The sequence below is a fragment of the Lolium rigidum genome, chromosome 4 (assembly GCF_022539505.1).
Source record: "Lolium rigidum isolate FL_2022 chromosome 4, APGP_CSIRO_Lrig_0.1, whole genome shotgun sequence".
Lineage (NCBI taxonomy): Eukaryota > Viridiplantae > Streptophyta > Magnoliopsida > Poales > Poaceae > Lolium > Lolium rigidum.
In genome coordinates, this window is record NC_061511.1 from 183079103 (window position 1) to 183151191 (window position 72089).

A 72089-nucleotide genomic window follows, 5' to 3' on the forward strand; every position below is an offset into this window, starting at 1 on the left:
GTGGTACTGCATAGTATGATCCATCTGACCAGGCCTCTAGGCAATAGTGTAGCTGAATAGTAATTGTAATGGGCTGATGTTGGCCTACTAGGCTTCGTCTAGCATTTTGCAAAGAGTCACTCCAACAGTGGCTGTAAACTAGCGCTGCGCTAAAAAATCGTTAATATAAAATGCTCTCTAGCACAAGCTGCAAAGTAGATCGCACTGTAAATATTTTAGTGCGCGCGGCAGTTTGCGCTATCCAAAGCGGTATATCTGGTGCGCCGGCTAGTGCGATGTAAGCTGGCACCGCGATCCTTCCCACCGCGTGAAGAAAAATGGCTCTGAAATGTCACCTGCCTCTCCACGCCGCGACTACGAGGAGGTCCAGCGGCAGCGCTTGGCCTCGCCTGGCCCTCCGCGGACTTTAGCCCGAACCTTCGTTGAGCTACGCCTTTCCAGCCTGGTCCCCACATCCCGGAGCTCCGCCCGTCGCGGTCGGCGTGCATGGCGGAAGCGAGGGTGACCGCGGCCGCGCCGCAGCGGCCGTCGTCCTCGTCCCGCAGCTTGAGGAGGTCGCGGAGGTTGCAGGAGCCGGCCACCGAAGCTGCCGCTGGCTCCACCGCGGCCAGCTGGTTCGCCAGCGTGACACTCCGCCGCAGCACCCTCCCCTCCATCAGCAAGAGTATCCACCACTCGCCTACCCTAGGCGTCCGCCGAGCTTCGCCTCCCGCTTGCTTGCTGTGGCCGCACGCGCATGGAATGGAGTAGTTCTGAATCGATTGGTAGCTTGCTCTCTCTGTTATGAAATTCAGTTGCTAGCTAGATGGATAAGCCGTCGTAGATTTGTGAAATTTAGTTGATATTTTTAGATTTATTTGTGGCCTGTTTGATCTTGTTTGTTGTATGTATGTTGAAGAAATTTGTTTGTAGAGCTCTATTTTACAGCCTCTGGTGGATTGTTTTTGCCTTCTTGGTTGCGCTGTAAAATAGAGCCTCTGGTGAAGCTCACGCTGGCGCCGCGTGTCGTATTTGGATCGAGCGCGCTGCAAACGACTTTTACAGCGCCAAATGTTAGAGCCTCTGTTGGAGATGGTCTTGTTTCTATTCTTTGCCTAGTTGTTGAAGAGGCCAAGACTAATCCCAATTAGCTGCTGTATACCATGTTTAGAAGTAGCAATGGATATGGAGAATTGTTGGGGGGGGGGGGGGGTAAAAGGACGGAAGGACGGTTACGCCGGCATCTCCTTTAAGTGTGCTACATTGCAATATTGGTTGGCTCAGCATACCAGTACAGTTGATTCTGAACAAGCGTGTGTGTCTTACACTCTTACCAAAGCCTTCAACCACCTCTACTCGGAAATGGAAAATGAGGCAGATCCAATAACCATTGACGGTGGCAAGTTTTGGAAACCCTAGCTCCTTTTCCCTGGATATACGGATGCGATCATTGGAACGGCACAAAAAGGAAAGAACCCCACACGGATAGTGCTCACTGTGATCAGCCCACTATCACCTTTAATTTCCTAGCCATCCATCCATTTTCCCCTCCAATCTGATAAAACCCCAAACCGTGCGCTCGGTTTATTGGTATGAACCAACTGGTGGTCGTCCTCCACCAGCTGCTACTCTCTCGAGCAACGCTGCAGGCACGGTGCGTCTATATAAACTGGCTCCATCCTCCCATCACATGTAGCAGCATGTGAAGGCCACAGTCCCATCTTGCCTGCTCTCCCCGCTAACGATCTAGAACTTCAAGCATCGCGTGCGTTAATCGGCTTGGGCTTGAGCTCTCGATCTCCGGCCATGTCGACCACAGCGGTGGATAGGGAGAAAGATGGAGACCTCACGAAGAGGAAGCAGGGTGGCTTCCGAACCATGCCGTTCATACTAGGTGAGCATCGTGCAGCTTTGCTTGCATGTGCATTTCTGAATAATCTAGGGAAAGCAGAGAGAACATTGTAGAGTTCATCCTCGGACAAAGATGGTTGGTTGTAGCTTGTCCAGTTTTCCATTTGGGCGGTAACTGAGCTCAAGCCTGTCCAAAACTGTGTTCGCATCGAGAGAAGATTACGAGCTATTGGTGGCTTTGCATTTTATTTGTTATCTTTGTAGTACTAAGATAGTAAGATGTACGCCTCACTTTCTTCGAAAATCTGAACCAATTGCCCTGCGGTTGCCCATTAACTTCGTTTCTTTCTAATTTCTTGCTCTGCTGGCAACTAGAGGGAGCATCTTGCAGCATTTCTCTCAAATAATCCCACCAGCATTTTGTTACTCTAAGGGTAGAACAAAACGAAATGAAGATAGTACTCTCTTCGTCCCAAAAATACTGCTCAATTTTTTCGAGATTCGGATATACCTATAACTCAAATGTCTACGTATACATTCGTATTTAAATATAGTTGAGCAGTTTTTTTTAGGGACATAGGGAATAGATTAGCATAACGCGAAATGTTTACTCGAGGATGAGGAGTTCTCATCACTTAATTGTAATGTCGGCCGTGCTGCAGTGAACGAGGTCTGCGACAGGTTCGCCACGGCGGGCTTCGGCGCGAACCTCATCACGTACCTGACGCAGGAGCTGCACCTGCCGCTGGTGGAGGCCTCCAACACGCTCACCAACTTCGGCGGCACCTCCAGCCTCACGCCCATCCTCGGCGCGCTCGCCGCCGACTCCTTCGCCGGCCGCTTCTGGACCATCATCGCCGGCTCCGTCTTCTCTACCAGCTCGGCATGCTCGGCCTCGTCGTCTCTGATAGACTGCGAAATATTGATTGTATTGATATGCGGTAATTGGTAATTACATTGAGCCTCTTGGGCTGTTTATATAGTACTAGAGACTTGGAGGGCAAGAAGCCTAGTAGAGATAGAATTGGAGTACAATCTTGAACTGCCTAATATAGCCTAGACGTGATATACTCTAACACCCCCCCGCAGTCGGATCGGTAGTGACGCGAATACAGCAAGAGCGTCGCGGACGGTCCGACTGGAGCATAAGCCGAAGGCGCCGACTGGAGAGGGGGCCGGTGGATGATAGCCCTTGATGCCGATGTCGATGTAGCCGGTAGCCAGAGCGTTGTAGTCGCGGTCGATGGAGCCGTGTGTGATTGAACCGCCGTTGATGAAGTTGTTGACGTTGATGTTGTTGTAGTCGGTGTCGTCTTGAGCCCGGGGGAAGTCGCCATAGTGATAAAATAAAAGGCGGTTGCAGCGGTAGTCAACTCGAGGTAGACGTAGCTGGATTTGTGGTAGTTGAGGTAGGCGACACGCTGCGCCGAACTTGCCGGGCTCGGGAGCGCGCCGGGGACGAGGGCACGTGCCGGTGTTGCCGGTACCGGGCGTGCGAAGACAGGGACCACCATGAGCCATGCGCGCCAGAGTTGGATGGAGTAGCAGAGAAGGCCTCCGTGTACGGTCGGTTGCGCGCCGTATGCGCCGGAGTAGACGAAGTGGTTGCAAGAAGAAAATTGAGCACATGCGGTGCAAACAAAAAATTTAGACTGCAACTCTGGCGGTATGATCATTGTGGACGAAGATGGCGAGGTGGTTGTCGATGGCGATTGAACTGCAGCAGTAGTAGATGTTGGGGATCGAACCCGTTTTATTCATCTACATGCAGGAGCGCGGCGACGCAGAACCCATTGGCGTTGACGAAGACCTTGATTGGTGATGACGGCGACGATGCAGTACGAGTGGCGGAGTTGTTGGTGTAGATGGTTGTTGGCGATGATGACCAACGACGATGACTCGACGTAGATCGGCTTGGCGATGTAGATGTACAGCGTGATGCAGCTTGGCTTGAGTAGAGCTGGTTCATACGCACATGAATATGCATGCGACATGAGCCAACTCTTATTGTCGTAGTATATGTGCAGCGCACTTGATCCACCTGATGTCGAGCACGTGCACAGCTGAAGGCAGCCATTGGTGCAACTCGAGTTGACGAAGGCCGGCCTGGTACCAGGTTTCAGCGTGCGCGTGGGGTGCCAGGTGCCCCGTTCATCCGAGTCGCCAAGATTGGACCGGCAATGGATTGGTGGCTAAGAAACTAGACAGATCTAATTGGGAAACAAAAAGGAAGCAGAAAACGAAAATTGCTAAAACTATGAACTAGATCGGAAGTAAAACTAGCTACGAGATCTGATGCCCCCGGCGGAGATCATGAAGATCGATCTCCCCGGGGGCGGCGGAAGCGGTGAGTGGCTAAACCCTAGGTCGCAGAAAGAACCGCTCTGATACCATGATAGACTGCGAAATATTGATTGTATTGATATGCGGTAATTGGTAATTACATTGAGCCTCTTGGGCTGTTTATATAGTACTAGAGACTTGGAGGGCAAGAAGCCTAGTAGAGATAGAATTGGAGTACAATCTTGAACTGCCTAATATAGCCTAGACGTGATATACTCTAACAGTCTCTGCGCTAGTCCCTTCACTCCGGCCCGGCGCCTGCTCCCCTCCCGCCACACCGTGCCGCCGCGCCAACGGCCTGCAGCTCGCCGTGCTCTACCTCTTCCTGCTCTGCACCTCCCTCGGCTCCGGCGGGATCCGGCCGTGCGTCGTGGCATTCGGCGCCGACCAGTTCGACAACCAGACGAAGGAGGAGCACGGTGAAGCAGGCGGCGCGGAGGCTGTGGCAGGGCGGAAGCGGCAGTACTTCAACCTCTACTTCTTCACCATGGGGTCCGCCGTGCTGCTGGCGCTGACGGTGGTGGTGTACATCCAGGAGAACGTGGGGTGGGGGTGGGGCTTCGGGATCCCGGCGATCGCCATGCTCGTCTCCATCCTCGTGTTCCTCGTCGGCTACCCGCTCTACGTCCGGCTCAAGCCCGGCGGCAGCCCATTCACGCGCCTGGCGCAGGTCGTCGCCGCCGCGTACAAGAAGCGGGCCGCCCCGCTGCCGGAGGACCCCGGCATGCTGTACCAGGACAAAGAGCTGGACGCGCTAATCTCCACCAACGGCAGGCTCCTGCACACCAACCACCTCACGTAAGTGCGGCCAAAAAGCGTTCCAGATACCGTTTCGGCTCCTGAGCGATTAGGAGGCGATTAGGGTTTCTAGTGAAAAAGGCGGCGCTCGTTGGGATCCAGCGGGGCGCGAAGGGATTGTTGGGGAAGGATCGTCTCCTTCTCAGTCATCTGTCCTCCTCCTCGCCTGTGTGGTGTTTCACGCGTGCGAGGTTTGGTGGGGAAACCATGGCAGAGGCAAACGGTACTCCATCTGCTGGGGGATCGGGAGCAGATGAGCGGGGCAAGGGCCCTGTGGTGGAGGAGTCAATCGAGGAGATGGTCGGCCGTATGAAGCTAACGGCGGCGGAATCCTCGAAGCTGTTCATTGACGATCGCGCGGATGTGCAGGAAAAACCAATCTGGGCACTAGCTGGCAAGATTTTGGTGCCAAAGCCGAAGATCTTTCATATCCAGACGATTGCTGATGTGTTGCGGCCTGCGTGGGGCAACCCGAAGGGCCTGGTGTTCCGAGATGGAGGTCCAAACATGTTTGTGGCAGAAATCCCATCGGAGAGGGAAAGAGATAGGATCTGGGAAAGATCACCATGGACGGTGAACAAGCACCCAGTGGTTCTGGAAGATTTCAAACGATGCCAACGTCCATCTGAGTTGAGGTTTGATCGCATGCCTATCTGGATAAGGGTGATGAACCTACCCTTCAATCTAAATGACGATTGGGGTAAAATGATTGCAAGTCGAGTTGGAGAGTTTATCAGTGTGGATACTAGCAACTCAAAACTGGTGAGTGGAAAATATCTGCGGGCAAGAGTGTCAATTAATATACACGAGCCACTGCAGCGATGGATGGCAATTGACTCAACCTTGAGAGAGTCCTGTGATTGGTATGAGATAAAGTATGAGAATCTGCCATATTTTTGCTTTTCGTGTGGCTTGTTGGGACACTCTGACCTCGTGTGCCTAGAGCCAGCGGAGAGGGATGACAAAGGTAGGCTCCCCTACGGGCCAAGTCTCAGGGTGTCGGATGACAGGAAGAAGAAGGCTGCACAGTATACCTGGGGTAATTTCGCTGGTGGGAGCAGTGCATATGCAGCACCAGATGATGGTGGGTATCAGCAGCAGGGCCAGGGTGGCCGGGGTTCTATGAACAAGCAAGGCCACCCGTCCATGCCCCCAGATGTTGGGGGTGGCCGGGGACGAGGGCGTGATGGTGGTCGCGGTGGGCGAGGGTTTCCAGGAGCTAGAGGAAACATGAATGTTTATCGGCAGCTGGCACTTAATGGCCCTGTTGGTACAAGTGTGCCAATGGAAACTGAATTCCCCGTGGTGGTGTTTGACCCTCAACTTGCAGGTGCTAAGAGGGATGAGAGGCCGGAGAAGGATGCTCATTCAGCTGCACCCTCTCCAGATGCCAAGAAAACAAGGGTATCTTCAGAGACCCTAGCTACTCAATCTAATCAGGCGCCGGCTGCGGAGCAGCTGGGCCAGGATCAATGAATTGTGCCAGTCTGAACTGTCGGGGGCTTGGGAACCAGCCGACAGTCCGAGAGCTTCGCGGATTGGTGAAGCAACAAGACCCCACCCTTCTATTCGTAATGGAAACAAAAATTACGGGTAAAAGAGTTGAAAAGTTAGCTAGCACCTTCGGTTTTCACGGAGGATTTGCTGTGGATAGCGATGGTTTGAGTGGAGGAATTGGCCTGTTTTGGTCGTCAGCAGTGACGGTCGACCTGAAGAGTTTCAACTCGAATCATATAGATGTGATCGTAACACATACTGATGGTGGAACTCCTCCATGGAGATTTACAGGGTTTTATGGGGAACCTCGTCGAGAAAATCGTCATCAGAGCTGGACGCTACTTCGGCGTTTACATGGTATCCGGAGTTATCCGTGGCTGTGTGTTGGGGATTATAATGAAACCCTTTTTGCAGCTGAGCACTTCAGTGAAGTTGTGAAAGAGGAGTGGCAAATGAGACCTTTTCGGGAGGCACTAGACGATTGTGAGCTTTTTGATCTTGGTTACTCAGGGCTGCCGTATACATGGGATAATAGGCAGATGGGTGATGCCAATGTTAAGGCTCGGTTGGATAGGGCACTCGGCAATGCGGCCTTGGCACAGGTGTTTCCTGTGATCAAAGTTCGACACATAAGTACGGTTGAATCTGATCACTGTTTCCTCCTGACAGAACTGCGCCAGCAACGAGTTACTCCTAGGCCGGCTCAGGGCTTCAGGTATGAGAATGTGTGGCAAACCCACGGAGATTATGACCGGGTGGTTGCTGACTTGTGGAACTCAGAAGATAGAGGTGTGGGTGTGCAGGGGCTTGTGCGTACACTGCAAGGTATGCAATCTGGTCTTCGTATGTGGGGTTCGATTACGTTTGGTAATTTCAAAAAGAAACTAGCTGACCTACGGAAGAATCTAGAAAGAGTGAGAAGGGCCTCTTTAGGGCGCGGACCATCTCCAGAGGAACAACGCTTAATGGAACGTATTAAGGAAGTGTTATACCAAGAGGAAGTATGGATTAAGCAACGGTCTCGAGTATCCTGGTTAAAAGCGGGTGATCGTAACACGGCTTTCTTCCATGCGCGTGTAGCTCAGAGGAAGCGTATGAATAAAATTACGTCCTTGCACAGAAGTGACGGGAGTCTATGTGATGATGAGGGTGCAATTCATGCTGAGGTACAGGGCTTCTATACTCAGTTGTATACATCACAAGGAGCACCGGTGATGGATGATTTGCTTGGCCTTGTCCCAGAAAGGCTAGAGGTGGCTGCTCGAGAAGCCATGGACTTGGAGTATACGGAGGAGGAAATCAAATTGGCATTGTTCCAGATGCACCCTTCCAAGTCGCCGGGTGTGGATGGCTTCACTGCTGGATTTTTTCAGCGGCACTGGAATCTTGTTAGGGAGGATCTGGTCCATGCTATTCTCGGCATAATGAATGGCGGGGAGTGGTTACCGAACATGAACGATACAGCAATAGTTTTGATACCTAAAGTTCGGCACCCTCAGTCCATTAAACAATTTCGGCCGATCTCGCTTTGTACTGTTTTGTACAAGCTGTGTGCAAAGGCTGTAGCAAACCGGATGCGGCCGTGGCTGGAAGAAGTTATTAGCAAAGAGCAAAGTGCGTTTGTACCTGGGCGTCTAATTACCGACAATGCCCTAGTTGCCTTTGAGTGTATACATACAATGAAAAGAAATAAAAGGGGAAAGAAAGGTATGTGTGCAGTGAAACTCGACATGATGAAGGCTTATGATCGGGTCGAATGGCCTTTTCTTGAAGCCATGTTACTGAAGCTTGGATTTCCAGTGCGAATGGTGCAGCTGATTATGAGGTTTGTGACCTCAGTTCGCTTCTCTGTTAAGGTTAATGGTGAGCTGCTGCCTCAGTTCACTCCAACACGAGGTCTACGTCAGGGAGATCCCATGTCACCGTACCTCTTTTTGCTTTGCTCTGAGGGGTTTTCAGTTTTGTTGAACCATTTCCAATTGGGTCCAATTGATCGAGGTATCCGGGTTTGTCATAGGGCACCTTGGATCACACATTTGCTGTTCGCTGATGATAGCCTCATATTCATTAATGCGACGGTGTCCAGTGCAACGCGTCTCAATGAAATTTTACGTATCTACAACGAGGCGTCCGGGCAGCTGGTGAATAGGGAGAAAAGCTCTATCTTTTTTAGCCCATGTACGACCGATGTCCAAAGAGCAGCTATGAAGAATGTTCTGGACATAAATGTCGAAGCTTTTAGTGAGAAATATTTGGGGTTGCCGACGGCTGTTGGTCGCCTTACGAGCGGTGAGTTTGAATATCTCGGGGAGAATATGAGGAGTAGTATGAATGGATGTGCAAGAATGCTATCATACCCAGGGAAGGAGGTCTGGATTAAATCGGTTGTACAGGCCAAATCAACTTACTGCATGAGTGTTTTTCAGTTATCCAAAGGCACGTGCCAGAAATTTTCTTCTATGACAGCCAAGTTTTGGTGGAGTGGAAATTTGGATAAGAGATCCATGCATTGGCTCTCTTGGGACAAAATGTCTATACCAAAAGGAAAAGGAGGAATGGGATTCCGAGATTACCACCTGTTTAACCTTGCTCTTCTAGGAAAACAAGGGTGGAGATTAATGGCATCACCAGACTCTTTGTGCGCCCGAGTCTTGCGAAGTCGATACTTCCATGACAAGGACTTTATGTCAGCGACAGTACCCAAAACTGCATCACGTACGTGGCGGGCTATTATTGCAGGCAGAGAGGCGTTACAACATGGGATTATTAAGAGGATTGGTGCAGGTAGCTCTGTGTCCATTTGGAATGATAATTGGATGCCGGGAGCTCATCATATGAAACCGCTAGGCAGGAAAGAAAATGGTACAGCCGAGCTGGTTAGTGACCTTATTAGCTCTGAAACCCACTCGTGGAACTGGGAGGTTTTGGAGGCTAATTTTTCCCTATTGATGTTGAGATCATAAAACAGATTCCACTTAGGAATTCTGAAGGTGCAGACTGGATAGCATGGGCCCTCGAGAAGTCGGGAGTGTACTCAGTTCGGTCTGCATACCGAGCCCTTGTGGCTAAGCAGATGGTCAGCGACGAGGCCTCGTCGTCTGATGAGAAGGAAGAGGTTTGGAAGAAGTTATGGAAGCTTGCGGTGGTACCCAGAGTGCGCGCCTTTTGGTGGAGAGTTTTACGCGGCATTTTGCCTGATTACTCGACTCTCACCCAGCGGCATGTCAGAGCGAACGCCACTTGTGGGATATGCAAAGCAGCTCCAGAAACTTTGATGCATGCATTGTTGGAGTGTTCTCATGCGCGTCAATTTTGGTTGGCAGCAAATGATGTGTTTCATCTACGATTGCCACGGCTCCACCCAGAGACGTGGACAGCTGATATCCTTTGTGAAGGATGGTTACGGCCGAAGGAACAGGCACAGATGATATCCGTGATGGCGGCCATTTGGGATTCCAGAAATAGGGTGGTGCATGGCTCGGAGGGGTTTGTACCAGCCAAAAGTGTGGAGTTGATTGAGCAAGATCTCTTGGAGATCGTTTTGCCGAAGACGTCAACACCTAGGCAACTTGCAAAGCCTGTGTGCACATGGAAACCCCCGGAGGGGAGAGTGGTGAAAATTAACTCGGATGGGGCGATTTGTGCTGCAGAAGGTAGAGCAGGAAGTGGTGGTGTGGCCCGAGATGAGATGGGTTTCAGAGGAGCCTGGGCGATGGTCCACTCAGGTGTCCGTGACCCGTTCATTGCGGAAGCGTTAGCGCTTCGAGACGCGGTAATCTTCGCACGTGCCAGGGGGTTCCAGGAAGTTGTGTTTGAAACAGACTGCCAGGAGCTCGTGAGGTGTTGGGAAGCTAGAACCAGGGAGAGGACAGAAGTAGCTCCTCTGCTGGATGAAATAAATTCGTTTAGGCTTTTGTTCCAGAAGTTTTCTTTGATTTTTGTTGGTAGGTCGGGTAACACAGTGGCTCATGTATGTGCAAGGTTGGCTTGCGTTGACAATGTAACGCATGAGTGGACTGGGGTTTGCCCGGATTTTTTAGTTGACAGCATGTTTGCTGATTGTAACCAGATTGGTTTGAATTAATAAAGGGTGAAGTTCTCTCCAAAAAAAAAAGTGCGGCCAAATTTTGTCCTCACATTTCCCTCACGTACGTGACGCCGGCGTGCACGAATGGTGTTAAGCGCGTTGGCTGCGTGCTTTTGGCGCCGGTTACATTATCGATGCACAAAGGAAGAAAATCCAAATCGAAAGCACGGTGCGCGTTGCTCTAGACAGTATACGTGTGCGTCTAAATTTCTTACCAGTTACTTCCTTCGTTCCGAATTAAGTCCCACACTCAATACTCGCCGAATCAGTTTCGTAAACTTGGTTTCCTGAAAGTGCTTATCAAAGTAGAATATGCGTGTGTGCATTCATAGACGTGTGTATATATACACGTATTGTGAGTCTGCACCATAACAATAAAAAAATGCTTGCTGTGTTTTCTCGTAGATAACAAGAAAAATAATGCAACACTTAATTTGGAACAGACACTACAGGAATGGCTCGCTGCGCCGACGGCCGTGGCGTACGCCGACGGCCAAATGTCGGGGCCGTCGGCGTACGTCCGGTCCATGGCAGCGGCGTATGAATACCCTCGGCGTAGAGAGGGCTACGCCGACGGCCACCCTCGGCGTACGCAAGGCCGTCGGCGTAGCACAAGCATGTGCTCCGGTCCCGCTCCGGCCGTGACGGCTCGGTCACGGCGTCAGCGAGGCGCCGAGGGCCACCCTCGGCATAGGGCATCACCCACCTATGCCGACGGCCACCCTCGGCATACATTTTTTTTTCTTTTTTTTCTTCTCTCTCATTTACTTTATATTATGTTTGTTTTATTTATGTACTAGTATGAATTATGTAAAAATAGTTACTTTTTTATAGGAAAAAATGGTAGATGGCATATGTAGATCCCACGAGTGACGCTCTTCGTAGACGGGTCGACGGGAGCCAGTAGGCCCAACATCTGCTATCGATGTACATATGTCCTAAAACAAAGGAAAAAAGTCCATTGCTAACCCTAACCCTAACCCTAGGGGTAGATTTGCATGGTCCCCGCCGTAGGGTTTATTTTTTATTTTTTCCTCTCTTATATTACTTTATATTATGTTTGTATTATTTATTTACTAGTATGAATTATGTAAAAAATGGTTCTATTTTTCAAGAATTGGTAGATGGCATATGTAGGTCCCACGAGTGACGCTCTTCGCAGACGGGTCAACCGGAGCCACTAGGCCCAACATTTGCTATCGATGTACATATGCGTAGATGTGCGGGGTCCCCGCCCTACGGTTTCCCTAACCCTAACTCTAACCCTAGCTCTAACCCTAACCCTAACTCTAACCCTAACCCTAACCCTAGGGTTTCCACATACATTGCTAACCCTAACCCTAACCCTAGGGGTAGATCTGCGGGGTCCCCGCCCTAGGGTTTCCCAAGATACAGATCATCAGAGCGTCAGAATTGTTGGAAAACTTGCATCTGCCCCTAACATATATGTACAAGTGTGATGTAAGGTTTGGCTAACCTTGCATGTACCCGGCGTTGACGATTTCCGCATACATGGTCTAGCACTTGGTAAAATGCAGGATCTGTATGTGGAAACTCCCGCCACGGCTCAAACAGAGCCTATTTTATGGTAAAGTATGCCCAACCTATGGTTTCCATGTACATATGTCCTAAACAAACCAAAGCAAGTAAAAAAGTCCATTGGTAAACCCTCACACGGAGAAAGCTATAGGGGTAGATCTGCGGGGTCCCCGCCCTAGGGTTTTTCAAGATACAGACCATCGGATCGTCGGAATCGCTAGAAAACTTGCATATGCCCATAACATATGTGTACAAGTGTGATGTAAGGTTTGGCTAACCTTGGATTTACCCGTTGTTGATGATTTCCGCATACATGGGCTAACACTTGGTAAAATCCAGGGTCTGTATGTGAAAACTCCCGCCACGGCTCAAATGGAGCCTATTTTATGGTAAAGTATGCCCAACCTATGGTTTCCATGTACATATGTCCTAAATAAACCAAAACAAGTAAAAAATTACATTGGTAAACTCTCGCACGGAGAAAGCTATAGGGGTAGATCTAGGGGTCCCCGCCCTAGGGTTTCCCAAGATACAGATCACCGGAGCGTCATAATTGTTGAAAAACTTGCATCTGCCCCTAACATATATGTACAAGTGTGATGTAAGGTTTGGCTAACCTTGCATGTACCCGGCGTTGACGATTTCCGCATACATGGGCTAGCACTTGGTAAAATCCAGGATCTGTATGTGGAAACTCCCGCCACGGCTCAAACAGAGCCTATTTTATGGTAAAGTATGCCCAACCTATGGTTTCCATGTACATATGTCCTAAACAAACCAAAGCAAGTAAAAAGTCCATTGGTAAACCCTCACACGGAGAAAGCTATAGGGGTAGATCTGCGGGGTCCCCGCCCTAGGGTTTTTCAAGATACAGACCATCGGATCGTCGGAATCGCTGAAAAACTTGCATATGCCCATAACATATGTGTACAAGTGTGATGTAAGGTTTGGCTAACCTTGGATGTACCCGTTGTTGACGATTTCCGCATACATGGGCAAACACTTGGTAAAATCCAGGATCTGTATGTGGAAACTCCCGCCACGGCTCAAATGGAGCCTATTTTATGGTAAAGTATGCCCAAACTATGGTTTCCATGTACATATGTCCTAAATAAACCAAAACAAGTAAAAAATTACATTGGTAAACTCTCGCACGGAGAAAGCTATAGGGGTAGATCTGCGGGGTCCCCGCCCTAGGGTTTTCCAAGATACAGATCACCGGAGCGTCAGAATTGTTGGAAAACTTGCATCTGCCCCTAACATATATGTACAACTGTGATGTAAGGTTTGGCTAACCTTGCATGTACCCGGCGTTGACGATTTCCGCATACAGGGGCTAGCACTTTGTAAAATCCAGGATCTGTATGTGGAAACTCCCGCCACGGCCCGTTTCACCACATAGTTTGTCGGAACGAGGCCATATTTGGCACGTGCGTGGGCCTTAGGATGGGAAGCAAGGCCCCGGTCGCGATTTCCAATCCGAACCACGGGCGACGGGTTTTCCATTTTCGGGTGCCTGGAAGGGCTTTTTTTGTGAAGGAGCTGCATGGTGCGCATTTTAGTATTGCGCGGGACCTCCGCGCAGCGGTAGGATACCTCCTACGCACCACCTATCACATGCCATATGCGCGCGGCAGCCATCTGGGAATCCCTCCCTCTTCCTGCGGTGTCCCGCCGAATCCGCTGGAAACTGACCGGATTTGAACTAGGGCGACATTTTCCTTCGGTCAATAAATGGAGGGAAAAATGTTTTTAGGTCTAGGACGCGTCATTTTATGTGCTAAATGTTTTCCATTTCGCGCGTTGGCGGACGGGTGCACGCGCGCGCCCGGTACGGCCATACCGCATGTCCCGGCGGCCCCGTTTTGCACAATTGGCAAAGCAAACGGAGCCAAAAAATCGAGCGGAGCCGCGTGGCGTCATTTTATGTGTCCTAGTAACCACTGCAAAAGACGGAACTGGGATACGGCAATTATCTTGAAAAACCCTTCACGAATAGGGCTATCACGTCCGGAGTTCTATGGCTTTTAGGGGAAATAAGTAGAAAACGGTCCGTTTCACCACATAGTTTGTTGGAACGAGGCCATATTTGGCACGTGCGTGGGCCTTAGGATGGGAAGCAAGGCCCCGGTCGCGGATTTCCAATCCGAACCACGGGCGACGGGTTTTCCATTTTCGGGGTGCCGGAAGGGCTTTTTTTGTGAAGGAGCTGCATGGTGCGCATTTTAGTATTGTGCGGGACCTCGGCGCGGCGGTAGGATACCTCCTACGCACCACCTATCACATGCCATATGCGCGCGGCAGCCATCTGGGAATCCCTCCCGCTTCCTGCGGTGTCCCGCCAAATCCGCTGGAAACTGACCGGATTTGAACTGGGGCGACACTTTCCTTCGCTCAATAAATGGAGGGAAAAAAAATTTAGGTCTAGGATGCGTCATTTTATGTGCTAAATGTTTTCCGTTTCGCACGTTGGCGGACGGGTGCACGCGCGCGCCCGGTACGGCCATACCGCATGTCCCGGCGGGCCCGTTTTGCACAGTTGGCAAAGCAAACGGAGCCAAAAAATCGAGCGGAGCCGCGTGGCGTCATTTTATGTGTCCTAGTAACCAATGCAAAAGACGGAACTGGGATACGGCAATTATCTTGAAAAACCCTTCACGAATAGGGCTATCACGTCCGGAGTTCTATGGCTTTTAGGGGAAATGAGTAGGAAATGGCCCGTTTCACCACATAGTTTGTCGGAACGAGGCCATATTTGGCACGTGCGTGGGCCTTAGGATGGGAAGCAAGGCCCCGGTCGCGGATTTCCAATCCGAACCACGGGCGACGGGTTTTCCATTTTCGGGGTGCCGGAGGGCTTTTTTTGTGAAGGAGCTGCATGGTGCGCATTTTAGTATTGCGCGGGACCTCCGCGCGGCGGTAGGATACCTCCTACGCACCACCTATCACATGCCATATGCGCGCGGCAGCCATCTGGGAATCCCTCCCGCTTCCTGCGGTGTCCCGCCGAATCCGCTGGAAACTGACCGGATTTGAAGTGGGGCGACACTTTCCTTCTCTCAATAAATGGAGGGAAAAATGTTTTTAGGTCTAGGACGCGTCATTTTATGTGCTAAATGTTTTCCGTTTCGCGCGTTGGCGGACGGGTGCACGCGCGCGCCCGGTGCGGCCATACCGCATGTCCCGGCGGCCCCGTTTTGCACAGTTGGCAAAGCAAACGGAGCCAAAAATCGAGCGGAGCTGCGTGGCGTCATTTTATGTGTCCTAGTAACCACTGCAAAAGACGGAACTGGGATACGGCAATTATCTTGAAAAACCCTTCACGAATAGGGCTATCACGTCCGGAGTTCTATGGCTTTTATGGGAAATGAGTAGGAAACGGCCCGTTTCACCACATAGTTTGTCGGAACGAGGCCATATTTGGCACGTGCGTGGGCCTTAGGATGGGAAGCAAGGCCCCGGTCGCGGATTTCCAATCCGAACCACGGGCGACGGGTTTTCCATTTTCGGGGTGCCGGAAGGGCTTTTTTTTGTCAAGGAGCTGCATGGTGCGCATTTTAGTATTGCGCGGGACCTCGGTGCGGCGGTAGGATACCTCCTACGCACCACCTATCACATGCCATATGCGCGCGGCAGCCATCTGGGAATCCCTCCCGCTTCCTGCGTTGTCCCGCCGAATCCGCTGGAAACTGACCGGATTTGAACTGGGGCGACACTTTCCTTCGCTCAATAAATGGAGGGAAAAATGTTTTTAGGTCTAGAACGTGTCATTTTATGTGCTAAATGTTTTCCGTTTCGCGCGTTGGCGGTCGGGTGCACGCGCGCGCCCGGTACGGCCATACCGCATGTCCCGGCGGCCCCGTTTTGCACAGTTGGCAAAGCAAACGGAGCCAAAAAATCGAGCGGAGCCGCGTGGCGTCATTTTATGTGTCCTAGTAACCAATGCAAAAACGGAACCGGGATACGGCAATTATCTTGAAAAACCCTTCACGAATAGGGCTATCACGTCCGGAGTTCTATGGCTTTTAGGGGAAATGAGTAGGAAACGGCCCGTTTCACCACATAGTTTGTCGGAACGAGGCCATATTTGGCACGTGCGTGGGCCTTAGGATGGGAAGCAAGGCCCCGGTCGCGGATTTCCAATCCGAACCACGGGCGACGGGTTTTCCATTTTCGGGGTGCCGGAAGGGCTTTTTTTTGTGAAGGAGCTGCATGGTGTGCATTTTAGTATTGCGCGGGACCTCCGCGTGGCGGTAGGATACCTCCTACGCACCACCTATCACATGCCATATGCACGCGGCAGCCATCTGGGAATCCCTCCCGCTTCCTGCGGTGTCCCGCCGAATCCGTCGGAAGCCGGCCGGATTTGAACTGGGGCGACACTTTCCTTCGCTCAATAAATGGAGGGAAAAATGTTTTTAGGTCTAGGACGCGTCATTTTATGTGCTAAATGTTTTCCGTTTCACGCGTTGGCGGACGGGTGCACGCGCGCTCCCGGTACGGCCATACCGCATGTCCCGGCGGCCCCGTTTTGCACAGTTGGCAAAGCAAACGGAGCCAAAAAATCGCGCGGAGCCGCGTGGCGTCATTTTATGTGTCCTAGTAACCACTGCAAAAGACGGAACTGGGATACGGCAATTATCTTGAAAAACCCTTCACGAATAGGGCTATCACGTCCGGAGTTCTATGGCTTTTAGGGGAAATGAGTAGGAAACGGCCCGTTTCACCACATAGTTTGTCGGAACGAGGCCATATTTGGCACGTGCGTGGGCCTTAGGATGGGAAGCAAGGCCCCGGTCGCGGATTTCCAATCCGAACCACGGGCGACGGGTTTTCCATTTTCGGGGTGCCGGAAGGGCTTTTTTTTGTGAAGGAGCTGCATGGTGCGCATTTTAGTATTGAGCGGGACCTCCACGCGGCGGTAGGATACCTCCTACGCACCACCTATCACATGCCATATGCGCGCGGCAGCCATCTGGGAATCCCTCCCGCTTCTCCGCGGTGTCCCGCCGAATCCGTCGGAAGCCGACCGGATTTGAACTGGGGCGACACTTTCCTTCGCTCAATAAATGGAGGGAAAAATGTTTTTAGGTCTAGGACGCGTCATTTTATGTGCTAAATGTTTTCCGTTCCGCGCGTTGGGGGACGGGTGCACGCGCGCTCCCGGTACGGCCATACCGCATGTCCCGGCGGCCCCGTTTTGCACAGTTGGCAAAGCAAACTGAGCCAAAAAATCGAGCGGAGCCGTGTGGCGTCATTTTATGTGTCCTAGTAACCACTGCAAAAGACGGAACTGGGATACGGCAATTATCTTGAAAAACCCTTCACGAATAGGGCTATCACGTCCGGAGTTCTATGGCTTTTAGGGGAAATGAGTAGGAAACGGCCCGTTTCACCACATAGTTTGAACGAGGCCATATTTGGCACGTGCGTGGGCCTTAGGATGGGAAGCAAGGCCCCGGTCGCGGATTTCCAATCCGAACCACGGGCGACGGGTTTTCCATTTTCGGGGTGTCGGAAGGGTTTTTTTTTGTGAAGGAGCTGCATGGTGCGCATTTTAGTATTGCGCGGGACCTCCGCGCGGCGGTAGGATACCTCCTACGCACCACCTATCACATGCCATATGCGCGTGGCAGCCATCTGGGAATCCCTCCCGCTTCTCGCGGTGTCCGCCAGAATCCGCCGAAACTGACCGGATTTGAACTGGGGCGACACTTTCCTTCGCTCAATAAATGGAGGGAAAAATGTTTTTAGGTCTAGGACGCGTCATTTTATGTGCTAAATATTTTCCGTTTCGCGCGTTGGCGGACGAGTGATACGTCTCCGACGTATCGATAATTTCTTATGTTCTATGCCATATTATTGATGATACCTACATGTTTTATGCACCCTTTATGTCATATTCGTGCATTTTCTGGAACTAACCTATTAACAAGATGCCGAAGTGCCGGTTCCTGTTTTCTGCTGTTTTTGGTTTCGAAATCCTAGTAACGAAATATTCTCGGAATTGGACGAAACGAAGACCCGGGGGCCTATTTTTCCACGGAGCTTCCGGAAGACCGAAGAACATACGAAGTGGGGCCACGAGGTGGCGACACCACGTGGCGGCGCGGCCAAGGGGGGCCCGCGCCGCCTATGGTGTGGCCCCTCGTCCGGCCCCCGACTCTGCCCTTCCGCCTACTTAAAGCCTCCGTCGCGAAACCCCCGATGCGGAAAAACCACGATACGGAAAACCTTGCGAGACGCCGCCGCCGCCGATCCCATCTCGGGGGATTCGGAGATCTCCTCCGGCACCCTGCCGGAGAAGGGATTCATCTCCCGGAGGACTCTACACCGCCATGGTCGCCTCCGGAGTGATGAGTGAGTAGTTCACCCCTGGACTATGGGTCCATAGCAGGTAGCTAGATGGTTGTCTTCTCCTCATTGTGCTTCATTTTTGGATCTTGTGAGCTGCCTAACATGATCAAGATCATCTATCTCGTAATTCTATATGTTGTGTTTGTCGGGATCCGATGGATAGAGAATACCATGTCATGTTAATTATCAAGTTATTACATATGTGTTGTTTATGATCTTGCATGCTCTCCGTTTCTAGTAGAGGCTCGGCCAAGTTTTTACTTTTAACTCCAAGAGGGAGTATTTATGCTCGATAGTGGGTTCATGCCTGCATTGACACCTGGGATAGTGACGAGAAAGTTCTAAGGTTGTGTTGTCTTGTTGCCACTAGGGATAAAACATTGGCGCTATGTCCGAGGATGTAGTTGTTGATTACATTACGCACCATACTTAATGCAATTGTCCGTTGCTTTGCAACTTAATACTGGAAGGGGTTCGGATGATAACCTCGAAGGTGGACTTTTTAGGCATAGATGCGAGTTGGATGGCGGTCTATGTACTTTGTCGTAATGCCCAATTAAATCTCACTATACTTATCATGTCATGTATGTGCATTGTTATGCCCTCTCTATTTGTCAATTGCCCGATCGTAATTTGTTCACCCAACATGTTTTTATCTTATGGGAGAGACACCTCTAGTGAACTGTGGACCCCGGTCCATTCTTTTAATACTGAAATACAAATCTGCTGCAATACTTGTTTTTACTATTTTCTCTCCAAACAATCATCTTCCACACAATACGGTTAATCCTTTGTTACAGCAAGCCGGTGAGATTGACAACCTCACTGTTTCGTTGGGGCAAAGTACTTTGGTTGTGTTGTGCGGGTTCCACGTTGGCGCCGGAATCTCCGGTGTTGCGCCGCACTACATCCCGCCGCCATCAACCTTCAACGTGCTTCTTGACTCCTACTGGTTCGATTAAACCTTGGTTTCTAGCGAGGGAAACTTGCCGCTGTGCGCATCACACCTTCCTCTTGGGGTTCCCAACGGACGTGTCAACTACACGCATCAAGCAAATTTCTGGCGCCGTTGCCGGGGAGATCAAGACACGCTGCAAGGGGAGTCTCCACTTCTCAATCTCTTTACTTTGTTTTTGTCTTGCTTTATTTTATTTACAACTTTGTTTGCTGCATTATATCAAAACACAAAAAAATTAGTTGCTAGCTTTACTTTATTTACTGTCTTGTTTGCTATATCAAAAACACAAAAAAATTAGTTACTTGCATTTACTTTACTTAATTCATCATGTTTCCTTTTAATTTTACCACAAATAACATACCGGTAGGACAAGGGTCTATAATTGGGAGGAACAATATAGAAGAATTTTTCACCCATGTTAGTACCGTTGAAGATTTTGAAGATAGACACTTGGTAGAACTTGCTCCTACTTATGAAATTGCTCGTCGCTGCTTTAGTTCGCTTGTTGGAAACTAAATTTGTTAATCTCAATCCTATAATCCAACACATGTTTCTTACACTTGGTGATTTGGAAGAGGGGAAAACAAAGATTTTGTTTTAGAAACCCTTCTTAGAGAATTTGGTGGTCTAGCAAGAGAGGCTAGAAAGGTCTTCGCTAAATTTAATATGCTTGGTTCTCATACTAATTTTGTTAGTCTCCTTGAAAAAATGGATATGGATAGGATAAGGTACACTAATAATGCTAATGATGGTGAGGAGATCAAAGCACCAATACCATGTAAACTCCTAGCTATGAATGATGCACTAGAACATAACTATGCTTGGCTTGTTCCTGAAAATTTGTTTGATGAGAGTAGCAAGCCCAAGACTAATGAGAAGGGAGACGCTGAAACTTATGTATCTAATATACTATGCATGGTTGAGAAAACTCCAAACCCCGCTGTAGGTGCACCACCCTTCGATGTTACTTGAGATACACTTTCTGCGCCTAGCTGAAAGGCGTTAAAGAAAAGCGCTTATGGGAGACAACCCATGTTTTTACTACAGTATTTTTGTTTTATATTTGTGTCTTGGAAGTTGTTTACTACTGTACCAACCTCTCCTTATCTTAGTTTTATGTTTTGTTGTGCCAAGTAAAGTCTTTGATAGAAAAGTAAGTACTAGATTTGGATTACTGCGCGAGTTCCAGATTTCTTTGCTGTCACGAATCTGGGTCTATCTCCCTGTAGGTAGCTCAGAAAATTAAGCCAATTTACGAGCATGATCCTCAGATATGTACGCAACTTTCATTCAATTTGAGCATTTTCGTTTGAGCAAGTCTGGTGGCCTAATAAAATCCATCTTTACGGACTGTTCTGTTTTGACAGATTCTGTCTTTTATTTCGCATTGCCTCTTTTGCTATGTTGGATGAATTTCTTTGATCCACTAATGTCCAGTAGCTTTATGCAATGTCCAGAAGTGTTAAGAATGATTGTGTCACCTCTGAACATGTGAATTTTTATTATGCACTAACCCTCTAATGAGTTGTTTCGAGTTTGGTGTGGAGGAAGTTTTCAAGGATCAAGAGAGGAGTATGATACAATATGATCAAGGAGAGTGAAAGCTCTAAGCTTGGGGATGCCCCGGTGGTTCACCCCTGCATATTATAAGAAGACTCAAGCGTCTAAGCTTGGGGATGCCCAAGGCATCCCCTTCTTCATCGACAACATTATCGGGTTCCTCCCCCGAAACTATATTTTTATTCCGTCACATCTTATGCACTTTGCTTGGAGCGTCGGTTTGTTTTTGTTTTTTGTTTTGTTTGAATAAAATGGATCCTAGCATTCACTTTATGGGAGAGAGACACGCTCCGCTGTAGCATATGGACAAATATGTCCTTAGGCTCTACTCATAGTATTCAAGGCGAAGTTTCATCTTCGTTAAATTGTTATATGGTTGGAATTGGAAAATGCTACATGTAGTAACTCTAAAATGTCTTGGATAATTTGATACTTGGCAATTGTTGTGCTCATGTTTAAGCTCTTGCATCATATACTTTGCACCCATTAATGAAGAAATACTTAGAGCTTGTTAATTTGGTTTGCATATTTGGTTTCTCTAGAGTCTAGATAACATCTAGTATTGAGTTTTGAACAACAAGGAAGACGGTATGGAGTCTTATAATGTTTACCATATGTCTTTTATGTGAGTTTTGCTGTACCGTTCATCCTTGTGTTTATTTCAAATAACCTTGCTAGCCTAAACCTTTTATCGAGAGGGAATACTTCTCATACATCCAAAATCCTTGAGCCAACCACTATGCCATTTGTGTCCACCATACCTACCTACTACATGGTATTTATCCGCCATTCCAAAGTAAATTGCTTGAGTGCTACCTTTAAAATTCCATCATTCACCTTTGCAATATATAGCTCATGGGACAAATAGCTTAAAAACTATTGTGGTATTGAATATGTACTTATGCATTTTATCTCTTATTAAGTTGCTTGTTGTGCGATAACCATGTTTACGGGGACGCCATCAACTATTCTTTGTTGAATATCATGTGAGTTGCTATGCATGTCCGTCTTGTCCGAAGTAAGAGAGATCTACCACCTTCATGGTTGGAGCATGCATATTGTTAGAGAAGAACTTTGGGCCGCTAACTAAAGCCATGATTCATGGTGGAAGTTTCAGTTTGGACATATATCCTCAATCTCATATTAGAATAATAATTGTTGCCACATGCTTATGCATTAAAGAGGAGTCCATTATCTGTTGTCCATGTTGTCCCGGTATGGATGTCTAAGTTGAGAATAATCAAAAGCGAGAAATCCAAAATGCGAGCTTTCTCCTTAGACCTTTGTACATGTGGCATGGAGGTACCCCATTGTGACACTTGGTCAAAACATGTGCATTGCAAAGATCCGGTAGTCCAAGTTAATTAGGACAAGGTGCGGGCACTATTAGTATACTATGCATGAGACTTGCAACTTGTAAGATATAATGTACATAACTCATATGCTTTATTACTACCGTTGACAAAATTGTTTCATGTTTTCAAAATAAAAGCTCTAGCACAAATATAGCAATCGATGCTTTCCTCTTTGAAGGACCATTCTCTTTACTTTTATGTTGAGTCAGTTCACCTATCTCTCTCCACCTCAAGAAGCAAACACTTGTGTGAACTGTGCATTGATTCTTACATACTTGCATATTGTACTTGTTATATTACTCTATGTTGACTATTATCCATGAGATATACATGTTACAAGTTGAAAGCAACCGCTGAAACTTAATCTTCCTTTGTGTTGCTTCAATACCTTTACTTTGATTTGTTGCTTTATGAGTTAACTCTTAAGCAAGACTTATTAATACTTGTCTTGAAGTACTATTCATGAAAAGTCTTTGCTTTATGATTCACTTGTTTACTCATGTCATTACCATTGTTTTGATCGCTGCATCCACTACATATGTTTACAAATAGTATGATCAAGGTTACGATGGCATATCACTTCAGAAATTATCTTTGTTATCGTTTTACCTGCTCGGGACGAGCAGAACTAAGCTTGGGGATGCTTGATACGTCTCAGACGTATCGATAATTTCTTATGTTCTATGCCATATTATTGATGATACCTACATGTTTTATGCACCCTTTATGTCATATTCGTGCATTTTCTGGAACTAACCTATTAACAAGATGCCGAAGTGCCGGTTCTCGTTTTCTGCTGTTTTTGGTTTCAGAAATCCTAGTAACGAAATATTCTCGGAATTGGACGAAACGAAGACCCAGGGGCCTATTTTTCCATGGAGCTTCCAGAAGACCGAAGAACATACGAAGTGGGGCCACGAGGTGGCGACACCACGTGGCGGCGCGGCCAAGGGGGGCCCGCGCCGCCCTATGGTGTGGCCCCCTCGTCTGGCCCCCGACTCTGCCCTTCCGCCTACTTAAAGCCTCCGTCGCGAAACCCCTGATGCGAAAAAACCACGATACGGAAAACCTTGCGAGACGCCGCCGCCGCCGATCCCATCTCGGGGATTCCGGAGATCTCCTCCGGCACCCTGCCGGAGAGGGGATTCATCTCCCGGAGGACTCTACACCGCCATGGTCGCCTCCGGAGTGATGAGTGAGTAGTTCACCCCTGGACTATGGGTCCATAGCAGTAGCTAGATGGTTGTCTTCTCCTCATTGTGCTTCATTTTTGGATCTTGTGAGCTGTCTAACATGATCAAGATCATCTATCTGTAATTCTATATGTTGTGTTTGTCGGGATCCGATGGATAGAGAATACCATGTCATGTTAATTATCAAGTTATTACATATGTGTTGTTTATGATCTTGCATGCTCTCCGTTTCTAGTAGAGGCTCGGCCAAGTTTTTACTTTTAACTCCAAGAGGGAGTATTTATGCTCGATAGTGGGTTCATGCTGCATTGACACCAGGACGAGTGACGAAAGTTCTAAGGTTGTGTTGTGCTGTTGCCACTAGGGATAAAACATTGGCGCTATGTCCGAGGATGTAGTTGTTGATTACATTACGCACCATACTTAATGCAATTGTCTGTTGCTTTGCAACTTAATACTGGAAGGGGTTCGGATGATAACCTGAAGGTGGACTTTTTAGGCATAGATGCAGTTGGATGGCGGTCTATGTATTTTGTCGTAATGCCCAATTAAATCTCACTATACTTATCATGTCATGTATGTGCATTGTTATGCCCTCTCTATTTGTCAATTGCCCGACTGTAATTTGTTCACCCAACATGTTTTTATCTTATGGGAGAGACACCTCTAGTGAGCTGTGGACCCCGGTCCATTCTTTTAATACTGAAATACAAATCTGCTGCAATACTTGTTTTTACTATTTTCTCTCGCAAACAATCATCTTCCACACAATACGGTTAATCCTTTGTTACAGCAAGCCGGTGAGATTGACAACCTCACTTGTTTCGTTGGGGCAAAGTACTTTGGTTGTGTTGTGCGGGTTCCATGTTGGCGCCGGAATCTCCGGTGTTGCGCCGCACTACATCCCGCCGCCATCAACCTTCAACGTGCTTCTTGACTCCTACTGGTTCGATTAAACCTTGGTTTCTAACTGAGGGAAACTTGCCGCTGTGCGCATCACACCTTCCTCTTGGGGTTCCCAACGGACGTGTCAACTACACGCATCAACGGGTGCACGCGCGCGCCCGGTACGGCCATACCGCATGTCCCGGCGGCCCCGTTTTGCACAGTTGGCAAAGCAAACGGAGCCAAAAAATCGAGCGGAGCCGCGTGGCGTCATTTTATGTGTCCTAGTAACCACTGCAAAAGACGGAACTGGGATACGGCAATTATCTTGAACAACCCTTCACGAATAGGGCTATCACGTCCGGAGTTCTATGGCTTTTAGGGGAAATGAGTAGGAAACGGCCCGTTTCACCACATAGTTTGTCGGAACGAGGCCATATTTGGCACGTGCGTGGGCCTTAGGATGGGAAGCAAGGCCCCGGTCGCGGATTTCCAATCCGAACCACGGGCGACGGGTTTTCCATTTTCGGGGTGCCGGAAGGGCTTTTTTTGTGAAGGAGCTGCATGGTGCGCATTTTAGTATTGCGCGGGACCTCGGTGCGGCGGTAGGATACCTCCTACGCACCACCTATCACATGCCATATGCGCGCGACAGCCATCTGGGAATCCCTCCCGCTTCCTGCGGTGTCCCGCCGAATCCGCTGGAAACTGACCGGATTTGAACTGGGGCGACACTTTCCTTCGCTCAATAAATGGAGGGAAAAATGTTTTTAGGTCTAGGACGCGTTATTTTATGTGCTAAATTTTTTCCGTTTCGCGCGTTGGCGGACTGGTGCACGCGCGCGCCCGGTACGGCCATACCGCATGTCCCAGCGGCCCCGTTTTGCACAGCTGGCAAAGTAAACGGAGCCAAAAAAAATTGAGCGGAGCCGCGTGGCGTCATTTTATGTGTCATAAAAAGGCAGAGTAAAGTCACGGGGGCAGCTGTCATCGAACGCCGGTCAAAGGGGTAGATCTGACCCTCGGCATAGCCCCACGCGCCTTAGCTAGATCTATTATAATTATATATTATTATTATTATATTGACCTATTCTTAACATATATATTAGTATATTATATTCAGAAAAATAAAAGAAAAAAAAAGAAAAAGAAAAAAAAAAGGGCTATGCCGAGGGTTGCCGTCGGCCTAGAGCCGACCCTCGGCATAGACCCCTAACCCTAAATAACTTACACACACGCCACGCACGCACACGGTCAGCCTATCCCCACTACCCGAGCCCGACCCGCGCCCCTGCAGCCACCCGCGCCGCCGCCACCCGACGTCGCCCGCTTCCCCGCGCCTCCTGAGCCGCCGCCCCGCCTTCTCCCGCGCCTCCCGAGCCGCCCCTCACCGCCGCCCGCTGCCAGCTGCTCGCCTGACCGCGCAAGCGCGCCCCCCCTCGACTATACACTGAGTCGCCACCCCGGGTTGGGCCGCCGCCACTGCTCCCGCCGGCGAACCTCCGCCTCCCCCGACTCCTCCCTCTCCCGCCGCCCTCTACCGTCGCCCCGCCTTCGCCTTCCCCGCCTCACCTCCGCTGCCCCGGCCTCGCAGATCGACCGTGCCCGACCGCGCCGGCCAGCTCAGGCTCGACCCCGTCCCCGCCGGGAATCCCCCTCCTCCGTCGACCTCTTCCCCGTCCGACCTCATCCCCTGCCGGCCTCGTTCCAAGGCAGAGGTGAGCACCCCGGCCCCTCCCTTCATACTGTGCTGCTGTACGTATTCTCTGTTGCCATTGGGAATACATGATTTTGGGTGATGTTTTGGTACTGCTAGATAGTTGTAGAAGAGGTAGTGAAAAAGATTATGCATATATTTTATACGTACTGTGAGGTGCTGCGATTATGATGGTGCATATGCTCTGGTATTTGCGATTATCACCACAAATACATGTTCTCAACCATGGTTTTTGAGTCGCCGAGTCAAGTCAAGTCGCCGAGGCTGCGACATAAAAAGTGATAGGTAGGAAGTAAAATCAGAAAATAATGCACATGTAAAGACAAATGACCTGACATAGCACCTGAAGATAGCCACTCTGAAATAGAGCCAGCCAATATAGCCCGGCATGACTCAAATATTGCTGTCAAATTATTGGGATATGATGTGCCGCTGTTTGTTCAGTTTATTTGTTCTATTACACTAACGCTGACCCTGAATGCGGATTTGTAATAGGCCATGCCGTGACCGCCTCGTCTTGAGCACCCCGGCGTGACGATCCCGGATCTTGACGCGCTTCTCGACGGTCGCCGACATCGACAGTCGGTTGTTCGACTACTTCCTCTACAGCCGAGGGTGAGCAAAATTTCCAACTTCTTCTCCGCATTTTATTTATGTCACTAGATTCATTTTCCAAGTCAAGTTGCATAACCTAGGTGTCACTTCCCGTCCTCAAGCGTTACGCGGATAAATATGCATTAGTGGTCGGCATATTTTCAACCGTAACGCTTGCGGCATTTACGGGACAGTCGGCGGATCCGTAGTTGGGTACGTTCTCCATGCTCTGCTCCGGTCCGAGTAAGAATTTCGGTAGCGCCTCACCGTTGTTCTCTGGATGCACATCCTCTTGTCTTTTTGGCGAGACGTGTATCGGGAGAGCAGCGGGGAGGTGCTGCCAAAATTTTGACTCGGACCGGGGTAGAGCATGGAGAACGTACTCAATCTATGGATCCGGCGGCTGCTAGGAGCCCACCTAGTAGAGATGTAGGTTGATGCATTCGTTTTGCCTGGTAAAAAAATTAAAATATGATGCATTTTCCTATTTGATATAAATGCTATGCTTGTCGTTTGGCTTCCAATAGAGCGAGAGGATGGCTGATAATGGATGGATGTACACCGGCCGTGTTAGTGCGACTAATAAAACAGATGAGTGGATAAGGAAGACTTGACATTTAGTGAAGGAGTTGGCGCGTGGTACAAAACGGAAGGTTCAGCCACTTTGCCCGTGCAATCGTTGCTTGAAGCATCACCGTCGTGGAAAGGATGACATGTTTAAACACCTTCTGCAATATGGGTATATGCCTCGTTACGTCACGCGAGATCGACTTTGATGAGCACGAACGTGGCGAGAGGTGAGGTGATGCGGCAGCGGCTCAATGGCAATGAGTATGATGGGGTTAGAGACTTTCTAGATGATCTTGTCGATGCCCACATGCCAGAGTCGCCACCTTCACGGGAGGAACCGCCAGAGCCGGAGGAACCTCCAGAACCGGAGGAACCAGAGCCAGCCGCGAAGGCCTTCTATGATATGATAGCCGCTGCTAAGACGTCTCTGTACGATGGCGCCGCGATTTCTCAGCTCGATGCCATCTCCCAATGTCTAGCCGACAATACCCGGTACAACACCACCCGTGACGGATTCGAAGCAAGTCTGAGAACAACTGGTAACATGTTGCCCAAGGGGCATTGTCTGCCTAAAAGCCTGCACGAGACGAGGCAACTCATGTCGGCGCTCAACATGGATTATCAAAGGATAGACTGTTGTCCAAAAGGCTGCGTTCTCTTCGGAAACGAGTTTGCGGAGGACAAGTACTGTCCCATTTGTAAGGCCTCTAGGTATGAAGAGGTAACGAGAAAGGATGGTCAGGTGCGGCAGTCAAAGATCGCAAAGTCGATTCTTCGGTATCTCCCATTCATAAAAAGAATCCAGCGGCTTTACTTGACTGAGGAGACCGCCAAACAGATGACGTGGCACAAGATGGGGACTCGAATAAAGGATAATCAGCGGCGAACGAAGATGGGACATCCATCTGATGGCAATGCATGGAAGAACTTTGATAGAAAATACCCCCAAAGGGCAGCAGATTCTCGGAATGTCAGAATTGCGATAGCTACAGATGGCTTCAATCCATATGGTATGTCGACTGCCACTTACAGTTGTTGGCCCGTGTTTGTAATTCCGCTCAATCTCCCTCCCGGAGTCCTAATGACGAGGAAGACCATGTTTACGTCGCCGATCATTCCAGGGCCCCATTACCCGGGGAAGAACTTGAGTGTCTACATGCAGCCGATTGTGGATGATTTGAACCACTCTTGGCACCACATGACGTTGACGTACGACCGAGCATCGAAGACAAACTTCTGCATGAAAGTTTGGTTGCAGTATACCATGCATGACATGCCCGGGTACGCCCTAACATGCGGATGGTGTACAGCTGGTAAATGGCCATGCCCAGTGTGCGGGCATCGACTTGAGTTCCTTTGGCTAAATAAGGGTCGCAAGTATGTTGCGTTTGACACGAATCGGCGGTACCTCAAACGGAGGCATCCGTTCGGAGAAGACAAAAAGAACTTCAAGAAAGGCAAAGTTGTGCATGAAGTAACGAGAGGTGCCAAAGTTCGATGGTATAGCTGTTGATGCCGAGCTACGTGCTCTCGTGCCGGCGGCATCGGAAGCTGGCCATCAATTTGAGGGATATGGTGTAACGCACAAGCTGGACTCACGAGGCAGCCTTAACGAAGCTCGAGTATTACAAGGACCTCGAACTTCCCCATAACATCGATGTGATGCACACCGTAAAGAATGTCGCGGAGTCCTTATTTCACACGTGCCTAAACATTCCCGGGAAGTCAAAGGATAATGTCAAGGCTAGAGTCGATGTTGAGAAGCTCTGTGATAGGAAGAAATTACACATGCAACGTCCTGCGGCCGTCGAAAGAATTGGTTCAAGCCGCACGCCGACTTCACGCCTTGATTCCATCCAAAAGAAGGAGGCATTCAAGTGGCTAAAATACGTCGTGATGTTCCACTGATGGTTATTGTTCGAATATGAGCAAGGGAGTCAATCTTTCGACGGGAAAAGTCACCGGGCTCAAGAGTCACGACTATCATATATGGATTGAGCGGGCTGATGCCGGTGATGCTTCGAGGGTATCTCCCGAGAAAATATGGCGAGTGCTCGCGGAGTTGAGCCATTTCTTCCGCACGCTACTGTGCTAGCGGATATGTCCTATGGTTATTGAGAAGATGCAAGTTCAAGTGTCGGAGTTGCTATGCAATTTGGAGATGATCTTTCCGCCGAGCTTCTTTACTCCGATGGCACATCTCATTGTGCACCTCGCAAACGAGGCACTCTTGGGTGGCCCGAGTGCGGTTTCGGTGGCGGTTTTGTATTGAGAGAGAGTTCAAGTATATTCGGAAGATAGCTGGAAACAAAGCCAAGATTGAAGCATGCATAGCTGAGGCAACGTGCCTTCGGGAGATGGCAGATGCCGCAACAACGTACTATCTCGATGAAGTTCCCACTCGCATAACCCGGTCTCTCGTTACAATGTCGACGTGCCCATGAATGACCCCAAGCTTCAACTATTCCAATGTCCCGGTGGCAAGGCTGGTAAAGGACAAAAATATAGATTGGAGAGGGAAGAGAAGGATTGCATAATGCTCTATGTGCTTATGAACATGAAGGAAGTGGTGGGGGGGGGCGACGACGATGGCGGTCACGATTTCATTAGGTAACATGGTGTAATGCTTATTGTATCTAGTTTCGATCACCTACATGGTCTCGGTCTAATGCTTATTGTATCCTTTCAGCGAATTACAGATGAACAGTGGTGGCTTCCGTGCGATCCCACGGGCGCGGAGTTGGACACTCTACTGAAAGAGGGTGCTCCCGAAGTAAAAATAAACTTTGTGTCTTGGTTCATGAAAAAAGTAATGTCTAAGTTGTCCCTCTTACCTACCAATATGTGACTTGTCCCTGTTATTCCACGTAACTAATGCACACAACAAATTTGAACCGTGCTTGTAGGGAGTTGATGCAAACGTTGAGATGACAGATGAGTTGAGATGTGTTTCCCAAGGTTGTAACCGTGATGTCATGAAGTATGAGAAGTATGACGTGAATGGGTTTCGATTCCATACGGAGACACACCAGAAGGGCCGGGCGAATCCAAAAACGATAAATACTGGTGTCTTCACTAAAGGATCCGATACCTTTGATTACTACGGGAGGTTAGAGAATGTATACGAGCTGACCTTCAATCGTACAAACAAACAACTCAATCTCGTTGTGTTCAAGTGTCATTGGTTCGACCCAAGAGGTGGACGAGAGAATTACCAAGTCCATTGGGTTAGTTGAAGTTAAGCCTTCCACCACCTATACCGGAGCCGATGTCTATATTGTTGCTCACCAAGCCAAGCAAGTTTATTATTTGCCGTACCCATGCCAGAAAGCGGCACTCAACGGCTGGGAAGTCGTGTTCCAGGTATCGCCACATGGTAACCTACCGATTCCCTCCGAGGATGATTACAACAACATTGACCCTATAACATACGAGGGAATTTTCTATCAAGAGGAAGAGGACTTCGGGCACTTTGAGTTAGAATGTGTTCTTGAAGAGGACCTCAGGAACGATGCAGAAACTCGTGGTGAGTCAGTGGTGGATCTAAAGGACATAGATATGCTCGACAAGTTACAAGTGGAAGATGATAGCGATGATGAGCCTCCACCCGTCTATCAAGATCCAACTTACTACTCAAAAGATAGTGATAGTGATAGTGACAAGGAGAAACAAAATGAGATTGACGATGAGATTGATGACGGCTGGTGAGGGTCTTTTATGTGTTTATATTTCAACATGCTTCCTATTTGTTTAGTGTCTTTATGCTTAGTATTTCTATTTTTTTCAACATGCTTCTTATTTGTTTAGTATCTTTATGCTTAGTATTTATATTTTTTTCAACATGCTTCTTTATTGTTTAGTATCTTTATGCTTAGTATTTATATATTTTTCAACATGCTTCTTAATTGTTTAGTGTCTTTATGCTTACTATTTATATATTTTTCAACATGCTTCTTAATTGTTTTCTCTTTCTCAATGCAGGTGATTGAACAATATGAGCGGCGGCAAGGAGGACTCGTCGAGCTTGCTTAAGAAGATGCAACAGTGCAAGACCAATGTTAGAAGGAGTGAGAGGGCACCGCATCGCAATCCACGTTACGAGGACGGCGCGGGAGGAGGAGGAGGACGAGGACGAGGACGGGGACGAGGTGGTGGAGCTGGAGGTGGAGCTGGAGGTGGAGCTGGAGGTGGAGCTGGAGGTGGAGGTGGAGCTGGAGGTGGCTGGGGAGGACCGGACTTTGAGCCACCACCCTCGGCTTCAGGCGACGTTGCTTCCGGGTTCTTTCTGGAGGGGCCGTCTAGAGAGGAGGCGGAGACGGATTCTAGAGCCGAGGAGGACTCTAGCCGCGGGTTTGAGACGCCGGAGGAGGATGGGAGGCCGAAGCCACTGAAGATTCGTGGGGAAGCGAGAGTCCCCGATGAGAGGAAGGAGCCTAAGACCCATGAGGCGAAGACCCTTATTATTCCTGCTGGCCCTGAGTAAGTGTACTAATTTGGCAATTTCAATTTTCATTGACTAATGTTTGATTTTCATGTGCTAATGTTTGATTTTCATGTGCATCAATTGGACATTTCCTCCGGGGGTCAAGGGGCGCCTGCCTAGCAGCATGATTGGAGCTTTGCTTAGGAAGTTACGGCCGGGCAAGTACTATCCCCTCGGCACTGTCCCAGTTGGCGAGAAGAAGCTAGCCACTACTTGGACGGACTATGAGAGTGCCCCTGGCGTAGGCTTCCCGACGGCTGCTGAGGCCGTGATGAGAAAGTTTTGGGTAAGACATATTTTCTCGAGCTTCGTTCATATTTGATGACCCCAATGTTCTAACTCATGACTCTCACAATTGTTTTTTGCATGATTGAAGTGTTTTTATCATGTGGCGCCCGAGGTTGAGGAGACGGCCGCGAACATGACTTTGCGGGCGACTTGTGAGAGGTTGACACCGCAGGTGTGGTACAACCAAAGGATCACGTCCGCGGGTCACTTACGGGCACGGAGAGGCGAGAGGGTCCGGAGCCGGACATTGTCGGTAAGAATGCTAAGGCCGAGTACGAGATGACGGTGGAGGACTACATGTCGGTGAGTAAAATGTCAATGATATTCTACATTGCTACTAAGTTGCAATTGCATTAGATTGAGTTGAGTATTGCATTTTCAGGTTATCCCCGATTGGGCCGAGCCGCATGCCGAGGCATGGGAGGAGATGGTTAGGACGAGGTGGCTCAAGATGGACGAGGACTTTGCGGCCGTGGCGAGGCGGAACGCGGAGAACCGAGGCGACGGTGGCACACACTTGTGGGGAAACCTCGGCTACGAGCGCTACAAGGGGAAGACGGTATGTATACATTTTATTTTCCGTCGGGTTCAAAGTTGGTACTCACAACATTTCCTTTCGCGATGCGAGAGGGCCGCGTTAGGACCCGAGGAGGAGATGTCCGACCTCGAGATATACAACAAGATGCGGCTTAAGAAGCCCGATCTCTCGCAGCCTCAGCCCTCGCTCCCTGAGTACTTCGGCACCTACGCCGAGGACGTCGAGAACTACTGCGTGATGGTGAGGCATCGTCACCCGAAGGTGGATGACCCCATGAGCGCGGAGGTCGACGAGGAGTCGTTGGTCCTGTCGTCCGGAGGGTTGCCGCATGGCCGTCTCGCCATGCTGAACAAGGCCGTCAAGCATACCCTCACCACGACCTTCACGTGTCTCAAGGCGGGCCTCACCAAGGACAGCCCCCCTCTCCCGCCTCGTCGCCGGGCTCGGCAACAACCCGCATACGATGTAAGTTTCCCTCATTTCCATCCTCTTTCCGACTTTCGTTCATACATTGCTAAGTGCTAACGAGACATGAATTTGTGAAATTGTAGCCGACTTCGAGGCGGCCTACGCGGCCGCTCATCAAGAATATCGGGTGGCCTTCAACCGGCAGCGAGCAGCGGTTCACGGAGTACATGGCATATATACATGTAAGTTCCAACCTTTGTTTTTGCAAATGATGACAAGTCCCACTTTCCCCTAGTTTGATGCTTCATTTACGCAAAGACCGACATGTAAACTATCTTGCAGGCGTCGATGCTGGCCAATCAAACTGGACAGACAGTGGATTTAGGGCCGATGCCTCCCTTTCCGGGGCCCGCGCCAAACTATCCATCGAAGGAAAATTTCGCTGCGGAGTACTATGGGAGAACAGCGGTAAGTTCTTCGCCAAACCGAATACTACGGCATTCCTTTGCCTCGCAAATTGCTAATCTCGGGAACATGTGTGTAGGGAACGGGATGTTCCGGAAACCAGGGTGGTGGGAGGGAGATGACACCGGTTCATCGTGGTGGTCCTTCTCCCGGTGCTACTCCCGGTACTTCTCCCGGTACTTCTCCCGGTACTTCTGCCGGTGGTTCTTCCGCAGCTTCTACTGCAGCGCATCGGCCCGGGCCGGTGTATAGCGGCGACGAGCTCCTCTAGTTGTCCCATGCATGTATCTTATCGACACGATACTATGTATCCGGAGCTATGTTATGAGACCATGATTGTAGCTATTTGAACATCATGTGATGTCTATGTGCAAAGTCCTGTGAATTATGCAATATATGTGCTGTGAAAACTGTGAAATCTGTGAAATCTGTGAAATCTGTGCAAACTGTGAAATCTGTGAAAAACTGTGAAATCTGTCAATTTCGCAATTTTGTGAAATCTGGGTCGACGCTACGCCGACGGTCTAACCCTCGGCATAGCCTCGACATGGACCAAATGGTCAGGGCTATGCCGAGGGCCTCCCCCTCGGCGTACCGTCTGCGTAGAAGCGGCCAGGAGGCACCACGTGCCTCCATACGCCGACGGGGCGACGCTCGGCGTAGTGTCCGCGTAGACGCGGCCAGGAGGCGCCACGTGCCGCCGTACGCCGACGGGGCGACGCTCGGCGTAGCGTCTGCGTAGAAGCGGCCAGGAGGCGCCACGTGCCTCCATACGCCGACGGGGCGACGCTCGGCGTAGCCCAAACGGACGTTAGCCGGACGGCGCCGGTCATCGTGCTACGCCGAGGGTTGCGACGCCGACGGGCGGTTCCAGCCGTCGGCCCTCTGCGGCTACGCCGACGGCGACGTCTACGCCGAGGGCCGCGTGTGCTCTGCCGAGGCCGATCTTCTCCGAGGAGATACGCCGAGGGGGCCCGTCGGCGTATCGTACGCCGAGGGCAAGCGCGTGCTACGCCGAGGGTCGAAGGCCGTCGGCATCTACCGCGATTCCTGTAGTGAGAGTGTGTTCATAGGACAGGGATTCGGTAACGTTGAAACAACAGGGCACGCCGTGCCATTCCCCCATGATCCACCGTCCACACCCAATCCAAGGGCAACCACGACGTCTACGAAGCATGGCGTCTCAGAGCAGGGCTTCGTATACCACGGCAGGGCGCCATGCTCTTTTGCTTTGGGTAAGCCTGCTGAAGGTGAATGGCACGGCGTGCCCTGCTGTTTCAATGTTACCGAATCCCTGTTCATATGCTTGTTGTGTTTTCTCGTAGAACGCGTGCATCACACTCATATTGGCACGTACTTCGAGTAGTCGGGATGCCCACGTGTGTGCACACCAGCGAACTTGGAAGTTCATTTGAGACTACCGATAGTGGAATATTATAGTTACTATTATGCAATTCATGCTCGCAAAAAAGCTGATGTGTTACTATAATTAACGATAAAGTACCATAGTTTAGAACTAAAAAATTAATGTCAAATAAATATTATATAAAATTTAACATGAAGATTATACAAACCAATAAACCTCATGAGATTATGATACACTACTAAGTATATGCTACAAATATTATATGCATGATACTAGGCGGAAATTCAATTCAGCTCCCGGATTCATATGCTTTCTCTACCATAAAAGCATATTTGTTGAAGCATCGATTTTTTGATAAAAAAGTCTACATGTATATCTCTATAATATATGTGAGTTCGTCAAGTTTCACGAAAAAACGATATTTTTGTGATCTAGGTGAAAAAAGAAAGTTTATCTTGTAAAAAGGCTTATTTTTTAGCACCAAATTTTGTCTTTTTTACACATGTCACGCGATAAGTCTATTTTTCATTAAACGACTTTGTGGGCGCGTATATATGCGATTTTTTTGTTTTAATTTTTTAACAATTTAAAATTTGTCTAAGTTGTATTTTAAAATAAAGGAACCATATGATCCCATGAGCCAAAATACCACTATGATACTATTCACTATAAATGTCTCATAGATACGTGTGTTGTACATGTGTGGTTTCAGGTTCTTGGACCGGGCCGCCATCGTGACGCCGACAGACACCGTGGGCTCCGGCAAGCTGGACCTATGGCGGCTATCGACGGTGCACCGCGTGGAGGAACTCAAGTCCCTCGTCCGCATGCTACCAATCTGGTCGGCCGGCATATTGCTCGTCACGGCGTGCTCGCACAACCACAGCTTTGCCATCATGCAGGCGCGCACCATGAACCGCCACGTGACCCAGCATTTCCAGATCCCGTCGGCCACCATGTCCATCTTCACCACCCTCGCGATGCTCGTCACCCTGGTCCTCTACGACCGTGCATTTGTGCCCATCGTGCGCCGCTTCACAGGCCTTCCGTCTGGGATCAACTATTTCCACCGCATGGCCGCCGGCCTCACCATCTCCATCATCGGTGTCGCCTCGGCAGCGCTTATGGAAGCCAAGCGCCGCGGCTCAGCCACCGAGCATGGGCTCCTGGACACCCCGGAAATAGTGGTGCCGATGAGCGTGTTCTGGCTCGTGCCACAGTACGCCATCCACGGCGTGGCGGAGGGGTTCTCCTCGGTTGCACACATGGAATTCATGTACGACCAGGCGCCGGAGAGCATGCGCAGCACCGCCGCCGCGCTCTTCTGGCTCTCCCACTCCCTCGGCAACTACATGGGCACGGTGCTCGTCACGGCGGTGCAGAGCTTCACGCGGGGCAGCGGCGAGTGGCTCCAAGACAATATCAACAGGGGCAGGCTGGACGCCTACTACTGGCTTGTCACCTGCCTCATGCTGCTCAACCTTGGCTACTACCTTATATGCTTCCGTTTCTACACTATGAAGCCATTGGAGCTTGCAGAGGACGGGAACCATGAAAATGAGCTCGAGCTGTCCTATGTGCACAAAAATGGCGGCGGCGCTGTATAAGATCGAGCGTAATTGGTGGAGGGTATAGTAATACTTGTAATTACAGTGAATGTATTTCAGTAACTAGTTAACTAGTTGCACATGCTGCACAACTCACTACCAGAAAATATGTCGCTGCCGTGCGCCGACGCACAGTGCCGTGAGCAAAGACAACGAGCGCACAGCATATACGGACCACACGGCACATGAGCCAAGAACCCACGGCAAAAGAAAAGCACGCGGAAACATGTGCTGCAAGCGCACATCACATCACCGCACACGGTAAAGGACCAGAATAACGCACGACAAAACATGGCGCGCAGAATACTGTCATTTTGGGCCCACCTCCACGACCCATCTGACGGTGCGTCCTAACGGCAAGGATTTTGCGGTGCGCTTCACTGTCGCGCACGCTAAACATTTTGCATTTTCATATTTTTGTTCGGCGTTTTATTTTATCCGTGAAAATTTGATTTCTTCACGGAACTTTGACCGTTAAAGTGGGACTCCGCACCTCCTGGCTGCGAGCGGGAATTTTTGCGTGCCATCATTTCATGCGGGTCCCAAATCAGGCCTAACTAATTCAAAAATATAAGAAATATGATACCTTCGCGTGGCGTCATTTAATGTGACCTAGTTGTGGGAAAAAAAATCAAACCTTGAGAAAAGCAGTTTTTCAAAAAGTCCCTTCACAAAAATGACCTACCACGTTCGAGGTTGTATGACTTTTAGGTCAACTGAGCTATGTTCGGCTCTAATCATGGCATATTTTGTCGGAACGAGGTCATGTCGAACACACGCGTGAGACAAATGAAAGGGTAAAGTTGCTTAACCTTGATCGAGGAGGAAAGAAAGAGGAGAAAGCTTAATTAAGTGTCACTCCGACACCTAACATCATTTATGTTTTGTGTAAAATCAAGCGACATCATTCTTTCAGACATTTCATCGAGCACCTTATGTGCATGCCAAAGAAAAACAAGGTAGCACTCAACACACACACCTTTCTCCAAGAAAAAAATGAAGTGAGAGTTGGCTGGTTGGGGGTGAGCTCAATATATAGGGCAAAGGGTCCTTTTGCACTGGTTCGTGTTACGAACCGGTGCAAATGAGGTATCTTTTGCACCGGTTCGTGTTACATAGGGCAAAGGGTCTTTTTGCACTGGTTCGTGTTACGAACCGGTGCAAATGAGCTATCTTTTGCACCGGTTCGTAACACGAACCGGTGCTAAAGGTTCCGCGGCTGGCACGTGCCTGGCGATGAACCTTTAGAACCGGTTCGTGTTACGAACCGGTGCAAAAGATAGCTCATTCGCACCGGTTCGTAACACGAACCGGTGCTAAAGGTCCCTCGAACGTCCAGAGGGAATGAACCGGTGCTAATGACCCCCTTTAGCACCGGTTCGTGCTAAATTCGGTGCAAAAGCTCTTTGGGACAAAAAAACCAAAACCCTTGTTTCTACTAGTGTCTCTAGGGCTCTGATGCGTGCAGTCGACACGTCCGTTGGGAACCCCAAGAGGAAGATGTGATGCGTACAGTAGCAAGTTTTTCCTCAGAAAGAAACCAAGGTTTATCGAACCAGGAGGAGCCAAGAAGCACGTCGAAGGTTGATGGCGGCGGGATGTAGTGCGGCGCAACACCGAGGATTCCGGCGCCAACGTGGAACCTGCACAACACAACCAAAGTACTTTGCCCCAACGAAACGAGTGAGGTTGTCAATCTCACCGGCTTGCTTGTAACAAAGGATTAGATGTATAGTGTGGATGATGATTGTTTGCGAGAAAACGGTAGAACAAGTATTGCGGTAGATTGTATTCGATGTAAAAGAATGGACCGGGGTCCACAGTTCACTAGAGGTGTCTCTCCCATAAGATAAATAGCATGTTGGGTGAACAAATTACAGTTGGGAAATTGACAAATAGAGAGGGCATGACCATGCACATACAATATATGATGAGTATAGTGAGATTTAATTGGGCATTACGACAAAGTACATAGACCGCTATCCAGCATGCATCTATGCCTAAAAAGTCCACCTTCTGGTTATCATCCGAACCCCTTCCAGTATTAAGTTGCAAACAACGGACAATTGCATTAAGTATGGTGCGTAATGTAATCAATAACTACATCCTCGGACATAGCATCAATGTTTTATCCCTAGTGGCAACGACACATCCACAACCTTAGAACTTTACATCACTTGTCCCAGATTTAATGGAGGCATGAACCCACTATCGAGCATAAATACTCCCTCTTGGAGTTAAGAGTAAAAACTTGGCCGAGCCTCTACTAATAACGGAGAGCATGCAAGATCATAAACAACACATAGGTAATATATTGATAATCAACATAACATAGTATTCTCTATCCATCGGATCCCAACAAACACAACATATAGCATTACAGATAGATGATCTTGATCATGTTAGGCAGCTCACAAGATCCGACAATGAAGCACATAAGGAGAAGACGACCATCTAGCTACTGCTATGGACCCATAGTCCAGGGGTGAACTACTCACTCATCACTCCGGAGGCGACCATGGCGGTGAAGAGTCCTCCGGGAGATGATTCCCCTCTCCGGCGAGGGTGCCGGAGGCGATCTCCTGAATCCCCCGAGATGGGATTGGCGGCGGCGGCGACTCTGGAAGGTTTTCCGTATCGTGGCTCTCGGTACTGGGGGTTTCACGACGAAGACTATATGTAGGCGGAAGGGCAGGTCAGGGGGCCACACGAGGGCCCCACACAACAGGCCGGCGCGGCCAAGGCTTGGGCCGCGCCGCCCTAGTGTGGCGCCACCTCGTGGCCCCACTTCGTAAGTCCTCCGGTCTTCTGGAAGCTTCGTGGAAAAATAGGCCCCTGGGCGTTGATTTCGTCCAATTCCGAGAATATTTCCTTACTAGGATTTCTGAAACCAAAAATAGCAGAAAACAGCAACTGGCTCTTCGGCATCTCGTTAATAGGTTAGTGCCGGAAAATGCATAAATATGACATAAAGTATGCATAAAATATGTAGATATCATCAATAATGTGGCATGAAACATAAGAAATTATCGATACGTCGGAGACGTATCAGGCTCCCAGGATCCGGCTTATAAAAGTACACGGATCTAGGGTTTACGTGGAGAGTCCTAGCCGGAATACAAGATTCCTAACTATTGAACGTTACATTGCCGTGCACGTCAAGGATCATCCCTTCCTTATATGTCGTATTGGATCCGGCTACCCCTGATGGGCCAGCCCGGATCCGACTACTTGAGTTGGTCGGTGGATCCGGCTTCCTGTTCCTGGGCCAGACTTCATCCTTCTTGATCTTCAGCAACTGGGCCGCCCGATGGGCCATACGCCACCATCACCGTCTGTGGCCACCCGGGCTTGCCGGATCCAGACACTGCCGATGGTACACCTATGAAGTATACCCACAACACGTATGGTGGTTGTGTCTGCCTTTTTCGTGTTCTCCCGCTTTATGAAAAGGGTTTGTATTGATATGGGGAAGGCGGCGGTGCACAGTACGTGCGTGTGGTATGGTCGGCCCCGCCCGTGCGGATGCCCGCTAAACACCCTGTTGCACCTTGATCAATTTAGCTTCAATAAGAAATCTTCATATTTTGTTGCAATCAGCTCAGAAATGCCCTACGATCGGTTTCCTAAAATACATAACTCAAAACAATGTTTCGCCTGTATTGTGATATTAACATTAGTTGAAACACAAAATCCAATGAAAACCCAATAAAAACAAGTGATAAATAGTGAAGAATGCTCAGTAAAAAGCTTCAATATTTCGAGCTATCAACTTCTCCAAGCTTAGTTGTTACTCACCCTTGAGTGACAAAGTGATAAAAGAACAATAGCGAGAAATAAACTTGAGTAGAAGAGCTCACAAGTTCGAAGTGATATCAAATTCATCTTCAAAAACCTTGCAACTTCAAACATGATAATAACATATTCAAATAATTGCACCTAATGTCGCGGCCTAACCACGTGTAGCTTGCCAATCAAATCTCAAACCCATGGATAGTGTCAAGAGTTTGGCTATGCTCATGAATGCATTGTTTCAGCGCCTCTCTTCTTATTGAGAGCAAAAAAATATTTTAAGCAATGAATGATTTGGTCATATCAAGGGTGCACACACATGTGAGTCAAAAGATAATTAAGCTTAGAGCAAATCATTTACCTCCACATCGAGAATCATGACCTTCTAGCACTCAATCTTTTCATTGTTTTTCAAGAACTTCCATATGCCAAATTTTATTGAAACTTGAATGACTTGCATAAATGCTCATAGATAATTATAAAATTGTGGTAATATCTATCCCCACGAATCTAATATTTTTTTCCCACGGGCAGCATACCCCCATGTCTTCAACTCAAAATAACCGAATATCGGGACTCTTCGTCCGCAGATCATTCATTGGCCAATAAAATTACAACGAGAGTGAAGATGAGAAGTGGTACCTCATCTCGCATTTTGTCCTTATACCGAACTCTTCCTCCCTTCCGTTCCCATCAATAGGTCACTGGAAGTGAATAACTTACAAAAATTCCAAAGAAAAGATTAAGAGAGTTTCACAAGATCCAATAAAGGAGATTTTAACTATTTTTTTTTGTTTTCAAATATGAATGCAAAACGAGAAGTAAACATGCAAATGGTAAGAAAAGAAATACACAAAAAGAACAAAACGAAATATGAATGCAAAGGTGGAGGATTTAAACCTCCCCAAGCTTAGATGTTTAGTCTAACTTGGATCATTGCCCACCACCACCGTGCGCCGGTGGGTACGGGTAGTACTTCTGGAAGTTGGTGGAGAACTCGATGAATCTCTGGGTGAGAGACCACACGGTGAGAGACAACACGTTGGCGTTCACATCCTGTAATGTGCTCTCCACGTCACCGACGCGAACCACCAAGGTGTCGTACTCCTCCCTTGGGACATAGTTGTAGCCTGGTTGTGGCCGCATGAAGGGTTTCTGCTGCTACTGGTAGTAGTGCTGCTGGAATTGGTGGTCTTGACCGTAGTCATCCCACCCTTGTTCTCCCCACTATTGGTCTTTATCTACAGCTTGTTGTTTTGCTGCTCCCAAGCAACGTTCCCGTCCGGGGCTTGTTCTCGCCCAGCCGCCAACCTCAAAGAGTGGTACTCCTCCGGGGAAAGCACCCAAGTGTTCCTCCCTGGTATGCCAAATGCAGCAGAAAAAGCAAGAAACTCTTGGAAGTAATCATTGTTAGGCTCAAAATAAAATTGATAGGGACATAATTGATTATATATCATGCCTATACACACCCACGAACTTCGTGCTAGCCATATGGTTAGCATCCAAATACTTACTTCCCGAGTCAACATTTCCCTGGGGCATCACGAGGTTGCAGCTATAAGCAATTAGGGTAACCAACCCAGCGCAACAGATATCACCTGAGTTTGCTGACCTCTACTAGTGGAAGTGCTGGATAAGGAGGGCGCTGAGGTTCACCATGTTCCCCATGTTGGGTGAAGGGCATTGTAGATGACGCACATCTCGGGGCTAGCCATGGCCCCCCGTGTCTCCCTTGTCGAAAATAGAATTCACCAAGAAGGTGGTGAAGTAGCGAATGGCAGGGTTCTGGATGGTAGCGGTCTTCTTCCGCATGTAGTTCGTGTTCCTGAAAATAGAAATTTGCTGCGAGGCGTGTTGCGCCTCTTGGACAACCTCCTCACTAATTTCGAGCTCCCCTTCAGTGGAGAACCCGAAGGAACCCCAAAATTCCTTAAAAGTGAGGACATGTAACACATGGTTCAATCGAAAGAATAAAGTGGTGTTTCGACCAAGGACGGTGATGGCGTGCAGTTGTTGGGGAATCCCAAGAGGAAGGTGTGATGAGCACAACAACAAGTTTTCCCTTAGTAAGAAACCAAGATTTAATCGACCAATAGGAGAAAGGCATGCCTTCTGAAGGTGTTGCTAGCTGACTAGTGGTAGGCCGCACTACCGGCGTCAGCAACAACGTGGAACCTGCACACAACACAACCAAAATACTTTGCCCCAACTTACAGTGAGGTTTTCAGTCTCACCGGTTTGCTGAACACAAAGGATTAGACGTATCGAGTGGAAATAGATGTTTGCAGTAATTAAATAGAACAGAGCTTACAGTAAGTAAACAGAGCAGGATTGCAGTGGTTGAATTTATCAGTGTAAAGGAAAGGACCGGGGTCCATAATTCACTAGAGGGTGTCTCTCCATAAAGATAAATAACATGCTAGGTGAACAAATTACAGCTGGGCAATTGTCAGAATATTGACCATAAATAACAAGATGATTACTATGAGATTCGTTTGGGCATTACAACATAATACAGAGACCGTAATCCAACTGCGTCTATGACTAATAATTCACCTTCCGGTTATCACCCGAACCCCTTCCATTATTAAGTTGCAAGCAACAGATTATCGCATTAAGCAATGTGTGTAAAGTAAACAATAGAATTACCCTTGGATAAAATATTGTTGTTTTCTCCCTAGTAGCAACATCACATCTACAATCTTAGAAGTTATTGTCACTCTCCCAGAAAACTAGAGGCATGAACCTACTATCGAGCATAAATACTTCCTCTTGGAGTCACAAGCATCTACTTGGCCAGAGTATCTACTAGCAACGGAGAGCATGCAAGATCACAAATAACATATGACAAGAATATATAATCGATCTCAACATAGTATTCAATATTCATCGGATCCCAGCAAACAAAACATGTAGCATTACATAAGGATGATCTTGATCATGTAGGGCAGCTCACAAGATCTAAACATGAGGCAAAAATTGGAGAAGACAACCATCTAGCTACTGCTATGGACCCATATTCCAGGGAAGAACTACTCACGCATCACTTCAGAGGCGGGCATGGCGATGTAGATTCCTCCGGCGATGATTTCCCCCTCCGGCAGGGTGCCAGGAAGAGCTTCAGAACCCTCCTGAGATGGGTTCTGCAATGGCGGCCGCGACAGAACTTTTCGTGGATGGAGGCTGGGGTGTTCAGGGTTTTCCCGATGTCGTGATTAAATAGGCGGAGGGGCGATGTCGGTGGAGGCCAGGGTGGGCCACACCATCCCTAGGCGCGGGCCAGGGCTAGGCCGCACCTAGGGCTAGTGTGGCCGCCCTGCTGCCCCCCTTCGATTCCCCTCTGGACTCTGTCTTTGTTACAGAAAAATATTGACTTCGGCTTTTATTTCGTCCAATTCCGAGAATATTTCCTGTACAACTTTTCTAAAATACAAAACTACAGAAAACAGAGAACTGGCACTGTGGCATCTTGTTAATAGGTTAGTGCCGGAAAATGTATAAAAGTGCAACGAACCATGAGCAAAACATATACAAATTGGTGTAAAACAAGCATGGAGCATCAAAAATTATAGATACATTTGAGACGGATCAATTATCCCCAGGCTTAACTCCTGCTCGTCCTCGAGTAGGTAAGTGATAACAAAATAATTTTTGAGGTAACATGCAGCCAACACGATCTTGATTGTAAAGCATTGTGAGCTGGGATCTAAGTACTCTAAACATAGTCATGATAGATATAATTCAATATAACTTAGCAACTTTGCTATAACAGAAGAGTAACTCAAAGAAACAATCATGAATAATAGTGCATGATCTTCTCAAACGTATCTATAATTTTTGATGCTCCATGCTTGTTTTACACCAATTCATATATGTTTTGTTTACACTTCGTTGCACTTTTACATGATTTCCGACACTAACCTATTAACGAGATGCCACAGTGTCAGTTCCCTGTTTTCTGCTGTTTTTATATTTCAGAAAGTTGTACAGAAAATATTCTCGGAATTAGACGAAACAAAAGCCGAAGTCAATATTTTACCGAAACAAAGACGAAGTCCAAAGTGGGGTCGAAGAGGCGCAACAGGGCGACAGACCACCCCTAGGCGCGGCCTGGACCTGGCCCGCGCCTAGGGTAGGTCTAGGCCCACCAGGTGTCATGGGCATACCCTTCGGGTACCCATTATTAGTATACCTGGCTCGGCCAATTATGGAGAAGACCCAAGAAGGCAATCCTAAGTAGTCAACTAGGACTCTTGTAAAACCCTAGGCTGGTTGCATATATAAAGCCAGCTAGGGCACCCGATAGGAGGGAGGACAACATATAGACAACATACCTCCGCTACGGCGGCACCGTGTAAAGATACTTATGATCATATACTTGATTGCTACCAGCACGTAGGGATCCTCAACCGAGAGGACCCAAAAGCTGGGTATATCGTGTGCCCAATCTCGCTCCCGGAATCTCCATCGTCGCTCTTCCCGAAACCCAAATCTACAATACGTAGGCATTAGCGAGGTGATCCCTTGTCAATTGGCGCCGTCTGTGGGGAACGCGGCGACTGGATTTCGTGATCCGGGCGGGATTCATCGTCAACAACAGTCTCTCGACCTAGTCCTTAACATACACTGTTCCTCGAGTGCGGCGGCCGATCGGTGCCAGCGAGTTCACGATCTGGATTTATCGGTGCTCTTCGTACGCACGTGCGGTGTATGCTAAGTGCTGCGGGGGTACCCCATACATGAGAAGTCAAGTCTGATCCTCCAACCTTTACCGTATCAAAACCCGGAACTAGTCGGAAGTGTTTTTGCTTCACTGACGCAAAAGTCTGCAAGTATACTTCTTCTAAACGGTAAATCAGGTGATTTCTATCCGATTATCTGCTCCATGTTAAATTTAATTACTTGAAGACTACAAATCTAGTACTCCATGCATGTGTTTTGCCCGTTTTTTCTCTGATTGAGTCGATTAATTAAGCCATGGAGACAAGATTAAAGGCAGCTTTTTATGGGCTAACGTTAACCAATGGTTTGTTTCTTTGGTATCCTCAAAATAATTGACACAACTGTACGAGCTGGAGTTGAACGGGATGATTCGGTGGTCTAAGGCTACCAATGAGAGAAACGACACTAATTTCCGGCCGACCAAGTCCCGCAATCAATTAGTCATCATCGCGTGTTGGTTACCTGGATAGTCTACCACAGCATATTACCTATGGCAAGCAAGCTCACTAATTGACAGAGTCGCGACTCCATCCCGATGAAATCCGACAGAATCGCCGCCGCTACTCCATCCGATACAAAGATGACAAGCGCGCACTCGCCATCAAGAACTCAAAACGCTCGAGGGCTCGCCCGTCAAGAATCCGCCATATCGATTGCGTCCGTCGCACGACTTGCTTCAACGATGACTCCGTCGCACCCGATAAAAAAACTAAGTCTTCTTCTTCCAAGAGTTAATTATTATTTATTTTCGCCCGAATACTCGTGGGCTATGCCATTACAATACTACAGCAAATACACCCTACATTCGGGGCTGCGCCATTACATCATTACACCAGTGGATTTATTTTCTTCGGCTCTGGATATGTTTTCCCCGGCTCAGTAGATTTATTTACTTTGGCTTAGTGGATTTATCTTCTCTGGTCATTAGTAGATTTATCTTCTACGGTTATCACTAAATTCATCTTCAATGGTTATATAATATTGACCTGATGCGCTTTCAGAGGATACATTTTGTATGTTTATCAACAGATTTCATCTTTAATGGCTTACTCTTTAGCGGACTCATCTTATAAGGGTATTCGTGGACATATCTTATATGGTTATTATTGGATTCATCTTCACTGGATTTATTTTACTATTGGATTCATCTTCAGTGGATTTATCTTACTATTGGGTTCATCTTATATAATACTAACCCGATGCACTTACGGATCAACAGATCCATCTTATTTGATTATCAATGGATTCATCTTCTATGGTTATTATTGGATTTATTTTCTTCGAGTCAACAGATTCATCCTCTATAATATCAGCGGATTCATCTTCAATATATGCTTTATATTTAATGGCTGGATTTATATTGTATTATTCAATGGCTTCATCCTGGTTTCACCTTATATAATGCCGCGACTCCATCAACTTGTTCCGACGTCACGACTAATACTCGGGGGCTCAACAACGACTTCGCCCTGGGTCACAACAACGACACGTCATTTAAGCAATAATCATGACATCACCTCAGCAGCACTCGGGGGCTCGGATATTTCTTCATCAACAATATGACGGCATCCACCTTCTCTATTTAGTGGTTTCTACTTCGGCTCGACTTTTTCGATGCACTCAAAGACTTCATCGACCCCAGCTACACGACCTACCTTCGCCGACTCCGTCGTACCCAATAAGCTAAGTGCTCTTTTTAATTTACACAAAGTTGATTGTCATTTACTTTCGCCGCACTCGACACTCGGGGGCTGCGCGGCATAAATTCACTTTACATATCATCGAATCCGAGTGGCTAAAACCGCATGTGAAAAAGAAAGTCAAGGAAAATATAGAAAAAGTTTGTTTATTTGTGCAGGAGGAAGCAAATTTCAAAGTATACAAGTTCTTGAGCCTACGTCCGGATGCGCGCACCCAACCATAGCCTCGGGGGCTACTCCCATCGGGAGCGCTGGTCGCGCACCCTGATGTCTACGGGTGCTTCTATTCTTGTAGACAGTGTTGGGCCTCCAAGAGCAGAGGTTTGTAGAACAGCAGCAAGTTTTCCCTTAAGTGGATCACCCAAGGTTTATCGAACTCAGGGAGGAAGAGGTCAAAGATATCCCTCTCATGCAACCCTGCAACCACAAAGCAAGAAGTCTCTTGTGTCCCCAACACACCTAATAGGTGCACTAGTTCGGCGAAGAGATAGTGAAATACAGGTGGTATGAATAAGTATGAGCAGTAGTAACGCAGCAGTAGTAACGCAGTAAAACAGTAAACAAGCAGCGATAGAAGTATTTAGGAACAAGGCCTAGGGATTACACTTTCACTAGTGGACACTCTCAACATTGATCGCATAATAAAGAACTCTTTCTCATATGTGCTACATACACTCTTTTGTTGGATGATGAACACATTGCATCGGATTACACGAACCCTCAATTCCGGAGTTAACAAGCTCCACAATTCAATGTTCATATTTAAATAACCTTAGAGCATAATAGATCATTGCAAAATAAACCAAGAACTAACATAGTGCACACACTGTCCACATTACACTATGAAGGAGGAATAGATCACATCAATACTATCATAATGATAATTAACTCCACAATCTACAAGAGATCATGATCATAGCCTACGACAAGAACCACACGGTGCACACACTAGTCACCTTTACACCATGCGGGAGGAATAGACTACTTTAATAACATCACATGAGTAGCACACAACTAGTAGAGATACAAAGCTCATCATATGGATCTCAATCATGTAAAGCAGCTCATGAGATCATTGTATTGAAGTACATAGGAGAGAGATTAACCACATAGCTACCGGTACAGCCCCGAGCCTCGATGGAGAACTACTCCCTCCTCATGGGAGACAGCAGTGTTGATGGAGATGGCGGTGGTGTCGATGGAGGAGCCTTCCGGGGGCACTTCCCCGTCCCGGCGGCGTGCCGGAACAGAGACTCCTGTTCCCCATATCTTGGCTTCGCGATGGCGGCAGCTCTGGAAGGTTTCTCGTACCGTGGCTTTTTCGTCTCGAGGTTTTAGGTCTGGGACCTTTATATAGGCGAAGAGGCGGAGTCGGAGGGTCAACGAGGCGACGACACCATAAGGCGGCGCGGCCAGGGCCTGGGCCGCGCCGGCCTATCATCTGGGGCCCCTGTGGCCACCCTACGGCGACTCTCGGGTGTTCCGGAAGCTTCGTGGAAAAATAGGATGCTTGGGTCTTGATTTCGTCCGATTCCGAGAATATTTCCTTACTAGGATTTCTGGAACCAAAAACAGCAGAAAACGAGAACCGGCACTTCGGCATCTTGTTAATAGGTTAGTTCCGGAAAATGCACGAATATGACATAAAGTGTGCATAAAACATGTAGATATCATCAATAATGTGGCATGGAACATAAGAAATTATCGATACGTCGGAGACGTATCGGCATCCCCAAGCTTAGTTCTGCTCGTCCGAGCCGAGGTAAACGATAACAAAGATAATTTACTGGAGTGACATGCCATCATAACCTTGATCATACTATTGTAAGCATATGTAATGAATGCAGCGATCAAAACAATGGTAATGACATGAGTAAACAACTGAATCATAAAGCAAAGACTTTTCATGAATAGTACTTTCAAGACAAGCATCAATAAGTCTTGCATAAGAGTTAACTCATAAAGCAATAAATCAAAGTAAAGGTATTGAAGCAACACAAAGGAAGATTAAGTTTCAGCGGTTTCTTTCAACTTATAACATGTATATCTCATGGATAATTGTCAACATAGAGTAATATAATAAGTGCAATATGCAAGTATGTAGGAATCAATGCACGGTTCACACAAGTGTTTGCTTCTTGAGGTGGAGAGAGATAGGTGAACTGACTCAACATAAAAGTAAAAGAATGGTCCTTCAAAGAGGAAAGCATCGATTGCTATATTTGTGCTAGAGCTTTTATTTTGAAAACATTAAACAATTTTGTCAACGGTAGTAATAAAGCATATGAGTTATGTAAATTATATCTTACAAGTTGCAAGCCTCATGCATATTATACTAATAGTGCCCGCACCTTGTCCTAATTAGCTTGGACTACCGGATCATCGCAATACACATGTTTTAACCAAGTGTCACAATGGGGTACCTCCATGCCGCCTGTACAAAGGTCTAAGGAGAAAGCTCGCATTGGATTTCTCGCTTTTGATTATTCTCAACTTAGACATCCATACCGGGACAACATGGACAACAGATAATGGACTCCTCTTTAATGCATAAGCATGCGACAACAATTATTATTCTCATATGAGATTGAGGATATGTGTCCAAAACTGAAACTTCCACCATGATTCATGGCTTTAGTTAGCGGCCCAATGTTCTTCTCTAACAATATGCATGCTCCAACCATTAAGGTGGTAGATCTCTCTTACTTCGGACAAGACGGACATGCATAGCAACTCACATGATATTCAACAAAGAGTAGTTGATGGCGTCCCCAGAAGCATGGTTATCGCACAACAAGCAACTTAATAAGAGATAAAGTGCATAAGTACATATTCAATACCACAATAGTTTTTAAGCTATTTTTCCCATGAGCTATATATTGCAAAGGTGAATGATGGAATTTTAAAGGTAGCACTCAAGCAATTTACTTTGGAATGGCGGATAAATACCATGTAGTAGGAAGGTATGATGGACACAAATGGCATAGTGGTTGGCTCAAGGATTTTGGATGCATGAGAAGTATTCCCTCTCGATACAAGGTTTAGGCTAGCAAGGTTATTTGAAACAAACACAAGGATGAACGGTGTAGCAAAACTCACATAAAAGACATATTGTAAACATTATATATAAGACTCTACACCGTCTTCCTTGTTGTTCAAAACTCAATACTAGAAATTATCTAGACTCTAGAGAAACCAAATATGCAAACCAAATTAGCAAGCTCTAAGTGTTTCTTCATTAATGGGTGCAAAGTATATGATGCAAGAGCTTAAACATGAGCACAACAATTGCCAAGTATCAAATTATCCAAGACATTTTAGAATTACTACATGTAGCATTTTCCAATTCCAACCATATAACAATTTAACGAAGAAGAAACTTCGCCATGAATACTATGAGTAGAGCCTAAGGACATACTTGTCCATATGCTACAACGGAGCGTGTCTCTCTCCCACAAAGTGAATGCTAGGATCCATTTTATTCAAACAAAACAAAAACAAAAACAAACCGACGCTCCAAGCAAAGTACATAAGATGTGACGGAATAAAAATATAGTTTCAAGAGAAGGAACCTGATAATTTGTCGATGAAGAAGGGGATGCCTTGGGCATCCCCAAGCTTAGATGCTTGAGTCTTCTTAAAATATGCAGGGATGAACCACCGGGGCATCCCCAAGCTTAGAGCTTTCACTCTTCTTGATCATAGTATATCATCCTCCTCTCTTGACCCTTGAAAACTTCCTCCACACCAAACTCGAAACAACTCATTAGAGGGTTAGTGCACAATAAAAATTCACATGTTCAGAGGTGACACAATCATTCTTAACACTTCTGGACATTTCATAAAGCTACTTGGACATTAATGGAACAAAGAAATTCATCCACCATAGCAAAAGAGGCAATGCGAAATAAAAGGCAGAATCTGTCAAAACAGAACAGTCCGTAAAGATGGATTTTATCGAGGCACCAGACTTGCTCAAATTAAAATGCCCAAATTGAATGAAAGTTGCGTACATATCTGAGGATCACTCACGTAAATTGGCATAATTTTCTGAGTTACCTACAGAGAATTAGGCCCAGATTCGTGACAGCAAGAAATCTGTTTTTGCGCAGTAATCCAAATCTAGTATTGACTTTACTATCAAAGACTTTACTTGGCACAACAATGCAATAAAATTAAGATAAGGAGAGGTTGCTACAGTAGTAACAACTTCCAAGACTCAAATATAAAATAAAGGTACTGTAGCAAAATAAACACATGGGTTATCTCCCAAGAAGTTCTTTCTTTATAGCCATTAAGATGGGCTCAGCGGTTTTAATGATGCACTCGCAAGAAATAGTAGTTGAAGCAAAGAGAGCATCAAGAGGCAAATTCAAAACAAATTTAAGTCTAACATGCTTCCTATGCATAGGAGTTTTGTAAATAAACAAGTTCATGAAGAAAAAAGTAACAAGCATAGGAAGATAGAACAAGTGTAGCTTCAAAAATTTCAGCACATAGAGAGGTGTTTTAGTAACATGAAAATTTCTACAACCATATTTTCCTCTCTCATAATAACTTTCAGTAGCAACATGAGCAAACTCAACAATATAACTATCAAATGAAACATTCTTATTATGGGTCTCATGCATAAAATTATTACTCTCCACATAGGCATAATCAATTTTACTAGTAGTAGTGGGAGCAAATTCAACAAAGTAGCTATCATTATTATTCTTATCATCAAATATAGGAGGCATAGTATAATCATAATAAAATTTATCCTCCATAGTAGGTGGCACCAAAAGACCACTATCATTATAATCATCATAAATAGGAGGCAAAGTATCATCAAAGAAAATTTTCTCCTCAATGCTTGGGGGACTAAAAATATCATGAAAACCAGCTTCCCCAAGCTTAGAACTTTCTATATCATTATCAACAATGGTGTTCAAAGCGTTCATACTAATATTACTACCGGCATGCAAATAAGGTTCCATAGGTTTTTTAATTTTCGCATCAAACCATCCATGTCTTAAATCAGGAAATAGAATAAGAAGCTCATTGTCATCCATTATGCCAAACTAGTGTAAACAAGAAACAAAAAGATGCAATTGCGGGATCTAAAGGAAATAGCTTCGAGTACTTACAACGGCGAAAATAGCTTAGTAGCCGAGATCCGGAGTGTGAGTACCTTTTACCTTTCCTCCCCGGCAACGGCGCCGAGAAAATAGCTTGATGTCTACGGGTGCTTCTATTCTTGTAGACAGTGTTGGGCCTCCAAGAGCGGAGGTTTGTAGAACGGCAGCAAGTTTTCCCTTAAGTGGATCACCCAAGGTTTATCGAACTCGGGGAGGAAGAGGTCAAAGATATCCCTCTCATGCAACCCTGCAACCACAAAGCAAGAAGTCTCTTGTGTCCCCAACACACCTAATAGGTGCACTAGTTCGGCGAAGAGATAGTGAAATACGGGTGGTATGAATAAGTATGAGCAGAGTAATGCTAGCGATAGTAACGCTTGATAAAACAGGTAAACAAGCAGCGATAGCGATATTTAGGAACAAGGCCTAGGGATTACACTTTCACTAGTGGACACTCTCAACATTGATCGCATAATAAAGAACTCTTTCTCATATGTGCTACATACACTCTTTTGTTGGATGATGAACACATTGCGTAGGATTACACGAACCCTCAATGCCGGAGTTAACAAGCTCCACAATTCAATGTTCATATTTAAATAACCTTAGAGCATAATAGATCATTGCAAAATAAACCAAGAACTAACATAGTGCACACACTTGTCCACATTACACTATGAAGGAGGAATAGATCACATCAATACTATCATAATGATAATTAACTCCACAATCTACAAGAGATCATGATCATAGCCTACGACAAGAACCACACGGTGCACACACTAGTCACCTTTACACCATGCAGGAGGAATAGACTACTTTAATAACCTCACATGAGTAGCACACAACTAGTAGCGATACAAAGCTCATCATATGGATCTCAATCATGTAAAGCAGCTCATGAGATCATTGTATTTAAGTACATAGGAGAGAGATTAACCACATAGCTACCGGTACAGCCCCGAGCCTCGATGGAGAACTACTCCCTCCTCATGGGAGACGAGCGGCGTTGATGGAGATGGCGGTGGTGTCGATGGAGGAGCCTTCGGGGGAACTTCCCCGTCCCGGCGGCGTGCCGGAACGGAGACTCCTGTCCCCCGGATCTTGGCTTCGCGATGGCGGCGGCTGCGGAAGGTTTCTCGTACCGTGGCTTTTCGTCTCGAGGTTTTAGGTACGGGACCTTTATATAGGCGAAGAGGCGGAGTCGGAGGGTCAACGAGGCGACGACACCATAAGGCGGCGCGGCCAGGGCACGGGCCGCGCCGGCCTATCATCTTGGGCCCCTGTGGCCCCCCTCTGGCGACTCTCGGGTGTTCTGGAAGCTTCGTGGAAAAATAGGATGCTTGGGTCTTGATTTCGTCCGATTCGAGAATATTTCCTTACTAGGATTTACGGAACCAAAAACAGCGAGAAAACGAGAGCCGACACTTCGTCATCTTGTTAATAGGTTAGTTCCAGAAAATGCACGAATATGACATAAAGTGTGCATAAAACATGTAGATATCATCAATAATGTGGCATGGAACATAAGAAATTATCGATACGTCGGAGACGTATCAGTATCCCCAAGCTTAGTTATGCTCGTCCCGAGTAGGTAAAACGATAACAAAGATAATTTCTGAAGTGACATGCCATCATAACCTTGATCATACTATTTGTAAACATATGTAATGAATGCAGCGATCAAAACAATGGTAATGACATGAGTAAACAAGTGAATCATAACGCAAAGACTTTTCATGAATAGTACTTCAAGACAAGCATCAATAAGTCTTGCATAAGAGTTAACTCATAAAGCAATAAATCAAAGTAAAGGTATTGAAGCAACACAAAGGAAGATTAAGTTTCAGCGGTTGCTTTCAACTTGTAACATATATATCTCATGGATAATTGTCAACATAGAGTAATATAACAAGTGCAATATGCAAATATGTAGGAATCAGTGCACAGTTCACACAAGTGTTTGCTTCTTGAGGTGGAGAGAGATAGGTGAACTGACTCAACATAAAAGTAAAAAGAATGGTCCTTCAAAGAGGAAAGCATCGATTGCTATATTTGTGCTAGAGCTTTTATTTTGAAAACATGAAACAATTTTGTCAACGGTAGTAATAAAGCATATGAGTTATGTAAATTATATCTTACAAGTTGCAAGCCTCATGCATAGTATACTAATAGTGCCCACACCTTGTCCTAATTAGCTCGGACTACCGGATCATCGCAATACACATGTTTTAACCAAGTGTCACAATGGGGTACCTCCATGCCGCTTTGTACAAAGGTCTAAGGAGAAAGCTCGCATTTTGGATTTCTCGCTTTTGATTATTCTCAACTTAGACATTCATACCGGGACAACATGGACAACAGATAATGGACTCCTCTTTAATGCATAAGCATGTGGCAACAATTATTATTCTCATATGAGATTGAGGATATATGTCCAAAACTGAAACTTCCACCATGAATCATGGCTTTAGTTAGCGGCCCAATGTTCTTCTCTAACAATATGCATGCTCCAACCATAAAGGTGGTAGATCTCTCTTACTTCAGACAAGACGGACATGCATAGCAGCTCACATGATATTCAACAAAGAATAGTTGATGGCGTCCCCAGAAGCATGGTTATCGCACAACAAGCAACTTAATAAGAGATAAAGTGCATAAGTACATATTCAATACCACAATAGTTTTTAAGCTATTTGTCCCATGAGCTATATATTGTAAAGGTGAATGATGGAATTTTAAAGGTAGCACTCAAGCAATTTACTTTGGAATGGCGGAGAAATACCATGTAGTAGGTAGGTATGGTGGACACAAATGGCATAGTGGTTGGCTCAAGGATTTGGGATGCATGAGAAGTATTCCCTCTCGATACAAGGTTTAGGCTAGCAATGTTATTTGAAACAAACACAAGGATGAACGGTGCAGCAAAACTCACATAAAAGACATATTGTAAACATTATAAGACTCTACACCGTCTTCCTTGTTGTTCAAAACTCAATACTAGATGTTATCTAGACTCTAGAGAAACCAAATATGCAAACCAAATTAGCAAGCTCTAAGTGTTTCTTTATTAATGGGTGCAAAGTATATGATGCAAGAGCTTAAACATGAGCACAAAAATTGCCAAGTATCAAATTATCCAAGACATTTTAGAGTTACTACATGTAGCATTTTCCAATTCCAACCATATAACAATTTAACGAAGAAGAAACTTCGACATGAATACTATGAGTAGAGCCTAAGGACATACTTGTCCATATGCTATAGCGGAGCGTGTCTCTCTCCCACAAAGTGAATGCTAGGATCCATTTTATTCAAACAAAACAAAAAACAAAAACAAACCGACGCTCCAAGCAAAGTGCATAAGATGTGACGGAATAAAAATATAGTTTCAGGGAGGAACACTGATAATGTTGTCGATGAAGAAGGGGATGCCTTGGGCATCCCCAAGCTAGATGCTTGAGTCTTCTTATAATATGCAGGGGTGAACCACCGGGGCATCCCCAAGCTTAGAGCTTTCACTCTCCTTGATCATATTGCATCATACTCCTCTCTTGATCCTTGAAAACTTCCTCCACACCAAACTCGAAACAACTCATTAGAGGGTTAGTGCACAATAAAAATTAACATGTTCAGAGGTGAAACAATCATTATTAACACTTCTGGACATTGCATAAAGCTACTTGGACATTAATGGATCAAAGAAATTCATCCAACATAGCAAAAGAGGCAATGCGAAATAAAAGGCAGAATCTGTCAAAACAGAACATTCCGTAAAGATGGATTTTATTAGGGCACCAGACTTGCTCAAATGAAAATGCCCAAATTGAATGAAAGTTGCGTACATATCTGAGGATCACTCACGTAAATTGGCTTAATTTTCTGAGTTACCTACAGAGAATTAGACCCAGATTCGTGACAGCAAAGAAATCTGTTTCTGCGCAGTAATCCAAATCTAGTATTTACTTTACTATCAAAGACTTTACTTGGCACAACAAAACATAAAACTAAGATAGGGAGAGGTTGCTACAGTAGTAACAACTTCCAAAACACAAATACAAAATAAAATTGCTGTAGTAAAATAAAGAAATGGGTTATCTCCCAAGAAGTGCTTTCTTTATAGCCATTAAGATGGGCTCAGTAATTTTAATGATGCACTCACAAGAAATAAGGGTTGAAGAAAAAGAGAGCATCAAAAAGCAAGTATGGAACAAATTTAAGCCTAACCCACTTCCTATGTAAAGGAATCTTGTACACAAATAAATTCATGAAGAACAAAGTGACAAGCATAGGAAGATAAAACACAAGTAACTTCAAAATTTTCAGCATATAGAGGGGAAACTTAATATTATTAAGATGCATATAACCATGTTTCCCTCTCTCATAATAAATTTCAGTGGCATCATGAAAAAACTCAACAATATAACTATCACATAAAGCATTCTTATTCACATGCATAAAAGTATCATTACTCTCCACATAAGCATAGTCATTCTTATTAATTGTAGTGGGAGCAAATTCAACAAAGTAGCTATCATTATCATCATAATCATCAAATATAGGAGGCATAGTATAATCATAATTAATTTTCTCCTCCATGCTTGGGGGACTAAAAATATCATGCTCATCAAAACCAGCTTCCCCAAGCTTAAATTCTTCCATAGCATTAGCAACAATGGTGTTCAAAGCATTCATACTAATAACATTGGCATTATCATGCATATAAAGTTCCATAGGTTTTTTAATTTTCTCTTCAAACACCTCATGTCCTAACTCAAGATAAATACTATAAAGGTCTCTAATATTTTTGTTGTTTTCCATTAAGCCTAACTAGTGAAATCACACAACTTAGTGTTCTCAGGAGTATTCATTTTAGCAGTAGTAAATAAAGCAAACTAGATAAAATAAATGCAAGTAACTAATTTTTTTGTGTTTTTGATATAGAGAACAAGACAGTAAATAAAGTAAAACTAGCAACTAATTTTTTTGTGTTTTTGATATAGAGCAAACAAAGTAGTAAATAAAATAAAGGAAGACAAAAACAAAGTAAAGAGATTGGATTGTGGAGACTCCCCTTGCAGCGTGTCTTGATCTCCCCGGCAACGGCGCCAGAAAAAGAGCTTGATGGCGTGTAACTCACACGTTCGTTGGGAACCCCAAGAGGAAGGTATGATGCGCACGGCAGCAAGTTTTCCCTCGAGAAAGAAACCAAGGTTTATCGAACCGGGAGGAGCCAAGAAGCACGTTGAAGGTTGATGGCGGCGGGATGTAGTGCGGCGCAACACCGAGGATTCGGCGCCAACGTGGAACTGCACAACACAATCCAAAGTACTTTGCCCCAACGAAACGGTGAGGTTGTCAATCTCACCGGCTTGCTTGTAACAAAGGATTAATCGTATTGTGTGGAAGATGATTGTTTGCGAGAGAAAACGAGTAGAAACAAGTATTGCGGCAGATTTGTATTTCGAGTATTAAAGAATGGACCGGGGTCCACGGTTCACTAGAGGTGTCTCTCCCATAAGATAAAAGCATGTTGGGTGAACAAATTACGGTCGGGCAATTGACAAATAGAGAGGGCATAACAATGCACATACATGTCATGATAAGTATAGTGAGATTTAATTGGGCATTACGACAAAGTACATAGACCGCCATCCAGCTGCATCTATGCCTAAAAAGTCCACCTTCGAGGTTATCATCCGAACCCCTTCCGGTATTAAGTTGCAAAGCAACGAGACAATTGCATTAAGTATGGTGCGTAATGTAATCAATAACTACATCCTCGGACATAGCATCAATGTTTTATCCCTAGTGGCAACGAGCACAACACAACCTTAGAACTTTACGTCCTTGTCCCAGGTGTCAATGCGAGGCATGAACCCACTATCGAGCATAAATACTCCCTCTTGGAGTTAAGAGCAAAAACTTGGCCGAGCCTCTACTAATAACGAGAGAGCATGCAAGATCATAAACAACACATATGTAATAACTTGATAATTAACATAACATGGTATTCTCTATCCATCGGATCCCGACAAACACAACATATAGCATTACGGATAGATGATCTTGATCATGTTAGGCAGCTCACAAGATCCAACAATGAAGCACAATGAGGAGAAGACAACCATCTAGCTACTGCTATGGACCCATAGTCCAGGGGTGAACTACTCACTCATCACTCCGGAGGCGACCATGGCGGTGTAGAGTCCTCCGGGAGATGAATCCCCTCTCCGGCGAGGGTGCCGGAGGAGATCTCCAGAATCCCCCGAGATGGGATTGGCGGCGCGGCGTCTCTGGAAGGTTTTCCGTATCGTGGTTCTTCGCATCAGGGGTTTCGCGATGGAGGCTTTAAGTAGGCGGAAGGGCAACGTGGGGGGCCACACGGGGGCCCCACACTACAGGTCGGCGCGGCCAAGGGCTGGGCCGCGCCGCCCTATAGTGTCGGCCCCTCGTGGCCCCACTTCGACTCCTCTTCGGTCTTCTGGAAGCTTCGTGGCAAAATAGGACCACGGGTCTTGATTTCGTCCAATTCGAGAATATTTCGTTACTAGGATTTACGAAACCAAAAACGAGCGAGAAAACAACAACTAGCTCTTCGGCATCTTGTTAATAGGTTAGTTCCAGAAAATGCACGAATATGACATAAAGTGTGCATAAAACATGTAGGTATCATCAATAATATGGCATGGAACATAAGAAATTATCGATACGTCGGAGACGTATCACATACCTTCGCTACGGAGGCACCCTGTAAAGATATTTATGATCATATCCTGGATTGCTAGCAGCACGTAGGGATCCTCCACCGAGGGGACCTGAAGCTGGGTATATCGTGTGCCCAATCTCGCTCCCGGAATCTCCATCGTCGCTCTTCCCGAAACCCAAGTCTACAATATGTAGGCATTGTCGAGGTGATCCCTTGTCACCAGGCGCCCCACCGACTTAAATCATCCGCCTATTTATACATCTTCTCGGGAAAACCCTGGATACCCGAGCCTCCATCCACGAAAAGTTCCGTCGCGGACGTCATCGCAGAACCCATCTCGGGGGGTTCTGAAGCTCTGCCCGGCACCCTACCGGAGGGGGAAATCATCGCCGGAGGCATCTACATCGCCATGCCCGCCTCCGTAGTGTTGCGTGAGTAGTTCATCCCTAGACTATGGGTCCATAGTAGTAGCTAGATGGTTGTCTTCTCCACTTTGTGCTTCATGTATCGATCTTGTGAGCTGCCCTACATGATCAAGATCATATTTATGTAATCCTATATGTTTGGTTTGCTGGGATCCGATGAATATTGTATACTATGTTGATATTGATTATATATTCATGTCATATGTTATTTGTGATCTTGCATGCTCTCCATTGCTAGTAGAAACTCAGGCCAAATGGACACTTGTGACTCCAAGAGGGGGTATTTATGCTCGATAGTAGGTTTATGCCTCTAGTTTTTACGGGAGAGTGACTTTATAACTTCTAAGATTGTGGATGTGATGTTGCTACTAGGGAGAAAACAACAATGTTTTATCCGAGGGTAATTCTATTGTTTACTTTACACACATTGCTTAAGGTGATAGTCTGTTGCTTGCAACTTAATACTGAAAGGGGTTCGGACGATAATCTGAAGATGGATTATTAGCCATAGATGCAGTTGAATTACGGTCTATGTATTATGTTGTAATGCCCAATACTAAATATCATAGTGATCATCTTGTCATGTATGTTCGATATTCTGTCAATTGCCCAACTGTAATTTGTTCACCCAACATGCTATTTCTTTATGGAGAGACACCTCTAGTGACCCGTGGACCCCGGTCGCTGATAAATTCAACTGCAATCCTGTTCTGTTTACTTTCTGCAAACATCTCCTTCCATTCGATACGTCTAATCATTTGTGTTCAGCAAACCGGTGAGATTGACAACCACACTGTAAGTTGGGGCAAAGTACTTTGGTTGTGTTGTGTGCAGGTTCCACGTTGTTGTTGACGCTGGTAGTGCGCCTGCCACTAGTCAGCAAGCAACACCTTCAAAAGTCACGCCTTTCTCCTACTGGTCGATTAAACCTTGGTTTCGTACTGAGGGAAAACTTGATGCTGTGGTCATCATACCTTCCTCTTGGGGTTCCCCAACAACGTGTCCGCATACGCCGTGTACACGCCATCATGGCCTAGAAGTCTGGACGCGCCACCCACCTTCGTTCACCCCTCGATCGTCTGATTGCTCTGATTTTTTCACCCACTGGCGTATTTTGCCCTAAAAACAACTATATATATGGGCCTCAAGAGTTCTTGGGAGGAGAGCCCTGCAGAAAGACAGAAACACCAAAACGGAGGCTGCTGCAGAGAACATTGGAGGGGGAAACTCCGCTGGGATCACTGATGGAGGGATCTCCACCCTCTCCAACATCTTCATCATCATCTGCATGACCAAGAGGGAGTAGTCCACCTATGGCCTATGGGTTTCTGGCAATATCTTGATCTATTTATCTCATGTTCTTCATAGTACTTAGTGCCATATGAGCTACCTATCATGATTATGGTCATATTTGTAATACCTATGTGGTCGATCCTTGTTCTATGATATTGTTATATGAGATCTGATCTTATTATATTTGTGAGATGTGTTGATAGATGCATATTATGTACCCCGTTCTTAAGTTTATGTTCTGATCAAACATCTATGCAAGAGCGTGTGTGGGGTGATGTGTGTGTTGATGTAGTAGCATGGTTTTAGTAATTGGATACTGACAATATGTTCAAGAGCTATTATGGATTTGCCTTTCTTTTCCTACCTCACTAGGAATAAAGTGAATGCATGTGTTATGTTCATCATGTGACAGTAATGATGATATTGTTTGTTCAATATAGCATATTTGATATTCAAACTTCATGTCAAAGTACTTATTGCTATGCTCTATTAATTCTTAATACAAGATTGATGAACTTTCATTCTTGTGGAGCATGAGAGGGATTTGTTGCATCATCTCTATGTTAGAATATGATGCCCATATTAATTCTCATCTTACATATAATATGATTTGCATCTTCATATCTCATTGCTGAAATTGCTTTTTGTCCACCACAACCTTACGAGAGAATAGTCAAGTGGAGCCATGAACCCCGGTCCACTTTTCATCATAAGAAACACCTTTATATTGCATTTACATTGTTTTCTATTTGCTGCACTATTTTATTCCGAAAATACGAAAATATTTACTTTTGTTATTTCCATCTAAAACACCAAACATAATCAATCTCTTTACAGTTTTTACTTAGTTGCTTTATCTAGTTTAGTTTACTACTTGTTTTACTACTACTTCTATTATTTACTTACGCAAAACCTTGTGCTTGACAACCACGCGGTGGAGTTGGGAACACAAGGCATTTACTAACTTGCAGGATTGCTTGAAGAAGATAGAAGAGAATATTTTTCCATCCAGTTCCCCGAGAGTTCGATATAAACCCTCGAGCCAACCTTGTGGGGAAGATACTTCCTTGATACAACACTCTGCACTTGGAGTCCCAGTGTATCAAGATCTTTTTGACGTTGCTAGTAGCCGTCATCAAAAGTATTTTCTGGTGCCTTTGTCGAGGAGGTGAGAAAATTTGCATTACAGTGGTTGTTGCGCAAGAAGCTCTAAGTACTGCAAGAGATTTTCTAGCGCCATTTCTCACCCAAGCTTGGGGAGGTAACATAACTGTGAGCTCTCCTATCTTTTTTAGATTTTTCATCGTATTTTATTTGTCTTGTTTTTAGTCTTTGTTTTCTTGTTTTTAGTTTTTGCTTGGTAGTTCTATTTCTTAAAAATTGAAAAACACCTAAAAAGTAGAAACAACTACCTTCTGAAAATCATGGAAAGAAGGACCCATTGGCCCTTTGGTGTGAAGAATTTTCCTCAAGATAATGATATACCTATCGAGTCTTTTGAAATTGATCGAAAGGTAGTCAAATTTATTTATGAACATCGATTTTATGGAAAACCTGATGATTGTTCTATGGAACATTTGAAAATATTTAATGATAAGTGCAAAACTCTTAATGTGAGAAATACAAACAATAATATTATCAAAGTGAAACTTTTTTCCTTACTCCCTTGGTGGTAAAGCTTTAGATTGGATTTCAAAATGGCCACCTGGAAACTTTAGTTCTTGGTTTGCCTTCGTAGAAATATTTGCATCACCTGCAATTGTATTCCATATTAGTGAAATTATTTCTTCCTTTAAGCAGAATAAAAATGAACTTTTAGTAAGTGCTTGGGAAAGATTTATAGGGTTTGCATACGGAACAGAAAGTGGTTTTAAGGATTGGATGCTAATACATTTGTACTATAGTGGTTTGGGAAATACTTGTAAAACATATATGGATAATCAAAGTGGGGTACTTTTATGAATTTAACAGCCCAAAATGCTTTTATTATGCTAGATGATTTCCTCATAGAAGTAAAAATTATAGGAAGTCTTGAAAAAGCCAAAGTTCCCGAGGATGATTTTGATGATAGGCATGAAATTTTTGAACTATATAATAGGGAAAAGAAAATTGAAGAAGATAAAATGCTTAGTGAAGCTAGGAAACCACTGTTGGATCTTGATAAATGTAGCTTGAATGAATTGATTGCTATACTAGAAAAATTTGCTACAGATCCCACTATCAATGTTAATCAAGCTAGTTTTGGTTCTTATATTACCAACTATGTTATTAAAGAAAAGATTCAGAGGTATAATAATGAGGCCATGATACCACCTAACCTTGGGGATGTGTGAATTCCCAAGATTTTAATATCTATTGACAAAGAAACACACCATGCTATTATTGATCTAGGATCTTGTGTTTCTGTTATCTCTAAAGAGCTATATGATTTACTAAACCTTAAAAATATGAAAAAATGCTCTATTGATTTATTACTTGCTGATGATTCAACCACAAAGGCATTAGACAAAGTAAAATATGTAATGGTTGAATAGAGGAACACCACACCAAGAGGTACCCAAGAATGGTTAAGACCATGATCTTGGGGATGCCCAAGGCACCCCACTTGACTCATCTTAAAACTCTCGGCTGCACACTTCTAAACTTTGTTTATTGAGCAACATAGAGTTATCGCAAAAACTTGGAGCGTCTTTTGTTTTATTTGTGTCTAGTTTGCTTTTAAATAGATGAGACCATCATATTAGTTATTTACATGCATATGAAAGATCTACTGAAATAAACTCTACTATTCTTCAATAAAATTAAGTTCCATGTTATGAAAATAAAAAGAGGAATGCCTAAAAATTTGAAAGTTAAGTTATGCATGGTATTACTAGTTTCAAATGCTTTATTGACTGATGATTTGCTAAGTGATTTATTCAGTTCTGCTTCTTAATAGGATACATAGATGTTTAACATTAAGTATCACTGTTTTTATGATAAATGAATAGCAGTATAGCACTATGAACATTATTGCATGCTCTTATTTTGCTTTTGGTTGCCAAGAAAATGAATTCTCACACAAGCATAGACTTCTATCCAATTCAATTCTACCCCAAACATCCACCATACCTACATAGCACTTGATATTCCAATTATAATATATGTGTTATGCCTCCATCATTTTAAAATATCTTTTTTGTGTAATTTAAAGGTCATGAGAAAGTAAGGCATGGAAGGAAAAACGCCGCTATGTAAGTTATGGGTTTGACAAATTATGAGGAATGAGCTAGGTAGGAACCATGCTGACATGGAAACACCTTTCAATATTGCACTTATGTTTGAGTTGATCATCATGATTTCCGGCTACTTGATAGTTGTCTCTTGTGAAATAAAGGGGATTATCAAACTAAAGACTAGAGTATTGGGCAATAATGGAAGTCATGCCTAATCATGGTGAATGTTTCAACAAGAGCATCCTCAATCGGAAAAGACAAAAGAAAGATAAAAAAGAGATTGGAAAAAAGAAAGAGAAAAAAAGTGAGAGGGAGATTTTAGAGAGGATGGTCATAACACGGTTGTCCTTGTCGTCCCGGTATGGATGGACTATATAAGTCAAGAATCTAAATCTCCTTTGGTCCTTTGTACATGCGGCATGGAGGTGTGACTTGGTTAAGGGGCATATGATAACCTAAAGTTCAGTAGCACGACGTGTGACTTGTTAGTGGATAAGGGGCATGAGGCACTTACTTATAAGATGTAAAACACATGAATCATGAGTATCTCTAAAACAAAGTAACAAAGAGATGCGTGGAACCCCATCCTTATGAGTACCATTTACATGAATTGCATAGCTCAAAAATTTACTTTATGCTCACTATTATCTTTTATTTTGTTAGAGGACTAGCACATATATTCCGTACTTACTTTCTGTTATTCTAGAGTCAAAAGAGTCACAAGTATCCAAAGAAAAGAAAAAGAGTTTTCCAATAAATTCTATAGGATTATCCAAGCATGCTTTATGGTTCATAATACTTCTCCTTTATTTGCTTACGATGTCACTTATTATTATGAATGCTTTGTAGAATGTAAGAGATATCACTTTATAGTTCATTTACTTATTGTTATTCTTTAATGATTGAACATTGTAAGACTTTGCATGATAACATAGAAGCAATGCAATAAACTCCAAAGTTCATGTTAGTTTTATCACCTTTATGATCGAGGACGCGCATAGGTAAAGCTTGGGGATGTTGATGCATGTAAAATGCATACATGAACTTTGCACTTTATTAACACATATTCCAACATATTTGCGACATATATGATGTTATTTTCATGTTTTATATTAATTTATGGGGATTTACCAATGTTTCCCTTTATTTGGGTTATAACTCTGCAGAACAGGAAAACTCTGTTTTGCGTATTTTCAACTTTCATGGACCTATACGGAGTCAAATTGAGCTAGGATTTCAGGGGCGTAAATATTTCATCACGAGAAACAGCTGGAGAACCTGGAACTCACGAGGAAGGGCCTGAGGTCCAAAAGAGACATGGTGGCGCACCTAGCAAGGGTGGCGCGCCACCACCTCTCGTTTCGCCATCGACCGTCCGGTTCGCTTCAATCTTGCGCCAACCAACTTTGTTTGACGTAAAAACCCCTACATCTATGACCCCCTAGGGTTTTCCTCGAGGAGAGCGCCACAAAAAACACCTAAGCACGAAAACATAGGCTGCGGCAGGGAAGATTGGAGGGGGAAATGATGACCCACAAGTATAGGGGGTGTATCGCAGTATCTTCCATAAGTAAGAATGTCGATCCCAACGAGGAGCAGAAGGTGTTGACAAGCAGTTTCGATGAAGGATTCACTGTAAATGCTCACAGACAAGTATTCAGGGGTTTTTGATGTAACAGATGAATAAAGTACGAGTAAGTAAAGTGCGAGAGTAACAATTGCAGCGAGTGGCCCAATCCTTTTTAGCACAAAGGACAAGCCGGTTTGTTTACTTATAATGACCAAACGTTCTCGAGGACACACGGGATTTTAGTCTAGTGCTTTCGCTACATACGGCTAATTAATCTTCATTGTTTTGATAAGTGTTGTGTGGGTGAACCTATGATAGTGTACCGCCCTTCCTAGGACTAATACACACTTGTGATTATACCCCTTGCAAGCATCCGCAACTACAAGAAAGTAATTAAGATAAATCTAACCACAACCTTAAACTCTGAGATCCTGCGATCCCTCCTCGCATCGATATACCAACGGGGGCTCGAGGTTTCGTCACTCCGGCAACCCCGCAATTGGCAAACGAGTACAAGATGCATTCCCCTAGGCCCATAAAGGTGAAGTATCGTGTAGTCGACGTTCACACGACACCACTAGAAGAATAACACCACAACTTAAATATCATAACATTGAATATTACTCAACCATACTTCACTACTAACATTTAGACTTCACCCATGTCCTCAAGAACTAAACGAACTACTCACGAGACATCATATGGAACATGATCAGAGGTGATATGATAATGAATAATAATCTGAACATAAACCTTTGTTCAACGGTTTCACTCAATAGCATCAATAACAAGTAGAAATCAACACCGGAGAGTTTCCCCTATCAAACAATCAAGATCAAACCCAAATTGCTACAGCGGTGACGAGGTGCAGCGGTGGAGACGGCGGTGATGATGATGAAGATGATGGTGATGGTGATGGAGATGATGTCCAGCTCGATGACGGTGACGATGGCGTCGATTTCCCCTCCGGAGGGAATTTCCCCGGCGGATTCCTGCCCGCCGGAGAGCTCTTTTCTCTCTAGTGTTCTCCGCCCCGTAGAGGCGGCTGTGGCTCTTCGCGACGTACCCCTTCTGGCTTAGGGTTTCGGGACGAAGGAGTACGCGAAGAAAAGGAGGCGAGAGGGGGCTGTGGGCCCCCTCCTCACAGGGCGGCGCGGCCAGGGCAGGGCCCGCGCCGGCCTGTGAGGGGGGCCATGGCGGCCCTCCTCAGCTCCCCCTTCTGGCTCCCTTCGTCATCTGGAAAAATAGGAGTTTTCGTGTAATTCCCGTCAATTGTTGATCTTCCGAAATATTGCATTCTGACGGTGCTTTTTCCAGCAGAATCCTGGCTCCGGTGCGCGATCCTCCAATAATCAAGAAACATGCAAAATAGATGAAATAACATAAGTATTATCTCCAAATAAGAAATATATCAATGAATAACAGCAAATTATGATATAAAATAGTGATGCAAATTGGACGTATCAGGAAATTCCACCGGAGCCGCCGCGGGAGGGATCTCCACCTTATCCGATGGCTTCCACATCATCACCATGATGAAGGGGGAGTAGTCCATCTTTGGACTATGGGTTTGTGGCAGTAGCTTGATCTATTTCTGTCTTATTGTTCATAGATCTTAGTTTGATACATGCATATTATGTATCATGTTCTTAAGTATTTGTTTAAGGTAGCATATTTGATACTCAAACATCATGTCAAAGTACTTATGGCTATTCTCTATTAATTCTTAATACATGATTGCTTGGAGTTTTCCCTTTCTTGTGTATTGCAAGAGATATATGTTGCATCAACTCTATGTTAGGACGTGATGCCCATAAGAAAGCTTATCAAACCCGTATTGATGTTTCACCAATATTATCTCATTGATGAATTGTTATTATCCACTACAACTTTAAAAAGAAAGTAGACCCTGTTCCAATTTCAATCATAAAAAACACCTTTCCATTGCACGTTTCTTACTTTTTTATTCGCAGCAATATTTTATTCGAAAATTAAAAATATTTTGTTTACTTAATCACACACAAAACCCAAAAACAACTTCCTCTTTACCGCTTTTAATTAATTTACTTTACTTTTACTAATACTAAGTAGAAAACCTTAGTTTACTAATACTAATACTAATATCTAGTTTATTTACTTTTACTGCATCTTTTATTTGCTATCAGTATTACGAAACCTTGTGTTGGACAACTACATATGGAGTTGGAGACACAAGGCAGTAGTTTACTTTGCAGGATTGCTAGAAGAAGAGAAAAAGAGACAATTTTACACCAGCTTGGACTGGGAGCTTGCGCATGCCCATCCCGACCACCGTTGTATGCACGGATCCCTCGATGGGGAGCTCGCCTAGCTGTGCGGGGTCCTGCAGCGCGGCCTGCGCAGGTCGCCGGTCGGCAAGGAGGACCGTCTTGATGGGGAGCCCGTGCAGGTCTCGCACGGCCTCTGGCAGCGCACCGTCGACGAGGACAGAGAGGAGCAGGGTTGACCCCGAGCTTTTTTTTTCCAATTGGAAGCGATTTTGGGGGACAACCCGTGTGGTAGTTGAAAAAAAATTAGCTAGCAGTTTGACCCGGCGACCCCAATACGATGCCGGCATGTGTGTTACCGACTCATATTTGGGGTTCCCCGGTGGAGATGCTCTAAGGTATCTTTTGTTTCAGAGGGGTGTCTTCAAAGTAGGTAATGGAGAGGTGCATTTTTGGGAAGGCACTTGGTTGGATATTAAGTCGTTATCCGACCAATATCCTTCTGAAATAATATTCTGCAAGGTGTGTTTATTTAGTTAGACAGCCTGATCAGTTTACATCGTTTTTATCGGCAAAAAGCCCCCGGTCAGTTTACATCGGGCCGATGGACTAGGGTGTGAATCATTTTTTATCCAGGCAAACACAAATGTACGTTTTATATCTATTTGCGCTGGGTGTGCATAGATGCAGAGGTTTGAATGTTCCCACCTTTCGAAAAACAGCGGCACCTCCAACCGTACATGAGGAGGATCGTGCCAGGCGTTTATCCCGTATGTGGCATCACGTACGACGAGATGGATGCCCGATCGCATGCCCCACGCGCCGACAGCATCACGCCTCACGGGACACCGGCGCGCGCACGCGGTGAGGTCACCGGACGACACCAGTTTTGTCCCGCTCGCCCAGCGTACAGCGACGTTTCCTGGCGCGCGCATCCGTCCGGCGCTCCATCCCGGCCGCGTGCACCGCCCAGTCCCCGCGCCGGTCGCCACGCACAGACGCACCAGCAGTCCAGCACCATCTATCCGATCCGATTCGTGTGCGGCTGTGCGCTGTTCGCACACGGTACACGGCCGGAGCGCGCCGGCGGAAGACGCCAGCCGAGTGCGGCCGGGCGGCGAATCTGCCACGTCCGCGCGCGCCGGAGCCCAACAAGACGGAAGGTCCGAATTTGGGGCGGCAGATCACCGTGGATCGATCGAGCACCACCACCGCGCCGCAGCAGCGGCACCACGTCGCGCTGAACACTTGTAAAGCGCGATCGGCGGTAGGTGCCCCAGCCAATCAATCATCCGCCGGAGCTTAGCTTTGGAACGTGACCGGCAGCTCGGGATGTGACAGGAGCGACGTTTGGACCGGCGCGCCAACCAGTCTAGCTCGCCGCGGTCGCCGTCGAACCCGCCGTGACCCGCACTACCGGCTGCCGCCTTTGATCGGTACTCTGGACATGGCGCGTGCGCCCAAGCTAGCTGCTACGCGGACACATTACGTTTAGGGTACACTGATTGCTATATAGTACTGTGTTGCCGAATGATTACCTGGTTATTAGTCGTCTGCGAGTTAACTGCAAATCATGTCAATATGATACCAGTGCAAGATATACGATGATGCTGACCATACATTAAGGTAGAAAATGAGGGATGAGACAACATTTTCCACGGAACTAATTTTGGACATGAAGCGATCGGCGCCACAAGACGATAATTTCGCGACGAGATTTTCTCCTGGATACCAGGTCATGAGGTCAGAGATGGCGCAAAGGTTCAACCGCCGAAGACCATGCATGAGTGGATCAGTCTCGGCCGGTCCGCCTAACCTAGGCACCGCCGGCCGGGGTGTCGGCGATAGCGGCATGGGCGCAACAGAACAAACCAAAGCTTGAACGTCAGCCTACGTACGTGTCTGGCCGCTGGCGCCGCGAGATCTTGCCGCGGATCGACATGAAAAACGAGGTCCGAGTTCCGAACAGCTTCGCCACACACGCGGTGCTAGCTTCCGAGACTAGAAAGCTCCAGGAGTAGCACTATCGATCGCCGTCAAGCATCAAGTGGCTGCCCCACGCAGCACCCAGGCCAATCAAAGGCAGATAGCGGGTAGAGCCACCACCACCGATCCATGGTGCCGCAAATGGCAATGCAACAAAGCAAGACGTGAGTTTGTGGAACTGGGTCCATTAGGGTGCATCGAGCCTCTCAAATGAAAGATCAACATCGAACAACAGCATGACACATACAATCTAGGCATGATTCTTAGCGACAGCAAAAGACACTGTGCGTAATTCAGAGCAGCGTCTGGACGAGCATATCCGCGTACGTTACCGGGCTGTCCGTAGAGACGCAAATATGTGCTTTAGATGTGTCTGAGCAGAGGTTGTGCGGTCGCGTCGCGTGACCGCTCACTTCTCACACGGACCCTCCTAGTAGCGACCTAGGTTGATGTGTCTTCTTAGGTGCGTGGTGACGACGCATCGCTTCAAGAGTCTGCGCCATGTTAATGGCTGGGGAGCGACGTCCCCAAATATGGCACGAAGAAAACACGTCCCCCAAATGATAAATCCGGCGTCATTTGGGAACGCTTTGGGGACGCGGCTGGAGATGCTCTAAGACACATAGAACCTGGCTGGATTTTCTAGTTTGGGCGACTGAATGTCTGAGAGTGTTCTTTCTTCACAACAACAACAAAAACACGAAACCCAAAAAGCCAACAATAGTTAGATTTTCTTATTTTGCAATTTGTGAACCATGTTTCAAACTATGTAGTAGTCTGTGTGGTGTTTCTATCTATGGTTAAATAGAAAAAGAAAAAAAATTAGCTAAAAATATTATGCTTCGAGTCGCTGGGGCACTTCTAGGCATAGATGGACCCGCGGTCAAAAACAACAATTTTCTTGTTCGTGAACTGACACAAATGAACCACGCGACCATTTTAGATGTTCGATTTGCGGCGCCGGAGACGCGCCGAAATATCTTGGTGTCCCGAAAATGTCAGTTGGGGATCTCACCTGTCCCGAGCTCGTCCAACCGCATTAATGAAGTGAGTACTGAGGGCATCTCCAGCGGCGCGACGCAAACGGTCGCTGAGCGACCGTTTTCGTCCGCCGTGACCGGAAATGTCTGGAGTCTATTACAGCGGGGCGACGCAAAGTGATCGGGCCGTCCGTGGAGACGCAAACCTGGCACAAATATGCGCCAGGTTTGCGTCTCCGCGGACGCTCGGCGGTTGCGGAATCTGTCAGCGTTGGGTACATCCGGGCCCCGGTCAGCAGTGATTAGGTAAGCAAAAGATTTTTTCATTACTATTGATTGGCCAAAAGGACCATCTTTACAGAGATGGTTAGTCGAGTTAACCTAAAACTACAACGGCCATACCTACTCGCCGTCGTGTGATGCGCGTGGTTGACGTATTGTCTTTTCGTTCGACACGCGTCCGTTGGGAACCCCAAGAGGAAGGTGTGATGCGCACAGTGGCAAGTTTCCCTCAGTAAGAAACCAAGGTTTAATCGGACCAGTAGGAGTCAAGAAGCACGTTGAAGGTTGATGGCGGCGGGATGTAGTGCGGCGCAACACCAGAGATTCCAGCGCCAACGTGGAACCTGCACAACACAACCAAAGTACTTTGCCCCAACGAAACAAGTGAGGTTGTCAATCTCACCGGCTTGTCTGTAACAAAGGATTAACCGTATTGTGTGGAAGATGATTGTTTGCGGAGAAAACAAGTAAAAACAAGTATTGCAGCAGATTTGTATTTCAGTATTAAAAGAATGGACCGGGGTCCACAGTTCACTAGAGGTGTCTCTCCCATAAGATATAAGCATGTTGGGTGAACAAATTACAGTCGGACAATTGACAAATAGAGAGAGCATAACAATGCACATACATGACATGATAAGTATAGTGAGATTTAATTGGGCATTACGACAAAGTACATAGACCGCCATCCAACCGCATCTATGCCTAAAAAGTCCACCTTCAGAGTTATCATCCGAACCCCCTCCAAGTATTAAGTTGCTAACAACGGACAATTGCATTAAGTATGGTGCGTAATGTAATCAACAACTACATCCTCGGACATAGCGCCAATGTTTTATCCCTAGTGGCAACAAGCACAACACAACCTTAGAACTTTCTCATCACCGTCCCAGGTGTCAATGCAGGCATGAACCCACTATCGAGCATAAGTACTCCCTCTTGGAGTTAAAAGTAAAAACTTGGCCAGAGCCTCTACTAGAAACGGAGAGCATGCAAGATCATAAACAACACATGTATAATAACTTGATAATTAACATGACATAGTATTCTCTATCCATCGGATCCCGACAAACACAACATATAGAATTACGGATAGATGATCTTGATCATGTTAGGCAGCTCACAAGATCTAACAATGAAGCACAATGAGGAGAAGACAACCATCTAGCTACTGCTATGGACCCATAGTCCAGGGGTAGACTACTCACTCATCACTCCGGAGGCGACCATGGCGGTGTACGTAGAGTCCTCCGGGAGATGAATCCCCTCTCCGGCAGGGTGCCGGAGGCGATCTCCTGGATCCCCCGAGATGGGATCGGCGGCGACGGCGTCTCAGTAATGTTTTCCGTATCGTGGCTCTCGGTACTGGGGGTTTCGTCACGGAGGCTTTAAGTAGGCGGAAGGGTAGGTCAAGAGGCGGCACGAGGGCCCCACACCACAGGGCCGCGCCGCCCTAGGGTGTGGCCCCCTCGTGGCCCCTCTTCGTCTCTCCTTCGGACTTCTGGAAGCTTCGTGGAAAAATAGGCCCCTGGGCTTTGATTTCGTCCAATTCCGAGAATATTTCGTTACTAGGATTTCGAAACCAAAAACAACGAAAACAACAGAATCGGC

At 46.3% G+C, this 72089-nt stretch overlaps 1 pseudogene; it reads left to right on the forward strand.

Moving 5' to 3' along the window:
- The first annotated feature begins 1785 nt into the window (after positions 1–1785).
- Positions 1786–36438, forward strand: LOC124647880 (annotated as a pseudogene).
- The last annotated feature ends 35651 nt before the right edge of the window (positions 36439–72089 follow it).